The following is a 72089-nucleotide window of genomic DNA, read 5'->3' on the forward strand; positions in this document are numbered from 1 at the left end:
GTGCCAAAACCATTTTAAAAAGCAGTAGTTTGCCAAAGCTACACCATTTTGAGTTTAAGCACTGAAGTAGAAGAACTCTATACCTTGTTTATATAAGTTAAAAACCACCATCTGTCCAGTACAACCATAAGGCAAAATTGATAAATTAATCATGCTAATAAAATTGACCACCTGTGAACTTATCCAATTAATCAGAAGCACATGGATGATGGGCATATTAAACTCGTATCAGAAAAACCAGGCCCATGAGCTTATCAAACACACCAGAATGAAGCACCACCAAATGAAGCAACCCCCTCACTTGAGACCCATAAAAGGAAGACCACCCCAAGACTAGACACAGTGGTCCCCTGATCCATCACCTGGTCACTCTTCATGAGTCTTCCTCAGAAAAATATTCACAGTGATGAACATCTGAATCTCTGTTCTTAGGCTTTTTTTTTTTTTCTTTTTCTTTTTTGTGGTGCTGGGGACTGAACTCAGGGTTTTGTGTATGCGAGGCAAGCACTCTACCAAGTGAGTTATACCCCCAACCCTTGTTCTTAGGCTTCCTGAGTGCATTATCTTCTGCCCATGATGACCACAAATGGTCCACTCCAAGCTGACATCTCAAGTTGACATTCCCAGTTGACACTGAGACTGCTGTCCCAACCTCGGTCTAGAATAAGTTCCTGTACTTTGACAGCTCTGCACCTGAACAAGTTCTTTGGTTCTATCTTTATCTGACCACCTACAGTGACTCTTTGCATCTGACATTCTGCTTCCTGTCTTTGCTCTCATTTTAACCTGCATGACCCCTCTTGCTGTCTTAACCCTTTCTTAGTCTTTTCTGTAACCTGTATGAATAACTGTATAATGTGTGATGTGTGAATTGAATGTTATAGATATTAGAAATTAAGATTGTAATACAAGAATTTGTGTTTGCCTGGCTATGACTACCAGGTGACCCACAAATATTCAGTGAACTACCACCAATAAAAGTGATGTAATCTGTGAATTTATTATTATTCAATAAATTCTGTTATTGTGGATAGATACAAATGTGTTTGGTTTATGTTAATGACATAACTCTCACTAATAAAATATTAGATATATAATTATTACTAGTCATATATATATAATTATTACTGATTCATTTGTATTTAATTTTTGCTGACTCCAAGCATAAACAGCATGCTTTGTGAACTGGGCAGTAGGTGGGAGTTTTATGCTGGAGATAGGGATGTGACCTTCTATATCTCGGACATAGTTGATCATGTCTCAGACTACCCCTGTAAAGAGTGTGAAGCAGAGAGTGGATGTCAGTAATAACTGCTCCATCTCTGACATATTCAAACAGTAATGCATTGTAGAATGTCAATAAAAGAAGTTTCAAATTCTATATATACAGTTTATGTCAAAGTAAACAAAAGTTGCCCATAATGTAAAGTGAGGAGGGAGGGAGGAAGAGAAAGAAGAGAGAAAGAGAGAGAGAGATTATTATCTAGCTTTAAGTAAAAAAAAAGACAAATTTCTAAAAATATATTTAATAGATCTGATGAACTTGGACAAAACAAATTTATCATATTGAATCAAAGGAACTGAAATACCTAGGGATATAAGCAATTTTTTAATCTTTTTTTCCTGTGAATTTTTAGAATGTGAACGATTCAAACCAACTTGAAAAAGTCTGTGGTAGCAGTTAAGGATGTACAGGGAAAAGTCAAGCAGTGTGCTCAGCATCCTCAGGATCTTTCATTGCCAAGAGCTGCAGAGGACTCAATGCAACTCAAGGCATCTCAGCTTCTTTTGTCTTCAATGTACAAAGGTAAGTGCTCAGCCACACACATCTGTCTTAAGACACTTCTACCTTTTCTCACCCCAATTTCCCTCCCTGCTGAAAACCTGTTTTAGGAATAAAATAGCCTGTGGGTCTGAACTTCTGAATTGCCGGAGATGTCTGTCATCACTTCATTGTATGGTTTCCCCTCCTCTGAATAATGGGCAGGGCTTTCAGAACCGGTGCTATAGAAAGGGCTCAGAGGTGTTCCACACCAAAGCAATGGCTGACAAGTGAACAATCAAACACATGCTAAGGTACTGGGCTTTGGGAAAACCATCTATTTTCCCTGAGTGAAAGAAGCTACTTTGAGTCATGATGTAAGCACACAGAATTGTGGCAGGAACATGATGGTCAGCACTGAGTCACAGTGGCACAGAATCTCTCAGCCACTGACCACATTGTAGCCACGCTATCACAATCACTAAAAGGCTGGCAGGGAGCACACAGGTATTGTAGCTTTCAGGGAAGTACTCCAGCCAGATGGAACCAAGGCTGGGTGAGAAATGAGATTGTGTGCCACAGGATGCAAGGAGAGAGAGGCAGACTATGCCCCAGACGTAAGATTGCATCAAAAGGAACGGTGGTACGGAATGGGTCCAAGCTTGGAGACTATCAGTGAAAGAGTAACGAAACCAAAGGAAAAACCACAGCCAAACTGAGAGCCTAAGATCAGCCCTCAATATGGAGTCATGCGCCAAACTTCTCTGGTGATGCTTGTGAAAACAAACCTACCAGGCATGTGAAAATATAGTACATACTATTAGGTGCTTTACATAATACTTGATAATGAAAATAAGCCATTATCCCAGTTTATTGTATTTACTAAGCTATGGGAACCTACTTTAGTGTTTATCTTTATTTTAGATTGTATTCCCTATACTTAATTAAAAGAGAGAGAGAGAGAGAGAGAGAGAGAGAGAGAGAGCAGCCGCATGTCTTTCAGGAGGGATTCTGGAAAAAAGTCATTGTCGTCATAGGAGATTATAGCTCCATGCATGTTATTGCCCCTGAAGACCTTCCAGTGAGATGAGATGTGGAGGCAGAAGACAGTGATAATGATGATCCTGACCCTGTTTGGACCTAGTCTAATGTGTGTGTTGTGTCTTTTTTTTTTTTTTTTTTTTTTTTTTGTGGTGCTGGGGATTTGAACTCAGGGCCTTGGGCTTGCGAGGCAAACACTCTACCAGCTGAGCTATATCCCCAGCCCTGTGTCTTAATTTTTAACAAAAAAGTTTAAGAAGTAAAAAAAGGAGATTATTTTTTTAATAAAAAATTTTATTAGAATAAGGATATTAAAAATGCTTTGTGCAATGTGTTTGTGTTTTAAGCTGTTAAAAGAGCTAAGTTTTTAAAGATTAAAGTTTTAAGATTTAAAGTTGTAAAGATTTAAAGATTAAGTTTTTAAATAAAAAAAGTACAGTTAAATTAAGATTAATTAGAGAAAGATTTGAAAGGTTTTTGTTTTTTTTTTTTTTTTTTTTAATAAATTCACTATAGCCCTAGTGCCCAGTGTTTGTAAAGTCTGGAGTAGTCATGGGTGTGTCCCAGGCCTCCACATTCACTCCCCTGTCACAGCCTCACCAGAGCAACTTTCACTGCTGAAATCTCCATACATGGGAAAGGCCCTTGACAAGTATAATGCTTCTTGTATTTTGTACCATACTTTTAATGTACCTTTTGCATGTTTATAAATATTTTAGATGCACACACACAATTGTGCTGCAGTTACCTCCAAGATTCAGCTCAGGTTTGTATCCTAAGAGCAACAGGCTCTCCAACATAGCCTAGGTGTGAGTGTACACAGGCTATCCCAACATTAGGTGTTCACACAATGATCAGGTTGCCCAATGACTTTCTCACAATGAGTCCCTGTTAAGCAATGTATGACTCACTTAGATATTATTTATAGGAGCTCTGATAGTCATTATTAATCTTTTTCCTGACAGAATCCTGGGCTTGTACTTTGCCTTTCAGTTATTTGACAATAATTACCTACAATATATTCATTATCTAACTTTATCATTTTGCATGGGATAACAATTTTCCATGTTAGAAATTGCTACTCCAGCTGGGCACTGTGGCACATGACTGTAATTCCAGCAGCTCAGAAGGCTGAGGCAGGAGGATCTCAAGTTCACAGCCTCCTCAGCAAAAGGGAAGGGCTTAGCAACTCACTGAGACCTTGTCTCTAAATAAAATACAAAATAGGACTGGGGATTTGGCTCAGTGGTTGAGTGCCCCTGAGCTCAATTCCTGACACCAAAGGAAAAAACAAAAAACTAAAAAAAGGAATTGCTATTCCCAGCTTTTCCAGAACTGATAAAATTCCCACAAAACTTTATGGGTCAGTTCAACCATTTCTCTACCTATTAAGACTTTTCTGCTCCTTTCAGTAAAAATTCACAAATTTGTCTTATGCTCCCAAGACTTTGCAGTGTCTCTCTAACTGATTATATTGCACAATATTTTAAATAATTAGAATATAAGATGGAACCTTGTGTGTGTGTGCACGCACGTGTGTGCATTATGTGTGTGTATGGGTGGGTCAGCATGGATGGGTATGTGTGTTTGTATCTGCCTTGTTTATTCTAAAAATATTAATTATTTCAGGATAAATTTTGTGTCCTATTTGTCATTATATTCCTGCAATTTCCATAAGGCACTTCACACAATAGACATTCAATACATCTTTGTTCAATAAATAAATGAGTAAATAAGTTGGAAATTTTTAAGTTCCAGAAATGGAATTTCAGAAACCTTTGTCCCCAAACATGAATGCAGCAATCCAATGTATACTCTCCCAACTTAAGAATACATATGAGTAATTTCATATGCATTTTTCCAAGCATCTCTGAGTCATCTTTAATTATCTGACCCTCCAGATGCCAAGTACACACCCATGTACTTCCACAATTTCAAATATGCAGCAAAACTTATCTATTATGATGAAATATGGAATAGGAAAATATTCTCCCAATGCTATTACACAAAATTTTTATTTAATAATGATATATATAATGCAGGATTGTACATATAAATTCTATAAAACCTAAAAGGAGTAAATTGGAAACAGAGAAGAATATAACTAATAAATGAGAACACATTAAAAGTATTTCTTTGAGAAAATTAAAAAACAGAAAAATAGTTATCATGCATTGAAAAGCAATGAATGGGGCAAATGGAGAACACATAATACACAAGGTACAAACATCAAGCAATAAATAACCAACCAAAGAGAAAAATTATACAAAACTTGTATTTACTCCAAAGCAGCAATTTACTTGTTATTAAAACTATGTGCATTCATTTTGCAAAGTCCAAAATTCCAATTTCCATGGGAGAAATAGTGAAAATATTTAATTATCTTCCCCCCTCCCAATAATTTTAAAATACATGTAATCCCATTGTTATAAAAAATGCTCAAGGTCTTAGAAGAAAAATAAAACCTTTTAAATTATTTGTTGTAGAGAATGTAATATTTATATTAAAACCAATAACCATGGTCCAAAAATGATGCTCAAATCTTATTTTAAATATCAGTGTAAAAATGGCAAATAAAATATTATCAAACAAAATTCAATGATAAATTAAAACACGCCACACTAAAGTCAAGTAGGATTTATTCCTATAATGCAGTCCAATACATCCAACAAATACTGTGAGCACAGTTCTTAAGAGAAGAAATGAAAGTATCCTTCGCATTTGTTAGGTTTGAGCTCTGAAGTATGTATAATTGGAAAGAGTGTCAGACTCACCCTAATGAGAAGAAAAAAGATGGAAAACTGCAAATCAACAAATTTTTCTTAAGCTCCTCAAAGAACTAAAGTGGGAAGTTAACCACTAACACAAGATCTGCAGGGAAATGGGCAGTTTTAGGGGGAAACAGAGCTGGAACCTTTGCTTATGTGGAACAGATACGGCCCCGTATGGCATAAGCCAGTTTTAGACAACTTTGTCAACTCTGTGACAAAAGACCCAACAAGAACAACGTAGAAGAGGAAAAGTTTATTTTGATTCAAGTTCTGGAGGTCTCAGTCCACAGACAGCTGAATCTTTAGATCTGGGCTCAAGGTGAAGCATAACATCATGGAAGAAGGGCGTGGCAGGGGAAAGCAGCTCAGAACATAGCAACAAGAAGCAGAGAGAGCTCTGCTCACCTGGGACAAAATATAAACGCCTGCAGTGACCTATCTCCTCCAGCTGCACCCTACCAACCTACGGTTGTCTCCCAGTTAATCCATATCAGTGGATTAGTCCACAGAGTAGGTTAAGGCTCTCATAACCCAGAAAATTATTGTATTATCTCACACATGAGCTTTTGGGGGACCCCTTGTATCTAACCCATAATACCAGTTAAGGAAAAAACTCAATGAGTTGCTTAAGGTTTGGCAGGTTAGATGAAAATGTGAAGCCTCTGGGGGCCACCCCTTATAGACTTTGTCAGGAGGCCCACCAGGAGGTCACAGGGAAGGACAAATAGGGAGAAAATTCCACTCAGTGGCACACTAGGGAGGGCAACAGGCAATTCTGTTTTAATTTCCTACCCTCAAATGTAGGTTGACCTTGTAATACAAAGCTGTTCTCCCCGCCCTTTCTGATGCACCCATTTTCCCCGCCTCCCAACCACTTGTCAATCTGTGAACATCCTAGCTAACTATTGGTTCATCAGTCACCTTGTAAGTATCCTGCTCCATTATTAGTCCCCTGTTAGTCCGGCAGAATTCAACTGCCTCAGGGTACCTACCCGCCATCTTTTTTTCTCTTGTTTTTCTCTCCCCCCGACTCACTTTCTTTCTCCTCCTCGATTGCTCTTCCACTCTCTCTAGCACGCGCCCTTTCTCTGTCCCTTTCTTTTCCTCTCATTTTCTCTCTTACCCTGCAGGGAGACACTCTGTTTGCTTAATAAACTCCCTTATGTGATTTCCCCTGTCCTGCGTGGTTTTTGCGGGATTCCTTACAAACCTCATGATGCATTTCTAATAAAGTATAAAGCAATAAAAACTAGGAGCTTTACAATAGTGAAATCTTGTGGACACCACTCTAACCAAGTATGCAAATTATTGACCCCAGCAATGTCATGCTGATATTATGTACCCTTGATAAGAAGAGCAAGAGCACTTCACCTCTGTCATTTTATTTTTTCCTCAGAATGCACAAACCCAGTTTAATCATGAGAGAAACCTAAATTAAGGAGCACTCTACCAAGTGCTTGATCAGTACATTTAAAAAGTGACAACCGAGGCTGGAAAACTGTCTCTGATTAGAAGAATTTAAAGAGACAGGAGGTCTAAATGTGATATGGCATCCCAGATGGGATCCTGAAAGAGAAAAAAGATTTCAGTGAAAAGTACAGCAAAGTCTAAATAAAGTCTGCTGTTTAGTTAATTGTAAACCTATCAATGCTAAGAACTTATTTCTGATAAATTAACAATGATTATATAAGATAACATAGTGAAAGCTTGATGAAAGGTATATTTAGACTTTGTATACCAAATTCTAAAATAATTTTTAAAAATAGAAACTAAAGCAATAACCTTTCAAATATGAAATATTTCTCAAAGTTATTGTAGGAGAAATACAAATTAAAATTACATCAAGTTAGTATTAATTATCAATCAACTGGCAAAAAAGCAAAACTATGACAGCATGCTCTCTACATTCAGGCTGTGTAGAAATTGCAGTTATTATCTATTCCTGGCGAGAAGGTAAAATTATAACTCTGGAGAATAAGTTGGCAGTATCTGGAAAAATAACTTGTACATTTGCCCCCTTTAAGTCTTTTTCCTAGAAATTTATAACAATGCATACAGGCCAAAAGTAATAATTTCAATGATAACTTGCTTATAATAGCAAAAATTGGAAGCAAATGATATGCTCCAAAATATGAAACTGGTTATGTAGAGATATGCACACAATTGTATATTGTCATGTATATGAGGGATGAGAAAGATTTTTTTTTTTTCTTTTTGGTATGAGGATTAAACCCAGGGGCACTTTATCACTCAGCCACATTCTCAGTCCTTTTTACTTTTATTTTGAGACAATCTCACTAAGTTGCTCAGGCACTTACTAAGTTGTTTAGGTTGACTTTGAACTTGTGATCTCCTGTCTCAGCCTCCCAAACCTTTGGGATTAAAGGCACGCACCACCACACCTAGCTGAGGAAGCTTTTTGATATGAACTGATCACTAGAAGATTTTATTAAATTTAAAAAGGACAGAACTCTGTATACAGCATAATATCTTTTGTAACTGTGGTTGGAAGAAAGGATTGCAGTGGGAAAGTGTGAACAGTGTGTATTTCCCTAAAGAAAATCTGGATTACACAAGCCAATAAAGTAATAAATTGAATTTTAGAAAAAGAAGGTAAAGGAGCAAAAATGAAAGTAAGATGTCTTTGAAAACGTTTTGCTAATTAGTATTGACTTGAAAATTCTTTAATTTTCTTTTACATACATTAGGGAGTAAAATTGAAGCAGATATTAAATACAGTGTTCCCTCAGTACTGGGGTCTTATGACACTCCTGTTCCACTCCCACCCCAAATATAATAAAATTTGAAGGTGTGCAAGTATAATAAAAAATGGCATAGTATTTGCATATAACTCATATATACCCTCTCATACTTTAAATCATCTCTGGGTTACGTATAATACCTAACACAATGTAAATGCTACGTAAATAGCCTAATAACATTATTGTTTATGGAATAATAATAAGAAAAGTCTACATGTTCAGTATAGGTGCAATTCTTTTGAAATATTTTCTACATAGTTGGTTGAATCTATGAATGCAGAAACTAACTGTATTACAAAAATGATGAAACCAATTTAACTGTATATTTGTATAATAACGTGATCATAAAGATAAGTAACATTTCAAGAAAACAATATTTTTACTATACATCATTGGTCAAATACAGTCTAGAGCTGCAAAGAAATCCTAAGTTTCCATTATTGCACCTAACTGTAACATGTTTCTTTATTTTTAACCAATTTTCTTTTCATAGTAGGAAAATACAATAGTTAATGTACTATTGTTGTTAGGATCCAATATTTTCAAAGTGATGAAATTTTTGAAAGTCTATACATATAAACTTTTGGTGGGAGGGTTCCAGGAATTGACTCAGGGCACTTGACAACTGAGCCACATCTCCAGCCCTGTTTGTATTTTATTTAGAAACAGGGTCTCATTGAATTGCTTAGCGCCTCACTTTTGCTGAGGCTGGCTTTGAACTTGTAATCCTCATACCTCAGGCTCCTGAGCAGCTGGGTTTATGGGCATGCACCATTGTGCCCAGTTTATACACGTAAACTTTGACTTGAAATATCAGTATAAACTTTTGCTTTTTCTTTTAAACTACATACTTTCTAGATATGTATGTTAAAGAAGTATAAAGACCATGATGACCCCAGGGTAAATGGCGTCCCTAGTAGTAAGTTGATGGTTTTTAAATAGCATTTTCCCAATTAAAGAGCACCAGAATGCTTTGCAAGATTGGCTGACTTCTTATCTGGGACAGGAGATACATGCGATGAACTGTGGTTAACTTACTATGCCAGAAAGCAAGGTATCCATCATAGACTAATGAAAGAATGCCGGGGGGCGGGGGGGAACAGGATTCAATATAAAAGGAAATTTTCAACATAAAAATATTAATATTAGTAAATTCCTTTTAAAATCTTGAATGAATGAATGATGAGGAATATGGTAAGACATTAAAGAAGAAAGAGAAGGAAGGAAGGGAGGAAGGAGAAAAAAACAAAGGATAGAGAAGAAAACAAAACTAAGCAATTGGATGCCTTTGAATACTTTGGTGTACACTGAGTCTTTCGTATTCTTTCCATCAAGACAGAGGACCAGATTCCCCTGATTTTGAGTATTTACTGGACTTGGTGACTCATACTTAATAAATAATTGAGAGTGGAAGAGGATTTTTGCATGACTTTGGAGAAGTTCATGAAATGTCCAGTGACTTCCTCCTTGCTCATTTTCTTTCTTGTATTCTTTACTCTGGGGGAAGTAAGTTTGACAAGCTGCAGTGATGCCTGATTGGAAAGGAACTGAGGTCACTGGTCAGAAGCCCAAAAGGAACTGAGACTTCCAGGCAGAAGTCAAGTCAATGAACTTTCTTGAAAGAAGACCCTGCACTCGGTCAAGTTGACTGATGCCTTCCACCCTGACTTAACAGTTTGACTGCAAATTCTTGAGAGATCCTTAGTCAAAACTTGCAGGGAGGTGCTCCCTGATACTCAATCCTGGGAAATCATAGGACATAATAAAAGTGTCTTAGTTTAATCTTCAAGTTTTGGGGTAATTTGCTACATGGAAATAGATGATAAACACGGGTATAATTGAGAGCAACTAAAGGACTAACATCTCACTTAAAAAATTACACTCAGTGAATGATCAAACATTTGTTACACGATTGAAGTTACAGTATGAAATATATTTCTGGGTAATGAAAGATCCAGCTGATAAGGGGAAGTTTCTTTTTACAAAAACATTCCAATTGACAAATACAAAAAGAAGAAACACATTAGCAAATCACATTTTGTAAGCCCTAACATAATTATGGTTTAGACAACCATCAGCAGCAGATGCCAATATTAGATTAGATGAGAAAATGTACAATGGTGGAACTGTGCTGTCACCAAATGAACCTACTGATTAATCTTGGCATAATGAACCAATTTTAACTTGTGGACTATATTTTATTCTTCTTCTAATCAGTAAACATAAAAAGCTTTTTTTTTTTTTTTTTTTTAAGAAAATCAGTGAACAGTACAGGATGACACTAAGGAATTACTAATAATTTTATAAGGTATGAAAGTGGCATTTTGGTTATGTGGGAAATATTGTTATAAATACAGATTAAGTATGTATGCATAAAATGAAAGAATATCTTGGATTTCTTTTAAATTAAACACATGAACCATATCTATGTTTAGACAGATGGGTATGACCATTGTTAAAATTATATAAAAATTAAATATAGGATCTGAGGGTATAGTTCACTGGTAGTGATTGCCTAGCAGGTAGGAGACCCTGGGTTTGATCCCCAGCACCACAAAAAAAAGAAAAAAAAAAATTATCTATGTAATTATCACCAATTTCAATAGAGTTGGGTTCAAAGAAAAATTTTTGATAAATTTTAGCAGATTCTACTTGAATTAAAAAAATATTCACAAATCATACAGCACCCTGAACTGGTAACGTTTCACAGAGCTCCAACCAGCAATAGGCAGGCAATCTTGATAGAAAAAGAAAGTAGGGTACAGGAACAGTTTGATTGGTTACAAATTGCCTTCCTCCTTATACAGACATATCTGATCATTAGGCAGCCTGTGATTGGCTGAAGGTTGGTTGCTGTGATTAGCTGAGACGCAGCTATGTTTCAAGAATATACTCTTAAAATGCGTTTGCATCCTAAGTTAGATTTCAGTTTGATCTGTAGGAATTCAAAGCACTGAGGCACCAAACTCTGTTGAATTTAATAGCTGTTAACATTAGTGTGGAGTCAAGAGAGCTGTAAACACCAAGAAGTGCCTGGGATCTCCGAGAGCATTGGTAACATTCTCTACCTTAGCTTAGTGGGCATTATGTACTATTTGCAGGTGAGCTGTATGGGCTCTAGTTCATAATGAAAATAAAAATTTTAAATTGAATTATTAACACGTTTATGAAATATAATCAGACAGGGTCAAATGTTAATAAAAATTCAACTTTCACTAGCAAGGAGTCAAGATATACTCTCTACATTGAAAAATGAAGCAATAGATCAATAAGACTTGAATTTTTCATTGTGATATTAAAATCATGAACAACTAAGTCAGTGACACACACTTGTAATCCCAGCAACATGGGAGGCTGAAGAAGGAGGATCACAAGTTGGAGGCCAGCCTAGACAACCTTGTGAGATCCTGGGCAACTTAACAAAACCCTGTCTCAAAATAAAAATAAGGAGGACTGGAGTTGTAGCTCAGTGGTAAAGTATCCTGGGCTCAATCTCATTATCAGAGAAAAAAGAGAGCAAAAAATAAATAAATAAAAAACAAGAACATGAATGACTAGAAGAATAAAAAACTTAAAAACCTTTGCTTGTGAGTAGTGGATGTAGGAGTGAATGAGAAGATGAGAAGACTTTCTTTTAGTATTTAATACATTTCCATAATGTTTAACTCGACATACGGTTTTTATAAACCAAAATACTCATTAGGGAAAGATTAAAAAAGAGATTCCGACAGGACTGCAGTGGCAGAAATTTTAAAAAGTATAACCCTAGCCAAAAAGTTCATCTCAACATTCGTTATACATAAATATACTTAAAACTATTAGATTCTATCCTGGGACCTGTTCCACCTTCATGCTCACTCCACAACCATTTTCATCTCTCTGTCCACTTGTGTTGGTCTTCAGAGTTCCCTTTAGCCTCGTTCTCTACTTCACTTGAACCTTTTCCAAATATTAACTATCACAGAATATTTTTCACGTGCCAGACCTCCACCTGTCTATGCACCTAATTTAAAGGCTGCTTAGGATCCAGTCAAGGATTCACTTCTTTGCATTTACACATTCCAGTCAGTATTTCATGAGAGCTCAATATCCAGCTTCCACAGTGCTTCTAGAACATAGCAGATGGAGATAAAATAAATATACACTTCCTGGATGGTGTAAGTTTTGCCCCTTAGCTATTCCATACTTCTCAGTAAGTAGAAGAAGAGTGAGCTAGGAGCACATGAATAAAATATGAATAAGCAAACAAAGTTATGCTCTGTTATGAAAACATTTAATTTTATTTATTTAGGAAAAACATTATCACTCTAAATGAAACTCTCTATGGAAAATTGATAGATGCTTATTGTATTACTGTTACAAAACTTTTAAAAGCAAGATCACTCATTTCTTGGAGATAATTTCATTTTACCACATCTTCATATAAAATTAAATTTTCTTGAAATAGTTAATAAATGGTGTTGAGGAGCTGTTAATGATTGAGTGCAAATATTTATTTGCATGTAATATTTTATTTTAAGAATTACAGTAAAATAATAGTGAAAGTGAAATATCATCATGCTTAGGAAAAACACATCTTAAATTTTAAAATTAGTACTTAATCTATTTTGAACTTTTTTATAATCTTGCTTATGCTTCTATAGCAATAAATAAATTAATAAATAAAAGGGGAGGAAGCAGAATAAAGATATCAAATTTAAAAAGTTAAATTATTTTTAAAGTCTAAGAAAACTTCAAGAGCTCTGATTTTTAGATGAAGTACTATATACACATAAAATTCAAGTAAGAGACAAAGCAAATCTAAAGGGACAGAAAACAGAGTAGCGTTCTCCTGGGAGTGGAGGTAATTGGCTGCAGTCATGCAGGAAGAAAGTTTTGGGATTGAGGAAGACATTCTAAAACTGTTGTGGTCATAGATGAACAACTCATGACCAGTTACTGAAATGACTGAATTCTACAAACAGGTGAATATCGTGGTATAACTTATATGTCAATAAACCAGTTTAAATTCAATAGCAATTTAATAAAATTATTCAAACATCAGTTCTTACGTATAAAAAACCTTGGAAATCATCATTTTCATCATTACAATCAGGTTGAGGATATAGCTGAGTTCAGTGGTAGAGCATTTGCCTGATTTGTGAAAGGTTCTGGAATGAATCCTCAGCACAGCAAAAAATAAATAAATAAATAAACCTTCAAATGGTAATAATGGAAGGCAGGGCAAAGTGAACATTAGTGATTTTTCTTAAACTTACCAGATTTGCATGTTAGTACCAAGATCTGTAGAGTCAGGCAGCCTAGAAAAATTTAACTGTCATCGACTCACCATGACTAGAAGATAATAAAGGTGAAAACCAGTAGAAACATTTAATCAGCAATTTGTGATCATGACAAATAACTGGAAGATGGGTATGAAATAATCTGAAAGTGAAACACTAGAGGATATCATATTAAGGGGTCATGTTATCACTGGCTTTTCCTTTTGGAAATGATCCAAAAATATCTACTTGTGGTTTTGGCAGGATGAAGAGAGTAGTGGCCACTGGAAATATGCCCAGAGTCTTGTTCATAACAGAGGTTGATTTTACAAAGGAAAGAACTCTGCCAGAACTTTGTCTTGGGTAGGTTCTCCCCCTTAAGGTTCAAGATTAAAAGGAAGAGATTGGAAACTTGCAGTATGGGTGGTAGGAGAGAGTAGTTAAAGGACAAACTGTATGGTAACCCACCATTATCCTTACAGAACATGTTATAAGATCCTCTGTGGATGCCTGAAACTATGGATGGCCCTGAACTTAATATATACTGTGTTTTTTCATGTACACATATACTTGATAGTTCACTTTACACGTTAGTTACAGTAAGAGATAGTCATAACTAATAAACACAGAACAATTATAACTACATATTATAATAAAATTACCAGCATCACTATTCTTTTGCTTTGGAGCCATTACTTTGTACCATAAGTGTTATTTGAACACAAGCACTACAAGACCTCTGCAGTTTATCTGATAACCAAGAAGGTGACTAGGGGATGATGGGATAGAATTATTTACAGTGTGGTAAATGCCAGGATGGTGCACATCCTGTATGGGACAGTGAAGGTCAGCTCAATAGTTCATCGCATTACTCAGAACAAGCAATTCAAAACCTGTGAACTGTTTATTTCTGGAATTTTCTATGTAATATGTTCAGGCTGAGATTGACTGCAGGTAACTGAAACTACAGAAAGTAAAACTACAGGTAAGGAGAGAGGACTTTGCCACTTTAGATGTGCTCGCTAAAGTCACATCCCAAGACACAGCTTACTGTGAGACTTAAACCCTAATCAGAAGATTATAAAATGCCTCCTTTCCTATACAGCCTACCACCACACTGTGCCTTATTACTTCACCGGCAAGATCCAGCTTAATGAGAGTGGATTACACCTGCAGGAACTGAAAGACACTGCCTCTCTGAGGATGACTACACAGTAAGCCCAAAGACCAGATGGGAGAAATTAAACCAGGACACCAGAGAAGTTTGAGGACTCTGGTGCCTACAGCTTCAACAAACAAATGAACTCCAACTCCCAGCCCAATTATTATACATCGTGACACTAAAAACTGTGATATTTGTTTTTTCCTCAGCGGATCCATACTTTAGGCCAATAGGAACTTTTGAAGAAATCTTTCTGCCCTTGGAGGAAGAGGAGTAGCACAGATTCAGAGGAACCTCAATTCTGAGCCTGATTTTAAGATCTTTAAACTTCCCATAGATCAAATTGCTTATCATACCGTAAATGCATCATATTAGAAATATCCTTCTGGGTGCCCAACAGCTGATTAATAACAAAGAGGGGACATAATAGAGGAAATTCTTGAAGGTGCAATGCCTCCAAAATTTCCAAAATTAATGACAGTCAAGAAACCACATATTAACAAAACTGAAAAATAAAGCATGATACATTTTTTTGTTTCTGCTGCCAAAAACAAAACAAAATTTAAAAAAATAGGTAGACCATACTGGAAACTGCAGAAAACCAGACAATATGATAATCTTGAAAGTACCAGGAGTCAGGATGGGGGAAAACTTCAAAGAATAACTGAATAAGAATGACAAAGAACTCAGAATTTATGAATGAAAAAAAGAGAATGAAATGAAGTTTTAAGGTTTCAAAAGAGAAAAATCACTGTTAGGGTTTGGATATGAGATGTTCCCCATAAGTTCCTGTGTTAAATAAGGTGGTGAAATGATTAACTATAGCCTAATCAGTGAATTAATCCATTTGAAAGGTTAATCATTGGAAAGGTCTACTATACTTGGTGGTAACTTGGTGGTAACCAGGTGAGGCATGACCTTAGGCACTATGCCCTATGCCCCTGTCTCATTCCCCCCCCTACTTCTAGACCACGATGAGCTGAGTAGTTTTTCCTCTGCCATGTCCTTCCACCATGATGTTCTGCTTTATCTCAGACCCAGAACAGTGGAGTCAGCTGACCGTACACTGAACTACTGGAGACATGAACCCAATTTTTTTCTATTTGAAATTGATCTTGTCAAATGTTTTCATCACAGTGATAGAAGTTGGTCAATACAGATTTTTATATCAGGAATGTTTCTAGAGAAACTGAATTGTAAGCATAAATTTTCTTATTTGGTTTTGTAGTTTCTGAAGTTTACTCTCTAAATGAAATAGGTCTAAATTTGCTAGTCTCCCTGCTGGTAGTATGGAGAGCACTGATAATCCATGGAACGAACTGTTTAAAGACATAGGAAAAGTAAATGTATCTGATGATCCTGATTTGCCACTTGTGAGAGGCAAGGAGTTTTGTGGCTCTAACATGATACATTTGAACATTTCTGGAAATTTAAATAATATGTAATGTTTGCTGGTTGCTTCTGGCTTCACTGGGCAAAACAATAAAGAAAGATGAACTCAAAGATTCATTTTCTCAGCTCCAGATGCACATAACCAATCTGAAATCTTCTCAGTGTTCTCTGAAGGAGAATCTTCTCCCCTGTAGGCACAGGGCTGAGACTGCCAAAATCCAAACACAAATCCTTATCCTGTAATTGGCTGAATTATGATGCAAGTTTAACTCTCGGCCTAGAAGGGTCCCTGCAGTTAAAGTGAGGGCACTACTTGGAAATGAATTCTCTAAACTGGGATGGAGATGTGTGGGAGGTCCCTGAAAAGGCTGGGGACATTGAATTCCTTCATTATGATGAGTTTATCTTGGCAGAGGATGTGGCTTCCTCAACCCTAACATCAGCAACCCTAACATCACCATCTGTGGTATTGGCTTCTCCACCTTTCCCTGAGGGAACTAATCTGCATTGCCTGCAGCAACACTGATGACTTTCCATGATGCAGTTTCTGAGGATGACAATGCAGGTATTCCATAGGACACACCCTGGCCACCCACTTTTGCCTGTAGGCCTATAACTGGATGCAAGTCTAAGCAGGTCCTTAGAGGTGAAGTACACAGTGTGACCCACAAGCAGGTGAGCTGTACTCCAAAGGAACTACTTGAGTCTTCCAATTCATACAAGCGGAGTTCTGAGGGACATGCATGGACATGGATTCTAAGGGTGATGGTAGAAGGAACATAAAGTTAGACCCAGGCTGAATTTATTGACATAAGATTCTGAATTTAATAGAGTAATTTATGGTATTAGAAAAAAGGGTACTAATCATGTGTTGGGTTGGTAGCCTGAAATATGTGTCAAAAGACTGAAGCTAGAATTAAGGACAGGCAGTTAGTGTAGAATAGGAACTCTGGTCAAATAGAGGAATGGAGGCCATCAGAGTCTGGGAAGTTGGAGACTGCCCCTAGGAGATTGGAATGTCAGTGTCACCAGAGCCCTTTGATCACCAAGGTTACCTGCTGAACTACCCTTCCCAAAATGCTGCAGGTAGGGAATTGCTAATTAATGTGCCCTGGGCCCCAACCTGAATCTCCATCCCCCAACCCCATCTGCTGCTCACCTTTTTTTTTTCATGTCACCAGCAACTCCTGGGCCTAGTCAGGTAAGGCAGGAAGGAGAAAGATAAGGGGGGGCGGGGTCGGAGAACAGAACAAAGAAGACCCTAATCTATAAAAGGGTGCACTCATTTCTTGGAATTCTAGAACATCAACCATGACCCCCTTCTCCCTCTCCAGAGAAGTCTGTATTATCACCTTTAAATAAAAGTTGCTTAATATGCCTTGGCGTGCTTCTCTAATGTTCAAACTTCAACATTTAAGGAAGCAGAATTTATCACGATAAACTGGCAGTATCAAGATGATCTACAGGTGAATAAACTGAAATGCCTGACATACCTTGGTTTTCTGTTGATGAAGGGATTTAGAGATTGAGAAAGATTGGAATGCTGGAGAGGATTTGTCATGTATGACCTTCTCCATCCTAGGAGGCCTCAGAAGATATACCTTCAAAAATACCTCAAGAAACATACTAATGGTGGGTGAAGACCTTATGATAGAGACTACAGTTACTCAACTGAGAAACTTAAAAGTGATATGTATAATTGAATCCTGGACTGGCAGGAGCCAAATGGCTTTTGCAATCAGACCTGGTTGTGAAATGAAATTATAAAAAGGCACAACCATGGAAATGAAAAAAATTACCCGATTTGTGTACAATGAATCAAAATACAGTCTGTGAAAAAAAAGAAAAAAAAATGTAATGGTAAGAAACATGCTTGAGGAAAGAGTCAGTTCACCTCCCTCTCTCAGCCTTTCTTTAGGAAGCCTAATTAACCCTCATTTCTTCCCTTTTGGGTTGTAAATAATTGCCCTAGGAGTCTAACTACTCCTTCTTGATATGTAAATCCCCCTATGCCAGGCTTTGGAGGATGCTAGTGAAGAGCCATTTCTTCTTATCTATTTCTGTAAGTATGCTCTATGTTAGAGACTGCACAAGGCCTTCAGCCTTGTAAATTAGGATTATTTTTTTTTAATAGATGAAAAGAGTTCCAATGATAAGATAGGTCTAAGTGAACTCAAAATAAGCTACAAATGTTGTAAGAAACTGTGAATCAGGACTCAGAATTTGGAGTTTGTTCTCCTCTGGACCCACTGTCATAAAACAAAGTTTGGAGCCCTCCTTTAAGGTGCTACTTGCTATTTCTCCATCAGTCTGTTTCCCACAACAGCTACACTCAACCTCCGAAGGCAAGGTGGTCATATGATAATGGGCATCAAACAAGAAGCAATAAACAGAATATTCTGAACCATGTAGATTTGTGGCATTAGCTAATTAACTACAATGTTTCTAGAAATCAAATAGAAAACCCACCAAATTCTTACTCAATTTATATAAGCAGAAATATTTCAGGGCAAATGTACTAAAGTCTGACTTAATTCATAACATCAGAGAATCATGGCCCCTCAACCAATTCCCAAATGTGAGTCTGTTTATAGACCCAGAACACTTTGAATGACATGAACTTCAGATCCCCTTGAGAAAGAATCTTGGTATAGAACTAAACTGTTTTATTGTTAATTCGTCCCCATCCTTTTTCCCAAAGGAGCCTTTTTCCAGAATAACTGACCTTTTTCCAGAATAACTGTGCACTGGGGAAAGGCAATGATCAGAGTTTTGGTGGATTATTAGATGTTGGCTCTGAATTGACAGTGATTCTGAGAGAACCAAAATGTCATTTTGGTCCTCCAGTCAAAGTAGAGGATTATGGAGATAAGTTGCTCAATGGAGTTTTGACCATCTCCTACTCACAGTGGGTCTACCGCATACCAGAACTCATTCTATGGTTATTTCCCCAGTCCCAGAATACATAATTGGGATACATACATCAGCACTTGGCAGAACCCACACATAGTTTTCTAACCCATTAAGTGAAGGCAACTAACTATAGGGTAAGAAAGGCCAAGTGGAAGTCATTAGAGTTGCCTCTACCTGGGAAAATAGTTAAAAAACAAATTTGTTTATTCCAGGAGGAATCTCAGAAATTAGTGCCACCATCAAGGATTTGAAGAATTTAGGATGGTTGTTCCCAATACACCTCCATGTAACTCTCCTGTGCAGAAGACAGATGGATTTTGGAAAATGACAGATGATTATCATAAGCTTAATCAGGTGGTGACTCCTACTGTAACTGCTAGATCAGATGGGGTTTCTTTCCTTGAGCACATTAACACATTTTCTGGTATCTGGTATGCAGGTACTGATCTGTCAATTTCTTTGTTTTTTTCTCCATACCTATTCAGAAGCCCACCAGAAGCAATTTGCAAGGCTGGCAATACACCTTCACTGTCCTTCCTCAGGGGTATATCAATTCTCCATACTGGTGTCATCAGTTAGTTTGCAGAGACCTTGATTACCTTTCTCTTCCACAAGGTATAACATTGGTTCATTACATGGATGACATTATGCTAAATGGAACAACTGAGCAAGAGACAGAAGTCACTCTGGACTTCCTTGGCAAAGCATTTTGTGTGTCAGAAAATGGGAAGTAAATCCCACTAAAATTCAAGGACCTTCTACTACAGTAAAATCACCAAAATTCCAGTGGTATGGGGCCTATCCTATTATCCATTGTAAGGTAAAGAATAAGTTGTTGCATCTGGGCCCTCTTATAAGCAAGAAAGATGCATGACGTCTGGTGGGCTTATTTGGACTTTGAAGACAGCACATTCCTCATTTGGGACCATTAATCCAGTCTATCTACATAGTGACTAAAAAGGCTGCAGATTTTTTTTTTATAGTTAATTAACTACTTTTTAAATTTTTTTTTATTTTACAGACAGCATTTTTAGAATTTTTGTTTTAATTTGAATTCTAATTTTTATTATAAATGGAGTTGAGCAGATTTTTGATTTGGGTTTTTTTTAATGGACAATTTAGTTTACGAGATGTACACACTGATACTTTTCATACATGTCAAAAAAACAAGGGGTTAATTGATGGACTGGATTCCTTCTTTTTTTAATTTTTTTTTTTTTTTACAGACTGCATTTTGATTCATTGTACACAAATGGGGTACATCACTTCGTTTCTATAGTTGTGCACAATGTAGAATCATACCATTCCTGTCATCACACATATACACAGGATAATGATGTCTGTCTCAGTACACAATTTTTCATGCCCCCCCCACATTTCTCTCGATGTAATCTGAAGTTCCTCCATTTTTCTTTCACCCCAACGCCCCACCCCCATTATATATCATCTTCCACTTATCAGGGAAAACTTTCAGCCTTTGGTTTTTGGGGATTGCTTTATTTCACTTAGCATGATATTCTCCAATTCCATCCATTTATCTGCAAATGTCATAATTTTATTCTTCTTTATGGCCAAATAATATTCCACTGTGTATATATACCACAGTTTCTTTATCCATTCATCTGTTGAAGGGCATCTAGGTTGATTCCATAATCTAGTTATTGTGAATTGATCTGCTATAAACATTGACGTGACTGTATAACTAGCATGCAATTTTTTAACTCCTTTGGGTATAAACCAAGGAGTGAGAATAATGGGTCGAAAGATGGATCCATTCCAAGTCTTCTGAGGAATCTCCATACTGCCCTGCAGAGTGGCAGCACCAATTTGCAACTCCACCAGCAATGTAAAAATGTGCCTTCTTCCCCACATCCACACCAACACCTATTTTTGTTTGTGTTCTTGATAATAGCCATTCCAATTGGAGTAAGATGAAATCTTAGAGTTGTTTTAATTTACATTTCTCTAATTACTAGACATGTTGAACACTTTATCATATATTTATTAATCACCCATATATCTTCTGTATAGTGTCTGTCCAGTTCCTTGGCCCATTTATTGATTGGGTTCTTTATATTTTTGGTGTAATGTTTTGTAAGTTCTTTATAAATTTTGGAAATTAGTGCTCTATCTGAAGTGCTAGTGGAAAAGATTTTCTCCCACTCTGTTGGCTTTCTTTTCACATTATTGATTGTATCCTTTGATGAGAAAAAACTTTTTAGTTTGAATCCATCCCATTTATTGATTCTTGCTTTGATTTCTTGTGCTTTGAGAGTCTTGTGAAGGAAGTCTGATCCTAAGCCAACATAATGAAGATTCAGCCTACTTTGTCTTCTATTTGGTGCAGAGTCTCTGGTCCTAAGTCCTTGATCCATTTTCTGTTGAATTTTGTGCAGGGTGAGAGACAGAGGTTTAATTTCATTTTACTGCATAGGGATATTCAGTTTTCCCAGCAACATTTGTTGAACAGCCTATCTTTTCTCCAATTTATGTTTTTGGCTCCTTTGTCTAGTGTGAGGTAACTGTACTTATGTGGATCTGTCTCTGTGTCTTCTATTCTGTACCATGGGTCTACAGGTCTATTTTGGTATCAATACCATGTATAGTGCTTTTGGTAGAATGGCCATTTTGACAATATTAATTCTGCCTATCCTAGAACATGGGAGATCTTTCCATCTTCTAAGGTTTTCTTCAATTTCTTTCTTTAGCATTCTGTAGTTTTCATTGTAGAGGTCTTTTACCTCTTTCATTAGATTGATTCCCAAATATTCTATTTTTTTTTTTTTTTTTGAGGCTATTATGAATGGAGAGGTTTTCCTAATTTCACTTTCCGAGGATTCATCACTTATGAATAGAAATGCATTAGATTTTCGTGAATTGATTTTATATGCTGCTACTTTGCTGAATTCATTTGTTACTTCTAGAAGTTTTCTAGTGGAGATTTTTGGATCCTCTAAATACAGAATCATGTCATTGGCAAATATTGACGGCTTGAACTCTTCTTTTCCTATTCATATTCCTTTAATTTCTTTGGTCTTTCTTATTGTTGTGGCTAGTGTTTCAAGGATGGTGTTGAATAGAAATGGTGAAAGAGGGCATCCCTGCCTTGTTCCAGTTTTTAGGAGAGGGAATGCTTTCAGTTTTTCTCCATTTAGAATGATGTTGTCTATGGGTTTAGCATAGATAGCCTTTACAATGTTGAGTTATGTTCCCATTATTCCTATTTTTTCTAGTGTTTTAAGCATGAAGGGGCACTGTATTTTATCAAATGCTTTCTCAACATTATTGGGATAATCATATGATTCTTAACTTTAAGTCTATTGATGTGATGAATTACATTTATTGATTTCTGGATGTTGAACCAAACTTGCATCCTTGGATAAACCCCACTTGATCATGGTGCACTATCTTTTTAATATGTTTTTGCATGTGAGCAAATATACTTTCTCAACAGCTCATGAATCCTTCTCCCAAATAGACTATATGCTATGCCATAAAGAAGTCATTAGTAAATACAAAAAAATAGACTACCCTGTATTCTATCAGACCATAATGGAATGCAATAAGAAATCAATGATAAAATAAAAAACAAAACTACTCCTACACGTGGAGACTAAATAATATGCCATCAAATGACACAATGATAACAGAAGATATCAGGGAGGAAATAAAAAAAATTCTTAGAGCTGAACAAGAACAATGACACATCAAAATCTCTGGGACACTCTGAAAGCAGTACTAAGAAGTAAGTTCATTGCATTGAGCTCATACATTAAAAAAATAGAAAGTCGACAACTAAATGACCTAACATTGTATCTCAAAGCCCTAGAAAAAGAATAGATCAACACCAAAAATAGTAGAAGACAGGAAATAATTAAAATCAGAGCTGAAATCAGTGAATTGAAACAGTTCAAAATATCAACAAAACAAAAAGTTGGTTCTTTGAAAAAGTAAACAAAGTAGATAAACCCTTATCCACACTAACAAAGAGGAGGAGAGAGAAAACTCAAATTACTAAAATTTGTGATGGAAAAGGAAACATCATGATGGACAACATTGAAATACATAACATAATTAGAAACTTCTTTGAAAATCTATACTCCAATAAAATAGAAAATCTCAAAGACACTGACAAATTTTTAGACACATATGATCCTCCCAAACTGAATCAGGAAGACGTATGCAATTTAAACAGATCAATTTCAAGCACTGAAATAGAAGAAGCCATCAAAAGCCTACCAACCAAGAAAAGCCCAGGACCACATGGATTCTCAGTCAAATTCTACAAGACCTTTAAAGAAGAACTAATACCAATACTATTCAAAGTTTTCCAGTAAATAAAGGGAGGGAACCCTTCCAATCTCATTCTATGAAGCTAGTATCACTCTGATACCAAAACCAGACAAAGATGCATCAAGTAAAGAAAACTTTAGACCAATATCCCTGATGAACTTAGATGCAAAAATCCTTAACAAAATACAGACTGCACTTTGATTCATTGTACACAAATGGAGTATATCTTTTCATTTCTGTGGTTGTCCACGATGTAGATTCATATCATTCTTGTAATCATACATGTACATAGGGTAATGATGTCTGTCTCATTCCACCATTTTTCATACCACCCCTCCCTCTCATTTCCTTCTACATGATCTAAAGTTCCTCAGAGACTCAGAACAACATAAAGCATAGCAATATATCCTGTCTGCTGTGCAGGCTTCTCTTCATCTTGGGTCATATGATCCAACAGACACAATGATATATAAAGTGTCAGTGGAAAATATGCATGCTATCTTGAGCCTTTGACAAGCCTCCATAGGTGAATCACAGAGGAGGCTGCCAGGTTTTGGATCAATGTCCTATCATCATCTGCAGAGAACCATTCTTACTTTGAGAAATGGCTCTTTGTCTCTTACTGGGACTTAGTGAAAACTGAATGATTGACCATGAACCACCTAATTACCATGTGACCTGAGCTTCTCAACATGAACTGGGAATTATCTGATTTAAGCCATAAAGTCGGATGTGCACAACATCAATTCATCATTAAATAAAAGTGATATATATGTGATCAGCTTCTGGTGGGTTCTGAAGGCACAGGCATATTACATGAAGAAGTGATCCAAATACACATGGTGTCTATTCCTACTATAATGCCTTCTGCCATATAGCATAAACCTTAAGGCTTCATGTGGGTATACTCCATGATCAGTTGACAGGAAGAGAAGAGTAGGGTCTGATTTATAATGACTCTACAAGATATACAGGCATAACCCAAAAGTGGACAAGCACAGCACCATTTGAAATCCCTTTCTGGGACATCCCTGAAGGACAATGATGAGGAGAATTCTTCACAGTGAAAGTGCACTTTCAACAGTGCACATAGTTGTGACTTTTTTGTGGAAGGAAAAATGGCCAGGTGTACAAGTGTAAATCAATTCATGGGCTTATAGCCAATGGTTTGGCTATGTTATCAGGGTACTGGAAAAAACATGATTAGAAAATTGGTGGCAAAGACATGGGGGTAAAAAGTATGTGGATAGACCTCTTCAAATGGGTAAAGGATATGAAGATATTTGCATCCTCATGTAAATGCTCACCAAATGTTAACCTCTATTGAGGAGGACTTTAATAATCAAGTGGATAGGATGTCTGTGGGTAACAGTCAACATCTTGCCACATCCACCCCTGTCATTGCCCAATGGGCTTATAAACAAAGTGGCAATGGTGGCAAGGATATAGCGTTATACATGGGCTCAGCAATATGAACTTCCACCCACCAAGGCTGATGGCTACAGCCACTGCTGAGTGCCCAATCTACCAGCAGCAAAGACCAACATTAAGTCCTCAATATGACATCATTCCCCTAGGTGAACAGCCAGTAGCAGATAGCAGGCTGATTATATTGGACCACTTCCATCATGGAAAGAGCAGCACTTCATTCTTACTGGAATAGACACATTCTTGGTATGGTTTTTCTTTCCCTGCATATGATGTTTCTGTCAAAATTACAATCTGTAGACTTACAGAATGCCATGGTATTCCATGTAGCATTGCTTCTGACCAAGGAACTCACTTCACAGTCAAAGAAGTGAAGTTTGAAGCTCATGCCTATAAAATCCACTGCTTTTACATATTTCTCATCATTCTGAACCAGTGGACTTCATAGAACAGTGGAATGATCTTTTGGAAACAGTTTCAGTTCCAGCTAGATGGCAATACATTACAAGTGGGGTAGTGTTCTCCAGAAGGCTGTATATGCTCTGAATCAGCAACCACTATATGGTACTGTGTTTACTACAGCTAGGATTCAGAGGTCTGTAAACCAAGGGATCATAACAGTAAGAGTAACACTCATCATCAACCCTAGTGGCTTACTAGAAAAACTTTTGCTTCCTGTCCCCACCTTATTCTCTGCTGCTCTAGAAGTCTTAGTTCCAGAAGGGAAAAAGCTCTACCAGGAGGCACAACATTGATTCTTCTGAACTGGAAGATAAGACTTTCCCTTGGCCATTTTGGTCTCCTCGTGACTCTGAATCAACTGACTAAGAAGGGAGTTATGGTGTTGGAAGGAGTTATTGATCCAGATTACCAAGGAGAAATTGGACTTTTGGGTAAATGGAAGTCAGTAACAGTATTCCTGAAGTTTAGTAGATTCCTTGGGGCATATCTTAGCATTACCAGCACTTTTTATTAAGACCGATAGGATACTACAAAAAAAAAAAAAAAAAAAAAAAAAAAAAATTCCAGTTAGTGAAGCTGTGGACAAAAAGACAGTCAATATAGATAATAAATAATTGGGTCCTACCATGAAGGAGGGGGCTGGTTAGAAAGGAAAGGAAATTAAATGCTGCCCTTTCCTCCTCCTCCTTTGCAAGACCTTCCCCCTCTTGCTAAGTAACCTGCCTCAGGGATTGTTTCTCCCTGCAGGGAGTTGTAAGAGTTGTTAATTGAGGTCCCCTGGGCTGTTACCTTACTTCCTGGATCACTCCACCATTTGACCCTCACCTTTGGGCCCATCCCCTGGCCACTGGTCATAAAAGAGGATGGGGAGAGAAAAGAGACAAGATAAAGGGAGAAGAGAGCAGGATAACAAAGAAAATCTAAAATGTATAAAAGAGGCAGGACACTCCCAGTTCTTTGAATAACAACTCTGGGTCCCCTTCTCTGCAGAGAAGTCTGCTTCTATTCTTTAAATAAAACTTGCTTTCTATGCTTGCCTGTGTTTCTCACTGTTCTATCTTCAACATTTGGAAAAACTGAACTCCTCATCACCAATATCATCAGGATGACAAATATTTCATACCCATCAGGAATGAAGGTTTGGGTCACCCTTCTAGGTAAAGAACCAAGACCTGCTGAGATGATTGATTAACACACAGGAAATAGAGAATGGAGAGTAGACTAAGGCTGTTATAAATGACAGGTATGGCCATGGGACCAGTTATGGAAATGAAGATTGTAATACTCATATGTATTTATTTTGTATATGTTAATATGTTTATAGATATACATATTATGCACATTGTATTATAAGTAGATGTTTGTTTCCTCTCCTATTCCTTAATCATGTAACATAGTATTGATTGACTTCATATCAGTACTTTCAGTGATGCTAAATCTACAATACAGTTTTTAAGTTGTGGGATGTGTAACTTGAAAAAAAACTTTGCCTCTTATTCTGGGGAAGAAGTTTGTGCATTTCCAGCCATATGAAAGATAGTTATACCATGTTAGGTTATATTATCACCCTGTTATTGTATTTATTTCAAGATTAAGTCTGATTTTAAAGATAGATGTTTGGGTGTCAAGTTGACAAAGGTTTAACTTGTGAAAATTAATCTAGGTTGCAAACTTAATTGGATTGAGAGATGACTTTGTGCATGTCAATGAGGATGTTTTCAGAGATGATTGACATGTAGAATAGCAAAAGGAGGGGAATCCAATCCTGAATGTGGGTGGCAAACGGTCTGATGGTCTGGGAGCCTGGATAGAATAAAAAGGTGGAACAAGGAGGTGCCATTTTTCTTGGGTAAATACTTGGCTTGTTGCTCCAATTGCCTTTGGCAGATGTCAGCTCCTTCACTCTCCCAAAGGAGACTCTGACCAGAAATTCTCCAAAATGTTTCCATAACCAGGCAGCATCATTGCTCCCTCTTCTTCTGTTGCTCCAGCTCCTTGGACTGAGTAACTACTAATTCCTCCATTTCTTCAATCTGCAGATACCATTGTGGGACTATCCAGATTCTGTTCCTCTTTATAGAATCATATTCTATAAGCTCACCTACTGTATTTTATTTTTGTAACCATATATATAACAGAATCTGTTGGTTCTGTTCCTCTAGAGAACCTTGACTAATATAATCAATAACCTGAAATTTTGTATCCACAATTATGCTTCAAAAACTGACGTTATTTATCAACAACAAATTTGTCCATTAAGAAACGATGAGAGAATTCCTTTAGGCATAAGGGAAATGATACAGGTCAGAAACTAAGAAACATAAAGGTGGAGTAAATTCAGATAAAATTGTCTATTTAGATGAAACTGAAAGATAGAGACACCGGCTTCCCCAAATTGCCCACAGCCCTGCTCTTCCGCACCTGTTTAAACACAAGCTTTCCCAAACTGCCCACAGCCCCGGTTGTAAAAATGGTAAAGAATGTATAAACACAGACCTCTCTCGTCTTATCTGTGAAGGCCAGGGGAGCTGACCTGAGAACAAACTTTGCTAACGATAACCCTCCTCCCGGAGGTCAGAGCAACTCAGAACTTAAGATAACTTGCTTTACAATTGTATATGTTAGCTATTTAGGAAGAACACTGTATAACTGCTTGCCTTTTATTATATAAACCCTGCTAACGAAGGCTGGGGGGCCTCTCTTAGCGTCACTGGTTAAGGACGCAGAGGACCAAGCTCGAGCTTGCTAATAAATGACTCTTTGCTGCTTGCATTGATCGTGGTCTCTGGTGGTCTTTGCGGGGTCCCGAGCCTTCGGGCACAACATATGGGGGCTCGCCCGGGATACCCCAAACCCACCTAGACACCTGATCATAGAGTCATTCAGCCGGTGAGTAAGGCATTGCCGTGTGTTTTCTGGTCTGGATTGCCTGCAGGTTCTGGTTCTGGGCTGGCACAGTCCTGGCGGACGCGCTATAGGACCCCAGCAGGGTCTCGGGAGACGTCCCCTCGACCCGTCGGGCGACTTTGTCGCATTTTGGTGACTCTGGCATCTGGGCAGCTGTGCTGCATTTGGGCGACTTTGTCGCATTTGAGTAACTCTTTGTCCCATTTGGGTGTTGTATTGTGCCTGGGCAACTCTTTGAGATCGGAAATTGTTTTTGTTGGCTAGCCAATTTTTGATTTAGCGCGCTACGTGTCTGTCTGTTTGTGTTTTGTACTGTGTGGTCTTTACTCTTGCCTTCTATCAAGTTCTTCATTGTGTTAGTCTGTTACAATTCACCACCGTTCCTCACTCCCAGCTCCTCTTCCAGCGCTCCTGTGGCGGCGGCGGCAGCAGCGGTGGCGGCTCGGGGCGGGCGCCAGCCACATCCCCTGGCCACATCCCCCGGCAGCGGCGGCGGCTGCGCACTGTTCCTCACTCTCAAACTTCTCATCTCCAATCTGGAGGAAGACGGGTCTATAGGTCTCCTGATAGAAAGGAGCAATACTAATCAATGGTCAAATTCATTTCATCCTTTTGGAATTATACAGGAAACAGGTTTTCAACCGGATAGACGACCAGCGGCAGCTCTCTGCTGTGACGACATTTCCAATCCACATCGGCGTCGTCTGGCTCGGTTTCTTTTTTACCTAACCCTTACATCTCTTCTCCTCTCAATAGTTGGATATTTAATTGTTATAGAGATGGGCCAAACTCAAAGTACCCCTTTGACTATCATGGTCAGCCATTTTGAGGAGGTTCAAGCCAGAGCACGTAATTTGTCAGTTGAAATCAGTAAAAGAAAACTTGTAACTTTTTGCAAGTCAGATTGGCCCACCTTCCAAGTGGGATGGCCCCCAGAGGGAACCTTCCACCTCCCAACTATCCAAAAGGTCAAAGATAAAATCTTCCAATCAGGAAAAATTGGCCACCCAGATCAAATTCCCTACATTTTAACCTGGGAAAACTTGGTAGATAATAACCCTCCAACCTGGCTTTCTCCCTTCCTACCACCGCCGCCCTCCCCCACAACTAAGATGCTTGCCCTAAAGAAGTTAGATTCGTCAGAAAAGCCCACAGCTCCCCACCCTATTCTCCCGGAGGATGATCCAGACCCCCTTCTTGTTAATCCTCCCCCTTATATGCAAGCCCCTATTCCTCCTCAGGACCCAGGACCGGAGGCTACAGAAGAGAGAGAAGCGGCTACGTCCGAAAACGAGGAAGAAAGAACTGGCTCGGGAGGGCTGGCAAGGCGAACGCGGAGCCGAGCTCAGCGGGCAGCCGGCCCCTCCCGACCAGAAGCTCCAGATTCCACGGTCGCTCTGCCGCTCCGAGAAACTGGGCCGCCAGACAATGCTGGCAACCCCCGGCTTCAATATTGGCCCTTCTCTACAAGCGATTTATATAATTGGAAAAATCAAAATGCTAAATTTTCCGACAATCCTAAAGACTTGATTTCCCTTTTAGATAGTGTCATGTTTACACATCAGCCTACTTGGGATGACTGTCAGCAGCTACTCCGGATTTTGTTCACAACCGAGGAACGTGAAAGAATCCAGATGGAAGCCAGAAAGTTGGTCCCAGGAGACGATGGACAACCCACTGTAAACCCTGATTTAATTAATGCTTCTTTCCCCTTGTCCAGGCCTCCGCAAGATGAATGGAACTACAATACGGCTGAAGGTAAGGAGAGACTCCGGGTTTATCGCCAGACTCTAATGGGGGGTCTCCGAGCAGCAGCTCGCAAACCCACTAATTTGGCCAAGGTGTATTCAGTCATGCAAGAAAAACAGGAATCACCTTCAGCTTATTTAGAAAGATTGATGGAAGCATTTAGACAGTATACTCCTATGAATCCAGAGTCCCCAGAGAATCAGGCAGCAGTAGTAATGAGCTTTGTTAACCAGGCAGCACCGGACATAAGGCGTAAGCTACAAAGAATAGAGGATTTGGAAGGGAAAAGTATTCAAGACTTAATGAGAATAGCCCAGCGGGTATTCAATAACAGAGATGCACCAGAGGAAAAGCAGCTTAGGGCTACTAGGGAGATGACCAAAGCATTAGCAGTAGCAGTGCAGGGAGGGAGAGCAGAAAAAGAAGGAAACAGACTCCCGAGTAATCGACCACCACTTGGGAACTCCAGAGTGCATGATCTGGGTCAGAATCAGTGCGCCTACTGTAAGGAGGAAGGCCATTGGGCTAGAGATTGCCCTAAAAAGAGGAACCATAGAACCAGAGATGGTAAATGGACAACTAGGAGACCATCAGTCCTGGTCACCCGAGATGAAATGCATGATTAGGGGCGACGGGGTTCGGAACCCCTCCCCGAACCTAGGGTAACTCTGAAAGTGGAGGGGACTCCAGTGCAGTTTTTGGTGGATACAGGAGCTCAATATTCAGCCTTGACTGACCCTCAAGGAAAGATATCAACAAGCACCTCATGGGTGCAAGGGGCTACAGGGATTAAAAAGTGCCCTTGGACAACCAAAAGAACAGTAGACTTGGGAACGGGAAAAGTGTCTCACTCGTTCTTAGTCATACCTGACAGCCCCTATCCCTTGTTGGGAAGAGATTTATTAACCAAAATCGGGGCTCAAATTAATTTTCACCCTGAAGGTGCCCAAGTAACCGATGGGCAAGGAAAATTGCTACCTATGCTAACTCTTACTTTGGAGGAGGAATATCGGTTACACCAGCAGCCGCGATCCCCTGATAAAAACATTGAAGACTGGGTAAGGCGGTTTCCAGATGCCTGGGCAGAGACTGGGGGAATTGGGTTGGCTAAACATCGGCCCGCCCTCTATATAGAAATAAAACCAGGAGCTAACCCCGTTAGGGTTAAACAATACTCCATGCCCAGGGAAGCTCAAATAGGAATAACCCCCCATATCCGGCGACTGCTGAACCAAGGAGTACTACGTCCTTGCCGATCGGCATGGAACACCCCCCTGCTTCCAATACGGAAGCCTAACTCAAACGAGTACCGCCCAGTTCAGGACTTAAGAGAAGTAAACAAAAGGGTGGCAGACATACACCCTACTGTGCCTAATCCGTACACACTTCTGAGTGCGCTTCCCCCTTACAGACAATGGTATACGGTGCTGGATTTAAAAGATGCCTTTTTCAGCCTGCCTCTAGCTCCAAAGAGCCAAGAGCTATTTGCCTTTGAATGGACAGACATTGATGAGGGTATAAATGGACAACTTACCTGGACGAGATTGCCGCAAGGATTCAAAAATTCTCCCACCTTGTTTGACGAAGCTCTACATGAGGACTTGGGTGAGTTCAGGCAAAATCATCCCAACCTAACTTTGTTACAATATGTAGATGATCTCCTTATAGCTGCTGAAAACTGGGATGAATGCATCCAAGGGACAGAAGATTTACTCCAGACACTGGGCACCTTGGGATATCGGGCGTCAGCAAAGAAAGCTCAAATCTGCAGACCTGAGGTAACATACTTGGGCTATCTCCTAAGGGAAGGCAAACGATGGTTGACACAAGCCCGCAAAGAGACTGTTCTAAGAATCCCAAAGCCCCAGTCCCCACGTCAAGTAAGGGAATTCCTCGGATCGGCTGGCTTCTGTCGACTCTGGATCCCAGGGTTTGCGGAATTAGCCAAACCACTGTATGAGGCCACAAAAGACAAGCAGCCTTTTAATTGGACAATAGAAGCAGATACAGCATTCCAACAAATCAAGGATGCCCTCTTGTCAGCCCCAGCTCTGGGGCTTCCCGATGTCGTTAAACCATTCTTCCTCTATATAGATGAAAGTAAAGGGATCGCAAAAGGAGTTTTGACTCAATACCTAGGCCCCTGGAGGAGACCAATAGCATACTTGTCAAAAAAACTGGATCCAGTGGCTGCGGGCTGGCCCCCATGCCTACGTATGATTGCAGCCACAGCCCTAATGGTAAAAGATGCTGATAAATTGACAATGGGACAAGAATTACATGTGGTCACTCCACATGCTATTGAGGGAATCCTGAAACAACCTCCAGATCGATGGCTCAGTAATGCTCGGCTCACACATTATCAGGGCTTATTACTTAACCCTCTCAGGATTATTTTTCAGGCACCCTCAGCACTCAACCCTGCTACACTGCTTCCTGACCCTGACCTGGACACACCCATACATGACTGCTCGGAAATCCTAGCCCAGGTTCATGGGCTCAGAGAAGACCTGCAAGATTATCCGCTGCTTGATGCAGATGCAGTATGGTTCACGGATGGGAGCAGCTTTCTACATCAGGGTCAAAGGTATGCGGGTGCAGCAGTAGTGACTGAGACAGAGGTGATTTGGGCTGAGCCCCTACCAATAGGCACCTCTGCCCAGAAGGCAGAACTGATAGCCATGACTAAGGCCCTAATGATGGGAAAAGACAAAAAATTGACTGTATACACGGACAGTCGTTATGCCTTTGCAACTGCCCATATTCATGGGGCTATTTACAGAGAAAGGGGAATGCTAACTGCAGAGGGGAAATCTATTAAAAACAAGGAAGAAATTGTGTCCCTGATAGACGCCCTCTGGTTACCCAAGAAATTGGCTATCGTACATTGCCCTGGGCATCAAAAACCATCTGATCCAGTATCCAGGGGCAACTGCTTAGCAGACAAGGTGGCACGTGAAATAGCCCTCCAGAGAGACTTGATCACGGTTGCTCAACTCCCAGACTCTGGCCCACGAACCCTCCCAAAAGACCCAACCTACACGGAAGAGGACTTATCATGGATTCGCCAGCAACCACTAGCCCAATGCTCAGATGGATGGTGGAAAGACTCTGAAAACCGGATAATACTTCCAGAGCTGATGGGGCAGAAAGTGTTGTGCAGGCTCCACCAGACCACCCACATGGGGACAAGAAAATTACAGGACTTGATGCTGCAAGCAGGAATTAAAATTAAAGGTGTACAAAATAAGATAGAACAGATCGTCAAAAGTTGCAGGGTTTGTAAGTTAACAAATGCAGGATATAGCAAAGGGGAATCCGGAAATAGATTAAGGGGGGATAGGCCAGGGGCATATTGGGAAGTTGATTTCACTGAAGTAAAACCTGGAAGGTATGGGTATAAATATCTATTAGTTTTTGTAGATACTTTTTCAGGATGGGTTGAAGCATTCCCCACCAAGCGGGAAACGGCGCAGATAGTGGCTAAAAAGATTTTAGAGGACCTCCTGCCAAGGTATGGATTTCCCGTGATGATAGGGTCTGACAACGGGCCAGCGTTTACTTCACAGGTAAGTCAGGGACTGGCTTCAGTACTTGGGGCAAATTGGAAACTGCATTGTGCTTATCGACCCCAAAGCTCAGGACAGGTAGAGAGAATGAACAGAACTTTAAAAGAGACCTTAACCAAATTAACCCTGGAGACTGGCGGTAACTGGGTGGCTCTCCTTCCCTATGCCCTATATCGGGTGCGTAATTCTCCCTATAAGATGGGACTCACCCCTTATGAAATCATGTTTGGGACCCCGCCTCCAATACTCCCTGATCTGACTAAGCGGCTTTTAACAGAAGAAACTGTGGATGATTTTGAACTTTTATCTTCCCTCCAGGCCCTGCAGAGGGCCCACAGAGAAGTCTGGCCTAAGCTCAAAAGTCTGTACGAGTCAGGCCCGCCTCCTGTTCCTCACAACTTCCACCCGGGTGATTGGGTCCTAGTGAAGCGACACCGACAGAGTAACTTGGAGCCGCGGTGGAAGGGCCCCTACATGGTCATTTTGACTACACCCACCGCCCTCAAAGTCGGCGGCATCGCCTCCTGGATTCATCACACCCATGCCAAGTTGACTGAACCCCTTTCTGACATCGTGCTTCCTGCCCTAGACGACTCTGCCTGGAGAGTGGACAGGTCTAAGGACAACCCACTGAAGATCAAGCTTTGCCGCCGCAGACCGTGACTATGTTCTTGCTTTTACTTTGTTCTTTCATTCTTGCCACAACCATAGCTGTGGCTCCAGTTTTTGGAGCCACCAACTTGAGCCCATATCAGCCTTATGAAATCACCTGGGAAGTAACTAACCCAGCGGCAAAGGTTCCCAGCTTGACTGTGACTGAATACCACCCTTTATGGACGTGGTGGCCTGAACTGCAAGTAGACCTTTGTACCTTAGCAAATGGGGCTTTTTCAGTGCGAACAGGTACTATTAGTGTTAATGAAGAATTACATCTAAGTAAGCGGGCCCTTACAGATACAGTTAGTGGGAGAACAAGAAAATTTAACTGTGCTTATACCCGCGGGAGGGAGGAACTTCAGCGTCTCCCCTTCTATGTGTGTCCTGGTTATTCTCACCAGAAAGAATGTGGAGGGGAAGAATCTTATTTCTGTGCTAAGTGGGGATGTGAAACTACAGGGCAGGCTTATTGGATAAAAGCCTCTCGTGACTTAATTGAAGTCAAGCGAGGGAAAAAACCAGATTCATGTAACAATAGGTGTAACCCCCTCTCCATCACCTTCACCGATAAGGGAAAGCGGGACAAACAATGGATAAAAACCCGATCATGGGGGTTACGCCTCTATGCTGAGGGACCTGATTTGGGGGTAGTGTTCACTGTTCGAATGATTATAAAGGTTTTCACCCAGCCATTAGGGCCTAACCCCATTTTACACCTTCCAGTCCAAAGAGTCCCGGTTATCCCCCCCACCCAAGGTCCAAAAATTAGTAAATTAGTTACTAGCCTCCCAAATACCCCACAACCGACCACCCACTCCTTAAGTGCCCCCTACGTAAGAACTAAACAACCCCATGAACAGTCGATTGTGGATCCAATTCAAACGGAAGCTCATCCCCTTCTGAGCCTTTTGTCTTGGTCCTTCCTGGTGCTCAATGCCACCTATCCTAATTTGACCAGGTCCTGCTGGCTCTGCTACGACACTGTCCCCCCATATTATGAGGGAGTAGCAGTGCAAGCACATGTTACTATCTCCACCAAGCTCCAGGATTGCCGCTGGCGATCTACACAGTCCCTAACCCTAGAACAAGTGTCAGGGCAAGGGCTCTGTTTAGGAGCAGTGCCCCATGCCAGCCGGTCCCTCTGTCGTTTGACATGGAAAATCCAACCGGAGGAAGAAAACTCTTTTATAATCCCCCACAACGATACATGGTGGGCTTGCTCCTCTGGACTCACCCCCTGCGTCCACTGGAATGTGTTAAAACAGTCAAAGGATTATTGTGTTCTAGTCAGATTGGTTCCGCGGCTAATTTACCATGAGCACCAAAGTTTTATGACTATGATTGAACAAGGATGGGGCCTGAAACAAAACGCTATTCGACACAAACGGGAACCTATTACCACGTTAACTCTTAGTCTGCTGCTCGGGGCTAGCTTGGGAGGGCTAGGAACTGGAGTAGCATCCTTGGTTACTCAGAACAGACATTACTCCAATCTAAGAGCAGCGATAGATGCAGATATGGAGCGTTTGGAAGATTCAATCTCTCATTTAGAACAATCTTTAACTTCCCTAGCTGAAGTGGTCTTGCAAAACAGAAGAGGTTTGGACTTAGTATTCTTACAACAAGGAGGCCTATGTGTGGCTCTAGGGGAAGAATGTTGCTTTTATATAGATCACTCTGGAATAATTAAGGATAACATGGCAAAAGTCAGAGAAGGACTAGCAAACAGAAAGAAAGAACGGGAAGCTAGTCAGAACTGGTTTGAATCCTGGTTCAATTTTTCCCCTTGGTTAACTACTCTGGTGTCTGCTGTGGTAGGACCCCTATTATTGTTGCTACTAGCTTTAACTATAGGACCTTGTATGGTCAATAAGTTAATTGCTTTTATTAAGGAAAGAATAAATACAGTACAGCTAATGGTGCTAAGGGCCCAATATCAGCCCGTGAAGCCGCAGCAAGGGTTAAAGTAATAGAGACCCAAGATTGGCTCTCTAAATGCTCTTGGAGAGGGGGGAATGAAAGATAGAGACACCGGCTTCCCCAAATTGCCCACAGCCCTGCTCTTCCGCACCTGTTTAAACACAAGCTTTCCCAAACTGCCCACAGCCCCGGTTGTAAAAATGGTAAAGAATGTATAAACACAGACCTCTCTCGTCTTATCTGTGAAGGCCAGGGGAGCTGACCTGAGAACAAACTTTGCTAACGATAACCCTCCTCCCGGAGGTCAGAGCAACTCAGAACTTAAGATAACTTGCTTTACAATTGTATATGTTAGCTATTTAGGAAGAACACTGTATAACTGCTTGCCTTTTATTATATAAACCCTGCTAACGAAGGCTGGGGGGCCTCTCTTAGCGTCACTGGTTAAGGACGCAGAGGACCAAGCTCGAGCTTGCTAATAAATGACTCTTTGCTGCTTGCATTGATCGTGGTCTCTGGTGGTCTTTGCGGGGTCCCGAGCCTTCGGGCACAACAAAACATCTTAAATTATCATTTAACCTTCAATTATAGAAAAGTAGAAGACAATGAATGTGATCAAAATTCATTGAGGTATGTTGACAAATTTCAAATAAAGCCTAAAATAAGAAGAAATGAAATAATAAAAATTATAGCAGTTCTTAATGGAAGTAATAAGAGAGTCCAGGGTGCATGATAGATTATCAATATAGAAAAGTTAACTGTTCTCTTATATAACAAGTGAAAATTAAAATTTTAAATTAAACAGAAAATGATAAATTTATAATAGTATGCAAAATAAAATACTTAAAAATAAACTTAAGTATGTGTACCAAGTGTTTGTAGAAGTCTAGAAAACAAAGAAAAAAGAAATCAAAGATGTGAATAAATGGTAAGATAGTTCATGTTCATGGATTGAAAAGCACGATATTGTTAACTCTTACCAACTTATTTATACCTTCAGTACAACAACCACAAAGATCCTGGTGTCCTTGGATAATAAATAGGTAAAGCACAGGGGATGTTTTTGTGTGGAATGTGATTTCATTTTATAATGAAATGGTGAACACATGACACTGTGTATTTATCAAAATCCTTACAACATCACAGCATGAAAAATAAAATTTATTACATGTATATTTTGAAAATTAGAGGATCCAGGAGGTTCTGCAAACTTCGGTAAAAATCATATAACTCTATTATACATGTGTGCAAGAACCGCTCTGAAGATGGTGAACAAAAGGTGTTGAATGAGGGAGCTCTGAAAATGAGGGGAGTGTCTAAGACTGAAGGTGAAAAGGAATTGCACATAAGCACTATCATCTAGTTGATAATTTTTTTTTTTAAACAGGGTTAAAGGTTAACAATTCACCTACTACTGAAGCCAGAATTAAGGACAGGTAGTTAGTGTAGAAATAGAAAATCGGGTCAATTCAAGGAAATGAAGCCATGAAGCCATCTGCCTTTGGAAGTTGGAGACTGCCCCTGGAAGAATGGAATGTCAAAGATCTCCGGAGCCCATTGATTACCAAATTTACCTGCCTTTATCAAGGACTGCAAACAAGGAGCTGCTAATTAATGCCCCCTGGGCCCTTATCTGCCTGAATCACCTTGGCCCTCCCCCTGCCCATGGCTTCTCACTTAATGCAAAACCAGGCCTAGTCACGAAGGCAGGAAGGAGAGATAAGGGGGGAAAGAACTGGAGAACAAAAGAGACTTTAACCTATAAAAGATGTAGGGTGCGCTCACTTCTGGGGACTTTAGAACATCAGCCATGGCCCCCTTCTTCCTGCCGGGAGAAGTCTGTATTATTACCTTTAAATAAAACCTGCTTAATATGCTTGCCTTGGCGTGCTTCTCTAGTGCTTAATCTTCAACATTAGAAGAAGCAGAACTCGTCACCGGTAAACGGCGGTATCACTACTATTGCTATATAATGAAATTGAACAATTAAGTAAAAGAAAGACGAATGATTAGGACCAGGTTTCTTATTGTTGGAATGAGTTACAGTCAAGTAAAGGCAGGAGACTAGAAAGATCCACATGGTAATAGATTCAATTAGTTTGTGGTGCGCAAACTCCTGTTCATCATATGTACCACTATATTGGTTTAATGAACAGATAGCTGGTTACATATTGAAATATGTAAATTGCTCTGTCCATAGAAAGTGCCTAGAAACAATTCCTCTCCCCGCTCCCCGTATCAACAAGTATACCTGATACTAAGATACTAAAATCTCGGAATTTTATGCCATTTTCCAATACAAGGAGGCAGGACTCCTTGGGAAAATAACTAGGGCAGGAAATACAAAAGATGAACCTAGCATATACCTGCTCAAGAAAAGAAAACCACAATCACATGGATTTAGTGAGGAAGAGACTGAAAGAACTCCCAATGGCTAAAGCTGGAACAATTTTTAATAACAAAATAAATAAGGTAGTATTGGATTCTAGCAAAAAATATAAAACAAATATTCATAAATCCATAATATCAATCATTTCAATACATAAAGAAGTGGAGAAGAAAGCACAAATTTCCCATGCAGAAGAATTCTGAATAATCTATGTATTATTCTATCCTTAAGAAGTAAAACTTAACCCCCCAACTCTTTAAGTGTTGGCTGCACATAGTGATCTCTTTCCAAAGATCATAATATGAGTAAGGGATCAAAGAGTGCCTATAACCATGAGGAAATCTGACAAACACTCTTAGCCAGGTGGTCAAAGGTAGCATCCACTTTGATAAGTCAGGTCAACAGCTTGTACCCTTAATATGACATGATAAGAATGGGACTTTATGGTCTCCCCCATAAAGACCAGCAACTCTTGTCTAATTATGAAGAAAATATCAGACAAATCCATCAGAAAACAGTTGTGAGCAGTGTTGCAAGCAGTGAGTAAGAGAGGAATGGAGTTTGGTTCCAACAAGTGGATTTTATTCATGCGATACACACTAACTTAACATTCCTAATAAGAGCAAGTAACAATACATTAAAGATTTACCCTCTTATTCACCTAGAGTCCCATCCCCATGAACTTCCTCAATGCAACGTCTCTCAATCAAGAAGTCAGTCAATAGGACCAAAGGGATTCTTCTCAGCCATAGCCTCTCTCAGCTCCTCAGATGCCTTCGGATGTCTGATGAGTTGGAGGCTGGATGTTCCGGATGGCAGTTGTTGTTGCTGGAGCGGTGGTTAGTCACCCTGTTCGGTGACAATAGTGGATCAGCAATCAGCAATGGTGTGAATAGCAGTCGGGGCAGTCAAGTGACAGAGCTACGAGGAGTCCTCTGGTCACAGTGCTGCTGACACTCTGCTCCAGAAGTCCAGGGATTTAACTAGTGATTTTTAGTCTAGTCATGTTCTGGTCTCGTAAAGGTTCATATCACCGTTGGTTGGGCGTATGTCTTGCCTGTGTCTTTCAACCTGCCCCACACTTGCTTGCTCCTTTTAGCAAGTGTGTAACAAGTTGACAAGGCGCCTGCTACGTTTTATGATTTTAATTTTACAAGTCCAGGCAAATACCAAATACAACTTATTATCACTACATAACACTCAACTACAGCAATTCCAATTATGTTATCTTGTCTTGTTACAAGCAGTACCTCTCCAAACTTCATGGTCATCCAAACAAAAAAGGAAAGTCTAGAAAATTTTCTTGGCTAAGAGAAGTCCAAGGCAATGAATAGAAAACAAATAATCATGTGGTATCTTGGAAAAGATCTTGTGGTAGAAGACAAAAATTAAGAAAACCTGAAGTATAGAATTAGCTAATAAAATTACTACTTAATTATTAATTGGGACAAATGTGTCACAGAAGATGTTAATAGTAAGTGATGGTAGGTGTAGATGATATACTAACTCTTTTTCTATTTTCTCACTGATTGGCAAATCTAAAGCAATTCTTTAATGGTATGTACACTTGAAAAAAATCAATGAAGAGAATCACAAAAGTTGTTGATAGATTTGACTGAATGAAGGTGAAATATGGATGTATAGAGCACAAAATAAAAATAAGTAAAATATAAATGAGAAAAAAATTGACAAAATATGCTACCATTTTGTCTTTTCAAAATTGTTTTAGGGAAGGAGGGGTATGAAAAATGGTGGAATGAGACAGAAATCATTATCCTATGTGCATGAATGATTACACGAATGGTATGAATCTACATCGTGTACAACCATAGAAATGAAATGATGTACTCCCTTTGTGTACAATGAATCAAAATGCAGTCTGAAAAAATAAAAAATAAATAAGTAAATAAATTAAAAATAAATAAATAAAAAATACCTGACATTTTACAGATACCCATATGAACTGAGACAATTTTTTTTTTTATTGAAAGCAAAAATATAAAATAAAGATGTTAGATGGTGTAGCATGGGTTCTCTCGAGTTGTTTGGATTCTGATTGATGATGGTTTTCTTGTTTATAACTTTTTAGTTGGCTTCCAATTACCATGTACTATTTTGAAATGAGAAAAAATTGTAATCAAAATAAATGTTCTATTTTCATTGAGTTGAAATACAGCCACAGGTCATCCTTTATTAATAATAGATTGTGTCGATAAAATTTTCAACAGAACATTTGTCTTAAGATAATCTATTCTTCTTCTGAAAGATCAAATACCTTTCCAGAATGCTGAATTAATTGCAAATTTCAAAGCTGCTTCTTAGGTCCAACCAAACCAGAACTCTGAAGAAAGTACCGGTTTGTCTTTGGCATCGGTACTCACCTTCCATGTTCATCTCATTATCCATTTTAACCACAGTTTCTGTGTGCCCTAAGGACCCAGCTGCCTCCTTCCCAGACCCTCAAATTCTAGACTAGCCATGCATATGCTAGACAGGATTTTAAATTAAGTGGAAAAAATAGTGTAGACATTTGATGAATAATAATGTGGTATCATGAAATTGGAAAAATATTCAGTGATTAAAAAGGGAAAATTGAGTTGGGAAGTTAGTTTGAGAAAAATTGGGTGTGAAGGATCAGTTTGTTACATTGTTTAGGACACTTGAGTCTTAGTATTCATTTATTAAACAATAAGTTATTCAGAGTCTACAGTGTTCTAGACTTTCTATTGAGCACTGTGGGTTTTAAAAACAAGTCAGACAAAGGTGGGGACAGACCAGCATTGGACTCAAATTAAGTGTATATAAAACACCAAGAAAGAGAAAGTATGGTGACAAACACACACACACACAAACACACACACACACACTAGATGAAATTTGTTGGAAAAACTCATTGTAAGTTTGCTTATCATTAAAAGACCAAGAGAAGTATTTGGAACAAAATGAAGAGTAAGGATGATTTAGAGAAGGGTATGAGCAGTCAAAGTTGTTAAATGTTTAACAATGTCTGTTTTGTGAGAAAAACTTATTTATAGCATTTGTCCATTTCTGTGATGTAAATATTCCATTGTAATCAATTCAATTGTCATGTTACTACATATGGAATTGAAACAACATACACACAGAGATGGTAATATTTGTGCTATTTAGATACTTCAAGGACAGAGGCAACAGTGAAGTATACAAAATAAAAGTAATGAATGCTGAGATTTATTATTATTTCTTCTAATGGTTTAACTGTAAATTTGTGAAATTTAATTTTTAATGATTATTATTCTTACAACCAGATTACAAAATTTTGAAAAATGTAATAATCAACTATCATGAGCTTATTCAAACAAACACCAACGTAACATTGATAGATAATCAGAATGTGTCAATATAATTGAGTACTTTGGTATGAATAGAGCTGAGAATATAAGGGGGAAAAAAAAAGAAAGAAGGAACTAAAGATAACAAAAAAATTAGCTAAGTTATCTTAACTGAAGACCTCAAATGTCTCTCTCAAGGAAGGTGGACCTAATTCTCCACCCCTTGGGGGGCCAGGAGGGATGTGTGAGTCAATCAACAAACTGACATAGAGGGTAGTCATGGGTAATGTTACAGCAGATTGTATTAAGGCAATGGTGAAGAAAAAGAATCCATTTAAGAAGCTTCATCTGTGTTCAGAAAGGAAGATTAGGCGACCCTGAAGAAGCAGAGTAGAAACAAGGATGCCAAGCAGCATGCTCTGCAAGCCTTTGTTTGACACTAAGAAACATTTCTCATGTAAAATGCAGTTCTTCTTTCTATGAGTGTGAAACTGGCAGTTCTGAAGAGAAAAGGCAAGAATAAGAGGACAGGGAATCAATACTTAGTAAGACAAGCAAGTGCTATTTGACTGTTTCTTTTCTTTTTGGATGACTTTTATGTTATGTCTAATCTGCTTATCTTAATCCCATTAGCTAACCAGTAGTAAAAGGAGAAGGGAATTACTTAATCTTTGCTATGTGTATCACCTCAGTGAGATAATTTTTAATTTGGTTTCTAACTCCAGGATTCCTAAGAAAAATGTTTCAATATGTAATTTTATTAAAAGATTGTTTTATTACTTTATCAAAGTAAATAACAGTTCCATTTTCCTAGGTGGATGTTCTTTATACAAAAGTCATAACTGATTCACAAATCCACAGCCTGGGGCGATTGAACTGTAATTAATATTTAAATTTGTTAGCTTAATATAATTGCTAAAGTAAATCTTAGAGATCAATCTAATTGAGTCATTTCATTATATAGATGAAAAATCTGTGATTCAGTGAAATTAAAAGACATTTTGACTGGTGAATGGAGAAACACATATCACAGAGTTTGCAGTGAATAGGAAACCAGAGAGGTATCCATGTATAGCTAGCCCAGTGGGGAACATCACCAGGGGATCAGGTAGCTGCTCAGCATCAAGATCCTAGAGACCTCGTGCAACACTGTTGTTATTATGGTTCCTAATATATTATTATTTTGAAACTATCTTAGAAAATATGATTCTGCTTCATTTCAGAGTGGAACATAAATTTTATCTAGAGAAATCCGCCAATAATTTTACTAACTAAATACTTACAAGTACTTTGTAATACATTTAAACATTCTGGACCTCAATCACATGTTGAAAGGGGAAGACTTTACCCTTTTATGGGATTCTCCTGATGATTATACTTGTCCTAGATACAAATGGAAGATCACTGTCCTGGTATCTTGACTTAGCACGCCAGGTTGAATTAATTGATTGTGGCTGAGGGTTGATGGCACCCCTCCATTGTTAAAACTGCAGAGCCTGCAGAGCTCAGAATTTAAGCACAAAAGAATCATCATATCCAAATCTCCAAGTTTTATAAATGAAAATCATCTTTCACAGAGTGATCAAGTGATTAGTTTAATATCACTCAGGAAGGACCAACGTTCCCATGAGAATTCAGAGCAACCTAGGAGTTCATTCCCGACAGTCGTCTTTGTGCAGAGAAGCCTCTTCCTTTGTAGAACTTCATCCTCATATCTGGTTATTTGTGGTATCTTCACTGAGTCTCAAATCAGTAAACCTCACTTTAATATAAAACAGAGGAAAATGGAGAAATTTCTAGACTTACTGACTGATATTATTCCTATACTATAAAACAAGAGCACTCACATTCATTTTGTCATAGCCATTGTTGAAATATAGCAACTTCCCCTACCTTTCCTCCCACGTCATGCCTCAGACTTAAGCCTCAACCACGTCACTTTCACCAACTCTGTCTCTGGTAATTTGCAGGATGCTTAAGGTCAGGCTTCATACCTTGGTAACCAGTGATCTGTGCTTGCCTTGGTTTGTTTGTTTTGTTTTAAAGCTTAGAAAACAGATTCAAGCGTGTCCTTTATGATTTAAGTCAAATAACAGAAATATTCATTTGAAATTTAATTAAACTTCATACACCTTATTAAGCAACTATGAATGCCAGACGCTAGGCCTGATACTGATGATATTTTCATAAGAAAGAAATGCCCTTTATAGCTGGAATACCGTAATCCATTGAGGAAAAACAAAAATCAAACCAACCATATTGGTTCAGACATTTCACACAGAAACAGAAAAGACATAGAAAGCATAGAACACCTGAAGCTGTGGTGGGTGGGTGGGAGGGTTCATTGCAGTAGATGAGACCTGAAAAGAATCTTCAAGGAACAGGACTGAGTCAGGCAGCAAAAGAGGAAAGAAATTTTAGGAGAGGCACAGACACAAAGACCATGGAAGAAGACAGCACATGGAACATATTTTTAAGATGAGTAAGACAGCATGTCTTATTAAGGAAAGGGGATGGCAGGAATTCCAAGAAAGCAAGGGTTTTATTTTATGAATGTCCCAGCTACTTGGGAGGCTAAGGTGGGAGGACAGCCTGAATCAAGGAATTCAAGGCCAGCCTGGGAAATATTAGCAAGAGCCCATCTCAAAAATAAACAAATCAATAAAAATGTTTTTTAAAAAAGTTGTTGGAAGCTATCTAATATTAATGAGGAATATGATGTGACTCAATTGTCTCTGAGAATTAAGGTCTGAGAAGGAAAATCTGGAAATGGGGGATCAACTATGGGTGTGTGAGAATAGTTTCAGGGAGCAATGACAACGGCTGGTCACCTAGGGAGACGTAAGTCAGTCAATCTATAAATAACACTGATTCTGAGCTAAAAAGCAACACTCACTAAAATATCTCATTTTTTAAAGTATCATTTATCAATATTGTAACTCATATTTCTTTTCTTTCTCATACTTCTTTTCCCCCTGTTAGGACCTTAGTAGAAAGTTCACTTTCTTAGAACACAACAGTCTAAGAAGAGGAATCTACCTTGAGTTTGAATATTTGTAGCTCAATGAGTCTAAGCGACAAAATTTGCCAAGATACACCTGTTTTGTAGAGAAAAAGACTTAGAATTTACATTCAAAAGATTCAAATTTGTGATAGTCTTCTATCACAGCCTACCCAAACATGTTTATTCACGTAAGGGTCAATGCCAAATGCTCTATCTAGTTTTGAAACTTTTAATAAGAAGCCAAAGAGTTTGCCAACAGTAAATTCTGTACAATTATCCAAAAGTTGGTGGTATCAATAAGGCAGTCTAGGGTCTCTGCCTTGCTAAGAAATGGCATTTCTTTGTTCCCAGGTTTTCCTTATATTAAATTTGCTGATTTTTTTTTTATTTTTTTTTCTGTGTGGCCTTCAGATTTCCTGCTGTTTACCAATGTTTCTTCTTTTCACCTGCTGATATTGTTCTCAGGTAATAGTACATGTGAAAAAATAACTTTATAGCATTTCTCCTCTAGGAAAAAGTCTAGCACAACAGAAAGTAGAAATTTCTGTTTCTACTCTTGATTATTGTTCTGAAGAAATGGCAGAGAAATTTGATAAACTTTCCCAGCAATGATATGATAGACCTTGATGTTGTCAAAAAAGACTAGAATGATGGTCATCTAGTTTCTGTTTGGATCTTGGCCAGAGTCTCAGGAAAACTCTAACACAAATCTTGTCACAAGCTGTGTTTATTCTTGAAGATAAGGCAGAGTCAGGTGGAAATACTCAAGTTCAGGTAGGTAAGAGTACAGAGCTTCGAGTTAAACTGTTGAGTTATAGAGGGGATATTGATGCAGTATGTGTGTGTGTGTGTGTGTGAGAGAGAGAGAGAGAGAGAGATAGAAAGAGAGAGAGAGACAGAGAGAGACAGAGACAGAGAGACAGGCAGAAGTAGAATCTATTGCACAAAGGAGAAGTGTACAGATAGGGGTCAATATTTCAAATAGTCAGACTGAAGCATGTGAATGAATTTCTCTTCCTCCTTGAAGGTATAAACTGAGTACGCCAGGCCATGCTAATCTAAAGTAGAAGGGACTACAAATGATATAAAATCCAAGTCACTTGAATACAAAGACTCATCAGGGCTTATCAGTTATCAGATGTTGTAGAAACAAAATTCAAACCAGATAGAAGCCAAGAAATGCAGTTGAGGTTCCCAGCAGACTTCGTTTCTTCTTCTGTGCCAGGATAGAGGGACAAAGGGCACAAAGCCAACGTCACAGACTATAGTTTGGAAAATTCACTCATCAGTAAGTGAGGTTAAGGACTGTTGATCACTAAGGCCTGCTTCCTCTCTTTATGCTTTTAACAAACATATTTATTTCTTCAAAAAAATCTCTTATGCATTCTTCAGCAATAAGACCAACCTGAAGTTTTGTGTCTATTTGCCATGTTTATGTTTCAAATTGATCAAAGGTGTCAGGGTTCCAAGAAAGATTTTTTGGCAGTACTTGTACTGGGAAACAGTCCTGCAGAGAGGTACAAGATCTAAGTTAAGGATTCCGCTATGTAAAACGTGTGGCTTTGGGCAAACTATGAAACTTCTTTTTTTTTTTTTTTTGCGGTGCTGGGGATCAAACCCAGGGCCTTGTGCATGCAAGGCAAAAACTATGAAACTTCTTTCTACCAAACTCAGAAAAACAAACTTAATAATAATGCTGTGGGGGTCACAGCTGGACTACATGAAGCATAAAAAGCATAGAAAAGGAGGGTTAGTATTCAAAACAGTTATTGCCATTGTTATCACTGACCTCAAGTAGGCAGTAAGTGAGTTCTGCAGTCTGTAGGAATATTCAACCATGTTAACCTTGTGAAAAAAAAATGTTATCTGCTTTTTACTTAACCAAACTCCCTTAAGTAACCAGTACCACTGATTAACCAGTACCACTGATATATATATATATATATATATATATATATATATATATATCCTTTCCTGTGATGATATGCCCTGCTGATTTGTCCCCAAGTTCTTGCAGTCAGTTTTATTGTCTAGGACACTTATCCATATCTGCTACTGTGAACTGACTTCTATACTCACCAAAACTCTTTTGGGTCTAACCTTGGCAAGTTTCTGCCCGTTGTTATGTAAAATAATTTTATTAAATGATACTTTATTGGATGAGTACAAGATTTTTAAGAAAATATTGCTTTGTGAAGTCAGATGAATTGTATTTACTTTACTTTTCAATTCTTGTGTGTACAATTTCTTCCTTCTACTCAACTTGATCCTTCACAATTCAGCATAACCCAACAAGTCACTAACCTAAATAAAATGTCTCAGTGGTTTTTCAACAATCTTAACAACAACAGCAAAACTCCTTTCAAAGCACTTAAAATTTACCATGTCATGCCTGTGTACAAGGATAATGGGAGGGCCTGGGGATGAGGCTCAGTGGAAAAACACTTGTCTGGCATGCAAGAAGAAGAAAGGAAGAATGAAAGAGGAAGAGAGAGAGAAAGAAGAAAGAAAGAAAGAAAGAAAGAAAGAAAGAAAGAAAGAAAGAAAGAAAGAAAAGAAAGAAAAGAAAAGAAAAGAAAAGAAAATAATGGAGGTAAATCCCATGTCTAAGAAATGAAGTATTTGACTGAGTGACATATGTCCATTGAGTCAGTGAGGCTGTAGATGGTCATGCTATATAGCTAGTCATGATTTGAAGTTTGAGAGGAAGAGTCAGTAATGACAATTATAAAGCCTCAACGCCTAAAAGATCTGTCCTTACTTCATGGTGATCAGGAAACTAGTCTGTCTAGAGAGGAGATATAAATTAATATAAGTGAATCCTAGGGTATAATGGAAGATGCTTTTGGAGAGTTGGCTGTAACTACTGAGTGTGGACTTTTTTCTACAAAATATACATGTTTGAGTAAGAGAATGGACTGTATATTGATGAAGATTAGTCAAAGAGCAGTAGAAAGAACAGAATAAGGAAAACGCAATGGAAATGCAGATATTTGGGAAACATTTAAAGTATCTCATGAGGTGCAGAAAATCTGAGATAATTCATTTGCATTCAAAAGACTAAGCCTGAAGTCCAACCATGTGACTTGGTATACAACTTAATTAATTATAAAATGGAAACAATTTCCTCCAGGCTTGCGAATGAAAGTACTTTGAAAACAAGTAGATTTGGAAATGTTTTATAAATTTTTTAAGAATTATTAATAAGAAAGCGTTTTTTTTTTCATTCAAGGCACCGAATTAGTAGACTCCTGATCCTCTTTTTCACCCTAGATTCCCAATCCAATATTTCTATAAAGGATTAAATTCTTGTCATTCATTTTCCAACAGTTTCCATAAGCAAAGTCTACCTCTGTATGCCTTTATAATCTGCCTTTATTAGCTATCTCTGCTGCTGCTTGGAGTAAACAGCCATACTCTCTAGATGACAAAACTGTTTTTCACCATTTGGTTCACACAATTATTTTGATGTTGGTTAAGATGATTTGTGGTGCATAGACTATTCATTAAGGTATCACAAGTGTGTGAATTTTTCTAGTATGAAACAAATAACCTTCTTATGGCTTAATATAATTAATCCATCATGCTCTTGCAGCTGATTTCCAAGTGTTATCAGGTTATCTGTAAAAGCAATTCCCTTACAGATATTACTGAGAGTCCTGACCTTGAATTCCCTGAGAGACTACAGGGCAATGCTTCTATGTTATTGCCTGAAGCTAATTTATTCATTAAATTAAGGTAGGGCCATTTGGTCAGCTCTCCATTACTCCCAGATGTCTCTGTCCCCTTCCCTTGCAGCCAGGTTCCTGATACCATGCTGGCTCATGATCATTCAAGTTCTTGACTTTGGCTTATGAATATGAATCACTTTTGACTCTTCCAGCTCTCCTAATGCTCTCTCATCAAATAACTCACTAACATTGTCTTATTTCTCTCTTCAAAATCATTCCAAAACTTTCTTTTTCATTCATGTCGCTATCAGATTCTGAGAACATTTATAATTTATTGAAGAGAATAATGATTCACTGTAATATATATCATCACTGCCTTCAAGTGCTGACACATATTCTCATGTTCGATCCTCACAGCAACCTTTGAGAGAATAGATTAAAATTACCCCTATTTCAGAGATCCGGGGTAACAAAATTGAGAGAAAGTTCAAAGAAAATGCTGGTAGTTCAGAAAATCTAACTTCAGAGGAGGCATTTTTTTCACCAATTGTTAGAGAAAATGAACTTACATGCTCAGGTATTGGTTGAATTTTTCAACTCACATTGTTTGTGTGAGTGTGTAATACCTTTAATTTTAATGGAAAATAAATACATCAGAATCAACATCATTTTTCATATGTACAAGTGTTGCAAACTACAGATGTGTTTTTTAAATAGTAAATACATTTGTAATACAATACAAATAGTAAATACAGCATTAAAATTATACATAGTATTTGGATTAATTTTGACAAAATCATACTGGCAGGGAATTCGATTTCAATCCCATTCCCCATTTTCCTCCCCTTTTCCCCCTCCTCTATTATACTAAACTTTTTTTTCTTCAACATATACATAAAGGTGAAATTCCCTTTGCACCTCAATGTATGTACTTGATTCACAAATATATCATTTAAATATATATTCATATATATAACATGATTTTGGTAAATTCATTCCACATTTCTTCCTCTTACCATCCCTCCTCTCCCTTCCCTATCTCCCCCTTCTACTACACTGCTCTTCCCTTTGCCTTTGTGATATTCAATCTCCCCACCTTTTCCCCTTATTTTGTTCTTGCTTTCACAAATGAGAGAAAACCTTTGACCCTTGAGTCTGGCTTATGTCACTTAGCATGATCTTCTCCCTTTCCATTCATTTGCCAGAAAATGCCATTATTTCATTCTTCCTTATGACTGAATGAAACCCATTGTATATATATACCACATTTTTGTTATCCATTCATCTATTGACAGGCATGGCAAATTTGATCTTTAGACTACTATAAGAATGCTGTCTGCAAAGACTGTGGAGTATATTCCTTCCGCTTCTGTTTAAACACCCCTAGATTAGGGCATACCATAATTGCCTCACAGTGTGACTCATCTGATATTGAACAGCTGTTTCTTTATGCTTTTCTCCTCAAATGTGACAAAGGATACATATACTGTTTCTCTTATGTGATGAATGGCCTTTCAGTATTTGGAAACTGTTGCAGTCTCTAATGTAGAAGTGATTTCTCGACAAATACTATTAGGTCAAATGACTTACTACAATCAGTCAAATGGAATGGAGTGTGGACATCCTAAAGTAGATGTGATTGCCAGGTAAACTCAAGCTTCCCACTGGCAGCATTGTGAAAAGCTTTTCAAAGAAAAAATGTTAAGCTATAGTTGAAGTTCTAATCCACCTATTGAATTAAGATTATTATTACAATGTTGTATGGTTTTCCCAATAATTCATGGTTAGTAAACTGCATTATTGAAGGAAAAGGAGTATCATAGAAACCAGTGGTGGATTTCCCACCCACAGTTTTCATTTTGAAAAGCATGCAACTCTCTCAAGCCCTCACCGAGAAGTGGCAGCAAGCTCATCAGCAAGGTAGCCTCTGTGAAAGGTGTTGCTATCACACTGCTACAGATTACAGGCCTGGAGATGAACCAGCTCTCCAATGATCAGACATAGAATTCAGGGCTCTGCTATCTACAGCGTACCATGTGTCATTTTCCTCTTATCTGGAAAAGAATCAGCACTTCTGTTATTGCCTGCAGTGCTGTAGAATGAACTATTATTGCTCATGATATCCTACATTATACATGGATAAGTACACATAGAATCTTGAGGCAATATCCAGAAAACTATTCTAAATAGCCCCGCCAGATGAATCAGTCTAATGCTACAGATATTTAATAAAGATGTTCAAAGTCACAAGAATTCAAGTAAAGACCAATATAGCAGACTTCCCATACTACTCCAGATCCACAGTGAAGCACAGTCCAAATCCACTATGTCCATAGCAGTCAGATTCCTGGGACAGTTTCCATATAACTTCATCCGTTAAGGAAATGGATGTAACTCACAATCCTTTTCTTAAAGTGGACATAAATTATTTGTATCATTACATTTCACAATATTACATAAAAAACAAAAAGAATAGCTGACATTTACTTAAAAAAACAATATGCCAGAAGTGTTGTATTGTCAATGTTTTTGTTGTTTAACAATCAAAGTAATCCTATGTTATTCATATGCTATTATATGTGGAAAGGATATAGATTTGAAGTCACAAATTTATTTATAAAAGCACAAATTTATTGCCTTCAGCTCACTTGAAAATTAATTATCAATTCACATCTTCATAGTTTGGTGATATACTCAACTTTAAATAATATCAGTACTTCCCTCTCTACAGTCACATAATAATCATCCTTTTACCTTAAATAATGTTTAATAAATGGGTAAAAGTCACATAATATTCAGTGCTTCATGTGGTCACCTTACTGTATTCAAGTGATCAAGAGTTAGCAATGAAGGGGCCGATTTCAGAAGTATGTTCAAGGCTAAGGGAGCAAACAAGAGATGGAGAGGCTTTAGACACAACCAAGAGAGGAGAACACTAAGCAGCTGTGGGACTGGCCTCATCCTGGGGCTATGCCAGGGAAATAGGATTCAGTCTCCAAGTTCACTAAACAGAAGAAAATCTGTCACTCTTCATGCTCACAGAACCATCACCACCAACAATCAACACACATAAGCACAGAGGCACCGAGTTAACGTCCCACACTTCCTTGTGGTTACTTCAAGGTAGACTGGACTTCATCCATGTGCAGGTACTGGTCATTAGAAAACAGATCTGCTTTTGTGGACTCCATTTTTTTTATTTGGTCCTGCTGCCTGAATGTTTTCCAGTGCAGTGAGAAAACAACAACAACATAAATCTTTATTTAGAGGGAAAGCAAAATACAGGTAGAGAAAATACAAAGGAATATATGAATTATCAATGGGACACTGCAATGATTTATTTCTCATCAGGGTGAACTGAAAGACACAGAGATCTTTAGTGTAACCTTTAATTTTAATGAAGACCTACACAGTGAGGAGGTGATCAAATAAGAAAGTATTTTTTTCTCAAATAAAAACAGTTAATCCACAACCTGCTGTTTCTATTTAATCCAAATCTTAACAATAGCTTTCTATTTCTTGTCAGCTATAATGCAATGCTTTAGAAACGTAGATTAATAAAATTTCAAGAATGAGGGAAAAATACAGAAGAAATGGAACATGTTTCATTAAAATTGATATAATGGCATTCCCACTTATATCTTGTCTCTGAGATGTGCACCCATTTGTTGAATCACATGCTTTAATCTCCTAGTAGGGGTACATGCTGGACTCAGATCATGCAGAATGAGGAGGGAAAAGTAATTTAATACTCCAAAACTGGTGTGGTGTTGCAAAACAATATGATTATATAGGACAGATGGATTAAACATGTAAATACCATACTTGAAAATAATGGTATTTAGATTAGGTATTTAAGGAATTTTCAGAGAATGATCTGGAAAATATTCTGCATATGAATGCAAAATCTTTGTAATAAGATGTTATATACTATCATGCTCACCAAGAGGTGAAAACAAAAATAGGTAAACAATAAAAATTTAGAAATGTTTAAGTAAGTAAAAATATGTCAAAGTATGATAGAAATACTAGCCTGGATAGTTTCATTGGTGAGTTATTTAGACCTTGAAGGAGCATGGACTGCTGCCCAAACATTATTAGGAAAAAAAGAAAAAGAAACAGATTGTCTTAGCTCTGAAAAAATACCTGATAAAATAAACTGAAAGAAAGAAAGAATTTGGGGCTCATGTCTTCAGAGGTTTCTGTCCATGGTTGATTGACTCCACGGTTTATGAATCTGTGGTGAGGCAGGAGATCAGCAGGAAGTACATGGTGGAGCAAAATTGATCACCTAATGGTGTCTGGGAAGCAAAGGGAGACCCAAGAAGGAAAGGGTGTCAGATAAAACACGCCTGTCAAGACACATCCCCAGTGACCCACTTCCTCCAACTCACTCCACCTTCTGAGGCTCACACCACCTCCTAGGAGCGCATTAAGTTATCAATTCATTAATGGCTCTAGATAAAATCAGAGTTCTCATCATCAGTCGCCACCCAGAGGCTTCACCTCTGAATACTGTTGTGCTGGGAAACTAGTCTTCATTACATGAACTCTGGGGGAGACCTTTCAGATCCAAACCATAACAAATACTTTAAACTTTAAATTGAAATATATTATGGAAGAATTAAATCTTTTATTTGTAAAAAATAACTAATAGAAAAGCTATATGAAATAAGGTAAGTGAATGATCTTATTTATGTAATATCCTTTGTATTCTTTGAGTGGGAAAAGTCTCCTGAAACATTGTTCTAGACTTGGGAAATGTCCTAAGAGCATATTGATAACTGAACCTATGGAAGACTTCAGAATCCATCCTTACCTCAGACTGGAATAAGATGCCAACACTAATTTAAAACTAGGGAACTTTCTTTTTCCTTTCCTTTCCCTCCCTCTTCCCTCTCTTCCTTCTTTCCTTTCTTTCTTTCTTCTACTTAAAAAAAGAATTACCTAAAGATCTTATTTATAATTACAACCTAAATTAAAAAGGTAGATAGGGAGACTAAATTTTGTGGGGGAGATTCAGTATTATTAAGAAACATTATTTTCTCAAATTGATGCATAGATTCTAAGCAACTGCAAAGAAAATCTTAGGAGTTTGTGAGATATGCGATCTCAATTTAAAATTATTTGAGATAGCAAAAAGACCTGACAAAGGAAGGGAAGCCTATCTTCCTCTTGACCCCAAGTGAATCTGAGAGAAAAGAGACATTTGTTTTTGTCTGAAGCTCATTCTAGCTCCTTCTCACTAGCTGGGTGCTGGGTGCCATCACAAGGTCCTGGAAGACTCATTTTTTCATCTTTAATTGGGTGCTTACTTCCTGTAGTAGTAGAAGATTTAGGTAAGATAAGGCATGTAAGATTTTATCATGGCAATTCACATACAGTAAATCTCAATGAAGATTTACTGTTGTTCTTCACCCTCATCTACCTCACTGTGAAATAGGTGCCCCTTAACCAACCTCACAGTTCAGACACAAGGCCATATGTCCAGCCATTACCTGGCAACTAGTCCATTCTGTGCAACAAGTCTATCAAAGAGATGTTACTAGAAAGGAGTAAATTGCCTCAATAAACTATAAGGATTAATGCATCTTCTGAGTGCTAACCTCCTACCTGGAGAGCTATTGACACACTGCCCAGAATAAATTCATCAACAGAGTTGTCAGAACATAAGTAAAGTACCAAAGTGAGATGTTCTCATTTGCCACATATTTCTTATGTTTTCTTCTGTGTATCTATGTCTCCATATGCTTCAGCATGAAAGTCCCTTTGAATGAGTTTCAAATCATTCAACTGATTTTGATAATTCCAATCATTTGCTTGACACCTAAAATGAGGATACTCTTTCTCTATTTGTAACTTCATTAAATCCAAACTGGAAATATAAACAAAGGAATGGCTTCTATTCTCTTCATTTTAACCATTTTACAGAGCAATTATTGTGGGTCATAGTATTTTCTTACTAATATTTTTGCTCTCTTGCTCTATTGTGTGATGTTCATTTAGAATGTCTTGCTTCTATGTCATATAAATATTCTTTGTGTTATGTTACTTAAATATATTTCTGAACTGCAAGGCATCCATTTGTATGAATTATTGAATTTTTATGATAATATTTAATGTATAGTTTAATAATGGAGACATAAAAAATTGAGAAAGGTTTTCATAAATATGCAAGAGTTCTGCACTTATTCAAACTCTTTTGTTGCAAAATTAGCCTAAAAATTTCTACAAAAAAGCCATGTCTTTACCCCTCATTAAGTCTGCAAATATTATGAGTCAATGTCTTTATTTGTATCAATTTGAATTTTTATACAACATTCCTTGCTTTCCAGGAGGATAAAAAGAGATTAAAAACTCCAAGAATCAGAAGATGCTACAGAAAATTCTTAAGGATGAATGATTCAAATTTTTCTTGCAGGTAATATTTGCTAATATCTGAATGATTTACATATGGCAGGCAATGTGATAAGCACTTTATATGAAGGACTTCATGAAGACTTTGTAAAACTCTGTGGCACATGTAGTACTATTCTTAGAATTCACAACCTCATTTATAAGGAAATACAAACACAGTGAGTAAAAGCACTTTTTACATCGTTCAATTAATGTCAAGATAAATCACAATACATAGAGTATGACTTGCCTACCTCTCCAGAATAATTTCTTGTTGACATGAAATATGTGTGGTATCAACTAACACATTTTCAGAATCCATAGAAAACAAATTGAAGTTATTCTATACACTCAGTTTGTAATAATATTTGAGATGCATGTAAATGGCCTTATATCTGGATGCTTTTGTTATATCTTAGTTGCTTTTAAACTGTATTGATTTTTGACTAGGTGGCAAGTAATCATATTATCATTCCCATTTTGCATAGGAACGAAACTAAGGTACAGAGGATTTAAGTAACCTGCCCAAGGCTGCCCAGCTTCTCAGGAGCATGGCAAGTTATTTCCTGTAGGCAGTCTTGTCTGAGAGCTCTCTGTTCCCATGTGTATGTGCAACCTCATCTGTAGTATTAGCAGAAATACCAGGGAAAGACAGTGCTGCCCAAAATTTGTTGGTTAGTCTTAAAGGTCAAAGAGATTGATCTCATGGTGAAAGGTAAGACAATATTAGGAAAAAAGAATTCTTAACCAAGCTAGGGTAGAAGTTTTATTAAGAGAATACCAGTTTTCTTAAAATGGGCTTCTGCCCAAGAGTGCTGAAGATTACTTCTTAGGAAAAGGAGAGAACTTGTTACTAAAATAGCCAAATTGGGGTGGGTGGTGTTTCAGGAAGAACAGAAATCAGGAAAATAGTTACAATGAAGGAGACAGGCAAACTCATTGAAGAGATTATAGGAAGTGGGGCTTCTTTGATTCTGGAAAAGAAATGGAGGAAATCAGCAGCCAGGTAATATGAAAACAAGCAATTACCATCATGTCACTTAGCAACAGAGATATGTTCTGAGAAATGCATCATTAGGCGATTTCATGGTTGTGTGAACATCAGAGGATACTTACATAAATTTGGTAAGAAAGGTCGGCTATTTTTCAAACTGTACTGCTCCATTTTTCTGGCAAAGCAGTTTAGGAAGGCAACTTGAACAAGGAACTGGGTCATCTGTGACACCTTATTGTCCTGTAGCACTGGCAGTATGTGCTTAGTGACATGTTCGAAGGCCCTGGGTCTCTCACTGTGCCAGATCACAGGCGTTTTCAATTTGTAGGCTGCAACATGACTCCAAAGCAACACTGTTATCCTGTCCTTTAAAACCTTGAAAACTATCATTGACTTGGCCTGCTTCTCAGTTAATGATTTTGCAAGCACAAATTGAGTTTCCACCCATACTCAGGATACGCTATCGTAAGTAACTTTCCTCCACGATCAACTTATCTAGAATTTCAAAAAATTCTTCAACTACCTTCATACCAGCACCTACAGACCCACCAATCACTTTCACATTATATAATGTTTAAGGATTCTTGCGCTGTTGAAACCACCCAAAGCTAGCAGGAATTTCAACATTGCAGGTGAGTGGTTGGGCCTAAACTTTTCTGAAATAAACTTACTTTTGACTTTGGTCATGATCATCATGCTCTTGAAAGATTATACTTTTGTCTCTAGACTTCAATCCCAGCCTTTATAAATTTCTCCATATCAGATACAGGCCCTCCTAAAATTTTTGTAGTATCATTGTCTTTAATGAGGTAGGTCCTCATCTTCTGTCACTTTTCTTGTTCTTCAAGATCATGGTAGTAGTTGAATAGGATGTGCCTGATTGGTGAGTAATTGTTACCAGAGTCCCAGGACAGAGGCCTGACTCCAAAGATCCCAACAACCAGGTCCAGCAACTCACCCCAAAACCAAACAGGAAAGTTAACAGTAGAAAGCAGGAAAATAACTTTAATCAATATGGCCTTACTAGGAAGGCAAAGTGAGATCCAGCCTCTCAACCTTGTCTTTGGGGATGCTGACAGGAATTTTAGGGTTTAAATAGAGGGTGAGAGCTAGAAGTATATATAATTAAACAGTCTTGGTAAAACCTGTGCTCTGGGTGATCATTTTCTCAGTTCTGCTTCTTCAGGGTATCTCCGGAAAAGCACTTCTTGGTTGAGGGAGAAATTTTCACTGTAAAAACGGACAGTGTAATGTCCCTGCAAATCTTGTCTCTGTCTTGAAGGGGAAACAGATAGTTAGGAAAATTTAAGACTAACAAACAGTTTTTAGATGAAGACTCCTTAAATAATCAACATGCCATGCAGAGCTAAGCAGGGTCCTGACCAGAAGATTAAGGTGATAAAGGACACAGACATGAAATGAAGGCAGAGAGGCCAAGGTTTACCTTGCTCTCAGTTATTCATTGGGCTTTTGGGAGACTAAGTAGTCAGCGCTTTCAGCAAAAGCAGCTTCTCTTCTCTAAGTCCCTGTTATGCAATGGCCATCCCTGATTTTCGACCTTCTTAGACCTCAATCACTTCTAATTCTCTTTCTAGGTCAATCACTGAATGTGGCCTCTTACTAGCAACAGTAACAATGTGTTTTGCACATTTAGGGGCCATGATAAATAAAATAACTTGAGATCAAATCAAGCACAAAAGAAAACAAGGCAAAGGTGCTAAGCAACTCAGTGAGATCCTATCTATAAATAAAATACAAAAAAGGGCTGGAGATATGGCTCAGTGGTTGAGGGCCCCTGAGTTCAATCCCCAGTACCTCCCCCTCAAACAAAACCAAACCAAAGAGATGTGGTAAAGATGAGATGTATGAATCTGCTGCCAGCATAATTTGGCACATAACTTAGTTTAAACTGAGCTTGTTTAGGTAATAGAGTAGACCTTTAAGGTTAAATCAAAAATATAATAACATGAGCTAAAGATTAGTGCATGTTTTGCTTAGTAGTTCAGTAAAATTAGCTTAAAACAAAATAGAGTCATTATGCTGACAATAGATCTGACACCAAAGGATAAACAAAGGTGAGTAGGATGAAAAGAGGAAAATATCTTTCACTGTAATATGCTTATGTGAGTGGTTTTAAGTAAATATAGAAAATTGACCTTAATGTACCTGCTATGTGTTAGACACCTGCTGGAAAGGGTAGTTAATGACAAATCTTGGGGTAATTCCTCTATAACTCGTATCTTGTTTAATCCCGCTTTACTTAATAGTATAAAAGAAGAGCTAAAATAAATCTGAGCAGCACTTGCTTCAAGTTGCTCCAGGGGTTTGTGGTGTTCCTCTCCACCCATCCTTCGGGGACCCTGTAAGTTGCTGGGACTGGCTCCCGGCAGGTAAGAATGTAAAGAACAGGATTTACCCAGATGGATTAGCAAAAATATAGTGGATCCCAACTAAAGCAGCTGGTGTCAGTCATTGTTCAGCTCTCCAGAGAAGTGGTTCTCAAGAGTTCATGCATCACAGATACTTGGAAGACTTGTTGAAACTCAGACTGATGCCTGAGCCCCAGAAACCCTGGCATAGTAGATTTTGGGTGTGGCATATGCCCCAACACAAGCCCCAACTGATGTCACTGTAACTGGTCCAGCCTTGAGCAATAAACACTGCTCTGTTTAACACGAATGTGCTCTCCCCAACCACCATGACCCTCTGATGTGGTCTGTGATTTTGAAGGCTTACTATTTCAGTTTGTGAATGATAAGACCTTGCCTTATAAAAGCAAATAGCTCACATTTTCAAACAATACAATTTGAACCCAAATACTGTCCCAAAACATGATAAATATGATTCAATCATAAATAATAAATGAATAAAATTATAAGTTTCTAACTTCATATATATATGTATGTATATATATATGTGTGTGTGTGTGTGTGTGTGTGTGTGTGTTTCTAAGAAGGATTTTGTTTTTGTTCTCGTCATAGTGCTCAAATTCTTCACTGTAGACTATAACTCAGACTCAGAAAATAATAATTATTTTGCTAACTTTTTAAGTAACTGTCAAAACAGGTAATGCTACCTAATCATGAATATAATTTCCAAAATGAAATGGAAATTTGTAACTTAGAAAGTATACATCAGTGGAAAGCTAACCCTACTTGCAGATAATGGTAAAGCCAGTTATTGAAGTACCACAGACCCCAAGAGCACAGAGACCAAGCATCCTTATCAGGGGAGATTTTAGCACCCTGAAGACTGAGAAATATCCAAAGCAGATATCACTAAAAGGTAAACAACAAGCTATGAGTAGAGCAAGGTATTTTACTAAAATATTAATAATATGGTTACATTGTGTTAAATAATTTTTCATTGCTCTGTTTAGTTTGAGATATTTTGTTCAGTTATGAGTCCATGTTTGTGAGTGAGACTGAGGTAAAATTTTACTCATATTTGGTTGGTTTTGGTTCAAAGTTTATGCTGATCTCAGAAAAACACTTGAGAACTGCCTCTTGTTCCTGGTTTTCTATTTCTAGAAGTTTTGCTTCAGATGGGTTATTTCTAAAGTAAGACTCTGGAGCAGTTCATCCGCTGAGATACCCCACAACATCACACTGCTCCCTTCCACACCCCACCCCATCTACACTGTCCCCCACACCACCACACAGAGCAGGTCCACACAACACCAATACCCCTTCCAGCAAGACCTAGAGCAACTTTGTGGATTAACAGTGGATGTGAACTTGCTTAATTTAGTGGAAGATATACATAAAAAGAAATGTACAGTAAATATCTTACTTGTGAAATACCCAACACATTTCCTTTAAGATTAGGAATGAAACATGGATGTCCATTATCACCATTGTATTTCAGGTACTAGACATAGCAGCAAGAAAACAAATTATGAAAACTATATAAACTGGAAATAATTAAATATAAATCTTATTCATAAATAACCTATAGTCATTTTGGAATTAAGATGTGAGCTGAGCAAAGTTGTGATACAAATTTAATATATAAGCAACTGAATTTAAATATCCAGATAATATTTGGAAATAAAATATATTCTTTATAAAAACATAAATACATCTACATCTAAAATAAATTTAAAGAAAGTTGTGAAGGTCTCTACTCAATTTTTGTTGAACTAGTTTATAAACTAAAAGCAATGCAAATCAGAACATCAGTAGGTCTATATTTGTGGAACAGATGAGTTAATTCTAAGGTTTACATGTAAATGCAAAAGACCAAGAAAAGCCTAGACAATCCTGATGAACAAGAAAACATTACAGGAACTTATGTTTGTTAATACAAAGATGTTTATTACTCTATAATAAAAACATTAGTGTCAATCACATGGTAGACAGATACACCTAAGAAATATATTACACAGGCCAGAAACAGACTTAAGTATGGATGTTTGTTCATGATTAGGACAGCAGTTCAGAGTAGGGATAAAGGATGCTATTTTCAATAAATTGTGCTGAGTCTACTAGATAGCAATGTGTAAGAAAATGAACTTGAACTCTATGTCACATTACACAGGAGAATTAATTTCAGGTTCTTTGGAAATACACACTAAAAGTAAGAGGATTCAGCTTAGACATACAGCAAATGAATAATTTGCAAGAGGTTGTGTATGTTACAAAAACAGAACTACAGACTATGAATAGTAAAAAAGTAGTTATTACATTTTATTAAAATAAAAAGTTCTTTAAGAAATATTAGTAAGCAGGGAAAATTTTAAACTACTAGGAGCAAGCAGTTATTCCTAATAAGCATAACCAATCACCTCCAACTTATTGTACCACCTGATTTTCTCAAAAATAAACACTATCCAGTCACCACTAACCATTTAAAAAACTTGTGACCTTGGGTTAGGCAACTCTTTCTTATACAACCACAAAACATAACCACAACAAAAGCAATATATGCATTTTATCAAATTTTGACACTTTTTCTGTTCAAATACATTATTAAAAAAGGGTAAGCCACAGAAAAGGAGAAAATATTTGCCAAGTATATAACTGATAAAAAAAAAAAACTTAGGTTCATAAGTTCAACAAAATATGAGCAAAAATATTTGAACAAATAGATTACCACATAAATGAATTTTCAATAAGCACATAAAAAGAAGTTAAACTTTGTAACCCATCAAAGATATAGATTAAACAATGAGATCCTCCAGCACTCTCAGTTATATGGCTATAATTAAAAGACTGGAAATATACATTGATGAGGATGTGGAACAATCCTCATTCACTGCTTCTTTGGTGGTGTAGTAGTATGGCTACTTTAAAACACAGTTTGGCAATTTTTAAATATTTAAACAAATACTTAAAATGTGATCAAGTCATTCTGTTCCTAGGTATATGTTCAAGAAATAGAAAAACATAAAAAACAAAATTTTATTTGTAATAGGCAAAAACTGAAAACAATATAAACAACATACATATTATATTATTATGTATACATTAGATTATATATATTTATATTGGCATAATGTATACATATATATAATAAAGATATATATTATTAGAAAGTAGTCTCTTCATACAAAGATAAATTATTACTATTTACAAATGATATATATATATATAAAACATCTTGTATATATATTTGAATGCTATTGTCATAGTTTACATCTGAGTGTTCCACAATATTCAGTGTTAGTAAATGCAAGAAAGTTTAGCAATATGATTGGATTATGAGCAGCTGAACTTAATGCAATAATCCATTTGAATGGATTAACTGGGTGGTAACTGGTTGGTGACCAAGTTGGGTGTGGCCGGTGGTGTGTCACTGAGGCATGCCCTTTTGGGTATATGTTTTGTCCCCGGTGAGTGTTCTCTCTCTGCTTCCTGATTATAAATGTCCTGAGCTGCTTTCCTCCACCACACACGTGCGCCCTGAGGTTCTGCCTCATCTCAGGCCTGAGATCTCTGAAACCATAAACACCAAACAAACTTTTCCTTCTTACAGTTGTTATTATCAGGCCTTTTGGTCTCAGCACCAAAAAATCTAACTAAAACAGCAACTAAATTGAATACTTCTTAACAATGAAAATAAACAAGCTAGTGATACAAGCAGCATGGATAGATTTCAAAAACATTATGCAGAGATAAAGAAGCAAACAAAAGAATACACAGTGATGGTTCTTATGTGAAATATGAGAAGAAGCAAGTTAGTTGCAGTGTGTTATAAAACAGAACAGTGCTAATGGTAGCTTGGTTTGGTGGGAAAGGACACAGGGAAATTTTTTTAATTGATACCACCGGTTATTGTTGATGCGTTCTGTTTCCTCAAATGTAGAAGTTTGAACATTAGAGAAGCATGCAAAAGCAAGATGTAGAGTAGGTTTTATTTAAAAGTAGTATCACAAATTTACCACCCCACCAGCAATGTATGAGTGTACCTTTTCCCCCACATCCTCGCCAACACCTATTGTTGCTTGTGTTCTTGATAATCACCATTCTAATTGGGGTGAGATGAAATCTTAGGGTAGTTTTGATTTGCATTTCTCTATTACTAGGGATGTTGAACATTTTTTCATATATCTGTTGATTGCTTGTACATCTTCTTCTGTGAAGTGTCTGTTCATTTCCATAGCCCATTTGTTGATTGGATTATTTGTATTCTGGGTGTAGAGTTTTTTGAGTTCTTTATAGATTCTGGAAATTAGCGCTCTATCTGAAGTATGAGTGGCAAAGATATTCTCCCACTCTGTAGGCTCTCTCTTCACATTACTGATAGTTTCCTTTGCTGAGAGAAAACTTTTCAGTTTGAATCTATCCCAGTTGTTGATTCTTGCTTTTATTTCTTGTGCTTTGGGAGTTCTGTTAAGGAAGTCTGATCCTAAGCCAACAAGTTGAAGGTTTGGACCTACTTTTTCTTCTATAAGATGCAGGGTCTCTGGTCTAATTCCGAGGTTCTTGATCCATTTTGAGTTGAGTTTTGTGCAGGGTGAGAGATAGGGGTTTAATTTCATTCTGTTGCATATGGTTTTCCAGTTTTCCCAGTACTATTTGTTGAAGAGGCTATCTTTTCTCCATTGCATATTTTTGGCCCCTGTGTCTAGTATGAGAAAATTGTATTTATTTGGGTTTGTGTCCATGTCCTCTATTCTGTACCATTGATCTACCTGTCTATTTTGGTACCAATACCATGCTGTTTTTGTTACTATTGCTTTGTAGTAGAGTCAAAGATCTGGTATTGTGATACCCCCTGCTTCGCTCTTCCTACTGAGGATTGCTTTAGCTATTCTGGGTTTCTTATTCTTCCAGATGAATTTCATAATTGCTTGCTCTATTTCTGTAAGGTACATCATTGGGATTTTAAATCAGCATACTACAGAGATACAGCCACATCAATGTTCATTGCTGCTCAATTCACCATAGCCAGATTGTGGAACCAACCTAGATGCCCTTCAGTTGATGAATGGATAAAGAAACTGTGGCATATATATACAATGGAATATTATTCCGCCACGAAGAATGATAAAATTATGGCATTTGCAGGCAAATGGATGAAATTGGAGAATATCATGCTAAGTGAGATAAGCCAATCTCAAAAAACTAAAGGACAAATGATCTCCCTGATAAGCGGATGAGGACATACAATGGGGGGTGGGAGGGGTTAGTGTTAGGGTTAGGGTTAGGGTTAGGGTTAGGGATAAGGAGGGTGGTAAGAATGGAGCAAGGAAGGACTGTATAGAGGAAAAAGAGAGGTGGGAGGGGTGGGAGGGGTGGGAGGGAAGGGAAAAAATAACAGAATGAATCAAACAACATTGCCCTATGTAAATTTATGATTACACAAATGGTATGCCTTGACTCCATGTACAAATAGAGAAACAACATGTATCCCATTTGTTTACAATAATAAAAAAAAAAAAGAACTTCAATCATTCACCTACCCTTATGAGCAACAATTTGAAAATACGTGTCAAGGCCTTTTTAATATGACTACCCTTGACCAGTCATTCTACTTAAGGAAAATGTGTGTCCAAGTAATAGCAACTATAAAATTCTTTATAGGGAAATATTAGAAAAAATCATTCAATTTCAAATAATAATAATAAAAATACCCAAATAATACAAAAAAATAAATAAATAAATAAAAGTTGTAGCACAGACTCCTCCCTGAGACATGGCTGGTATTCTGATATCCCAAGAGGTGAGAGCACCCTGCCCCTTTTGTAGACTAAAGTTTCCTTTGTTTTCCTGCTCTCTCCCCACTTATCTTTTTCCTTCTTGCCTACAAGACTAGGCCCAGGAGAAGCTGGTGGGATGGACAAAAGGTGGGAAGCAGATGGGCAGAGGGAAGGACCAAAAGGACTGAGCCAGGCAGGTAGCAGCCCAGGGAGCATTAATGAACAACTCCCTGTCTGCAAACCTTTTGGGAGGGGTAGTATAGGCAGGTAATTATGGTGATCAAAGGGCTCTGGAGACTTTGACATTCCAGTCTCCCAGGGGCGGTCTCCAGCTTCCTGGATCCAAACTGGCCTCCATTTTCTCCATTCTACCTGATCACCTATCTACACTAACTGCCTGACTTGACTTCTTCATAATGATAAAATTATTCTTCCTTGACAGTAGTAGTGCATATACATTTCTTAAAATTCATTGAACTGTGTATCTACTTAAAATATTTTATTTTATTTTTTATTTTTACAGACTGCATTTTGATTCACCATACCCACATGGGGTACAACTTTCCATCTCTTTTTTTTTTTTTTTTTTTGTGGTGCTGGAGATTTGAACCCAGGGCTTTGTGCTTGCGAGGTAAGCACTCTACCAACCGAGCTATATCCCCAGCCTGACAACCTTCCATTTCTATGATTGTATATGATGTAGATTCACACCATCCATGTAATCATACATATACATAGGGTAATGAAGTCTGTCTCATCCCACCATCTTTCATACTCCCGCCCCCTCCCCCTCTCATTTCCCTCTATGTAATCTAAAGTTCCCCAATTCTTCTCTCACCCCCACGCCAGACTCCCATTATGTATCATCATCCACTTATCAGGGAAAACATTCAGCCTTTGGTTTTTTGGGATCACCTTATTTCACTTAGCATGATATTCTCCAACTCCATCCATTTACCTGCAAATGCCATAATTTTATGCTTCTTATGACTGAATAATATTCCGCTGTGTATATATACCACAGTTTCTTTATCCATTCATCTGTTGAAGGGCATCTAGGTTGGTTCCACAATCTAGCTATTGTGAATTGAGCTGCTATAAACATTGATGTAGCTGCTTTACTGTAGTATGCTAATTTTAAGACCTTTGGTACAAACCAAGGAGTGGTATAACTGGGTCAAAATGTGGGTCCATTCCAAGTTTTCTGAGGAATCTCCATACTGCTTTCCAGAGTGGCTGCACCAATTTGCAACTCCACCAGCAATATGAAAGTGTGCCTTTTCTCTCACATCCACACCAACACTTATTATTGCTTGTGTTCTTGATAATAGCCATTCTAATTGGAGTTAGATGAAATCTTAGGGTAGTTTTAATTTGCATTTCTCTAATTACTAGAGATGTTGTACACTTTTTCATATATTTGTTAATCACCTGTATATCTTCTTCTATAAAGTGTCTGTCCACTACTTTGGCCCATTTATTGATTGGGTTCTTTGTATTTTTTGTAAGTTCTTTATAAATTTTGGAGATTAGTGCTGTATCTGAAGTGTGTGTGGAAAAGATTTTCTCCTTTTTCACATCATTAATTATATCCTTTGCTGAAAAAAAGCTTTTAGTTTGAATCTATCCCATTTATTGATTCTTACTTTGATTTCTTAGACTTTAGATTTAGGAATCTTGTTAAGGAAGTCTGGTCTTAAGCTGACATGATAAAGATTTGGGCCTACTTTTTCTTCCATTTGATGCAGTGTCTCTGGTCTAATTCCCAGGCCCTTGATTTATTTTGAGTAGAGTTTTGTGTAGGGTGAGAGGTAGAGTTTTAATTTCATTTTACTACATATGGATTTCTAGTTTTCTCAGCACCATTTGTTGAATAGCCTATCATTTCTCCAGAGAATATTTCTGGTTCCTTTGTCTAATATGAGGTAACTGTATTTATGTGGGTTTATCTCTGTGTCTTCTATTCTGTACCATTGGTCTACCTGTCTATTTTGGTGCCAATACCATTCTATTTTGTTTACTATTGCTCTGGGGTATAGTTTAAGGTCTGATATTGTGACACCTCCTGCTTCACTCTTCCTTCTCAGGACTGTTTTGGCTATCTGAGTTCTCTTACTCTTCCAGATGAAGTTCATGATTGCTTTCTCTGGTTCTATGAGGAATGTCCTTGGGATTTTGATTGGAATTGCATTGAATCTGTTTAGCATCTTTGGTAGCATGGTCATTTTGACAATATTAATTCTGCCTATCCAAGAACATGGGAGATTTTTCCATCTTCTAAGGTTTTCTTCAATTTCTTTTTTTAGTGTTCTGTAGTTTTAATTGTAGAGGTCTTTCACCTCTTTTGTTAGATTAATTTCCAAGTATCTTATTTTATTTTATTTTTTTAAGGATATTGTAAATGGAGTGGTTTTCCTAATTTCTCTTTCAGAGGATTCATCCCTTATGAATAGAAATGCATTAGATTTTTGTGTATTGATTTTATATCATGCTACTTTGCTGAATTCATGAGATTATTTTTAAATAGATTATATTTGTTGTATGTAATTATACCTCCATAGAATTGCTGAAAAAATCAAAACATATATAAGTAACAGATTTTAAAAGAAAGAAGTTTAAGAAAGTAGAAATGCTGACTTTTTTTTTTCTACTATAACTGTGTGTGGGTTCTGGACCTATACCTGCACCACCCTTACTTTGAGAACACTACCCATCATCATGGTTTGCTGGGTGGAGACCTGATATTCTGTCTGATTCATCTTGATGAGTACCTCTTCCCCAAACAGTCTTTACCCTAACCTTCAATTTCTCCTGCCTGGGTAGATACCACCATTTAATCCCCTATGATTTCATGCATCTTAGATGCTCAGGATTCCTCTCTTTTATCCCTTCTCACACCTCCAAATTGGATCATCAGATTCTTTGTGGCACACTTGGTTTAACAGAGTTTATTTAACATTCGACTACACTATTTATTCTTTGACACCAGCCTTGTGAGATGGTTACTAGGTCATAATGTCTACTCTTTCCCCACATTTATGAAGTAATTACCATTGTTTCATGGGGGAATAAAAGAACTTCCAAATAATGGCAACTCAAATAGGGAAAAAGTTATCCCAAGAATATTGTTTAAAATATGAATCTATAGAGTTCTGTACTCTGCTTGTTACAGATGCGAATTAAAGAATGCACTTAGGAAAGATGATAGATGTTACCTTATCTACTGAAAACTACAGAAGGCTTTTGCCCTTTCTAATGTTTCCATAGAAATAGATACAACACAAGCAAAGGTAATGTCAGGTCCTTTAATACAATTTTCCATTACTAGTGATTTTTTAAAAAATCAGATTTTACTTCTCCCTGTTCAAGATCATTATCAACTGTTTGAAGTTAACTGGCGCCCTCACTTTCATAGATGGCTAAGGTACAGCTCATTAAAATGCAGGCTTGGTGTGAAGCCATTGCTTTAGAACAATACTTCTTGATTCTCTGGTTTCAATGTCATCTGACTCACAATTCTAACACGAATGCTCTCAGGCTGTTAATAAGATTCCTACGCAGAAACTGAAAAAGACAAAAACATCCCAGTAATATTGAACTTAATATTCCATATACCTGAGAGAAACTTATTAGTCACAAGGCCAAAAGACTTTTTACATGAATAATCAATAGTTTTCTAATGCCATGTCTTGGGAAAAACCAGGTCAGTCTTTTGCTCTTTCATCTTTTTGTGTCTATTTTATCTCATTTGGAAATGCAAGATCTCCCTTTATTACAAGGCTCCTATATTTTTCTTTTTTTTTTTCCCAAGGGCAACCTTGTCCCCTTCTTTCAGCTAAACAGATGCTTTGGCATTGGAACATGACAGAAATAACTGTGTGGTTTCTTGCCTATACCTGCCCTAGTCTTGTGTGAGATTCTGCAATGAGGGACCTGGAGGGTTTTTACTCTGAACAGTGCCAGGGCAGAAAGGAAGGGCTACTGAGATTATGGTACTGTCCTTCAGAGAGAAGTAGGGGTGTGACCCAAATGGACAGAAAGTGAAGGGAAGGATGATGCTGGAGTCATGATCTCTGAAGCTACCAGCCTGGATGAGAACTTGTCTATCCTCAGAGTCCAACATTTGCATACCACAGAGAGAATCAACCCCTGACATGCTCTGGAGGTAGGCGACCAACTCATACTACAAATACCAGTAGCTTCAATCTTTGATTCTCTCTGCTGTCAAATGAGGGGTTTTGAATAGATGTTTTCCCATGAGCTGAAAGGCTCATGCTGCTGGTGACTCCCTCGCTCCTCTCTCTTGTGACAAACCTAAGAAAGGCTCATGCTCCTTCTTGTGCACCACCACTGTCTCCTATATCACTTGAAAATAATTTTCCTCCCCAAGAGAAGGTGTAGAAAGTGACCTGTTCCCCTACACGTTTCTCATCCCAAATGATGATGGCATCTGCCTAAGAAAATTTACGGAACATTTTTGCTCATTTTCCCAGGGAAATGAAGACTGATAGGCTACAATAGAAGAAAGAATAATATGTGAGCTTAAGAAATACATTTCTAAATTGATGTAATAGAAGTTAAGAGCAGATGTTGGTTACCAGAGGCTGTAGAGAGTAGGAGGAAGAAAGGATGGGGAAAGACTGATCAACAGGCGCTAAGTTAAAACTAAACAGGATAAGAAGTTCTGGTATGCTATTGCACCGTGGGGTGGGTATAGATAATAATTATATAAAATGTAATTCAAAACACTAGAAGAGATGGGTTTTTAAAAGTTTTAACCGTAGGGAAATGATAAATGAGTGTATATATATATATATAGAAACATATATATATATATGTTTCTGCTGATTTCTATATGACTCAATGTAAACACATATCAAAACATCATATGGAACCCCATAAATGTGTATGAATTTTATATTTTATGTATCATTTAAAAATAAAATCCAGTTTAATTTTAAACAGAGATATGTTTCTAAGATACTGAGTCTGTTCAGTTATCCCTGCCTTGGTCTTAAACTACAACAGTTGGTCTATTTTAGTCCTGTTGGGGAGATGAAATCTAAACCCTGAAGAAAGAACTTCCAATACTGCCCTCCCGGCCCCTCTCCATGAGGGCCCTTTCTATGAGCCTTCAGCCTCATATCAGAGGTCACCACAACATCTAAAATCCTTCAGGTGCCCACGGACCTCAAGAGCATCTGCACCACGAGGCCTCCACACTAGAGACTAACGGCACAGATTTCTGGAATATCCCAGCTGTTTCAGCAAGGCTCTCATGTCTATGGTCCTGGCCATTCAATGTTGCTCTGATGTCAGCCAGAAAAACATATCTGGATGAATATTCAAGAAGTTCTGCTTTTTTTCTTTTTGCTCTCTTAGAAAAATACTGTTTGGATTCTTAAAACTGGTACTTGGCATCATGTATATTATACACAGACTCCAAAGAAATCTCATGAACCTGACCAGGAGATGGGTACAGTCTCCCTGTGATATGACATTTCCAGTGTTTCCACTCTGTATGACAGAATCTACCAGCCACCGAAAAGTTCACTCCATGACAATCGCAAGAATTAAAAATAAAGTTGAAAGGAGAGCAGCATTGGTCACACTGAGGTTAAATAAAGAACATATAAAGGATTTTTTTTTTGAACTTTTCAACTCTCCAACTGACTCTGAATTCCAAAAATAATGAAATTCCAGGGATTAGGTTTTTAAAAATGACCCCTTTAGTTATCGGTCTTCTCTCTAGAAAAAAAAAAAAAAAAGATGTAAGTTGATACCTTTACCTACTGTGCTTGTCAAACATTAAAACCCTCTAACTCTGAAAGTGACAAAGGAAAGTCCCTGATAGAAAACTTATGCACACATATCCCTGGGCTTTAGCTCAGACCACATACATGTAGAACCACTAAATGACTCAGATCACCCAGAAGAACCCAGAGGTTCAGAAAATCTTCACAATTTATTACAGACATTTCCAAAAGCAAAGTTTCCAAGGCTACCTTCACACATAAGGAAGAAAAGAGATTAAGATTCAGGTTTGAGTGAGTATATTTCAGTAACAGAATACTCCTAGCCATCCTCTTGCCTCTTCCTGGGACATATAACTCTCTTCCCAAAATAGCAGAGATCATTTAAAGGGACTTGGGGACTGAAATTCTCAAACTTAGGAACTTATTATAAAAATTAGCACTTAAACGTTGCTTTTCAAAACCTAACAAGTGACTCCAAATGGTGTTTGTGTGTCTGCACACACGTGAACAGTTTGAGATTGAATCCAGATACCATTCAATTCACTCAGAGTATACACTTTTCTTATTTTTAGTATTTATACAATTGCCCATTATTAAAGTCTATTTTTAAACATGTTTCTTAACTTCAAATATAAAACCATAATCCTATCCTTATCATGCTCTATTCCTCCCAACCCCCATCTAAACATTAATCTGCTTTCTCTGTATATATTTATCTATTCTGAGCATTTGACATGAATGGAATCAAACAATATATGTACTTAAGTTTCCAGTTTCTTTCACATCACATAATGTTTTCAAAGTTCATGCTGTAACATTCATCAGTATTCAATTTCATTTTAATATTAGGATTCATTTTGACATAATTATGCAAGTGTGGAATGTACTTTGCTCTAATTCAGTCCCCAGTACTTCTGCTTTCTCTTCCCTCCCTTTCCTCTAATCTATTGATCTTTCTTCTATTTGTTTATAATGCTTTTATTATTATTATTATTATTTGTGCTGGGGATTGAACACAGAAGTGTTTTACTACTGACCGTATCGCTAGTTTTTCCTACTTTTATTGTTCTCTTTTTCAAGAAAGAGTCTCACTAAGTTGCCTAGGGCCATGTTAAATTTCCAAGGCTGGTCTCGAACTTGCCATCCTCCTGTCTCAACCTCTGGAGTCACAGGGATTACAGATGGGCACCAATGCACCCGGCTGTAGTTATTTTTGATTAGTGCCTTGTGGAAATATAAAAAGGTGAGATTCACTGTGGTATATTTTGTACATAGGAAATTTGGTCAGATTCATTCTCCCATTCTTCCCTTTCCTGTCCTTTCCTCCTCCTACTTGATCCCCTTCCTCTACTCCACTGATCTCTCTTCTATTTTCATGAAATCCTTCTCCTGCTTTGTCTTTCTCTCCTGGACCCCTTATTTTGGTCTGACTTCCATATATCAGAGAAAACATTCAACCTTTGATTTTAGGTCTGGCTTATTTTACTTTTCATTATGGCCTCCAATTCCATCCATTTACTGGCAAATGCCATAATTTTATTCTTCTTTATGGCTAAGTAATCCTTCATTGTGTATATATCACATTTTTTAATCCATTCATCCATGGACAGGCACATAGGTTGATTCCGTAGTTTAACTCTTTGTGAATTGTGTTGCTACAAAATTTATGTGACTGCATCCTTACATACATTGATTTTTAGGTCTTTTGGATATATACAGCAGAGTGGGATAGCTGGGTCATAAGGTGGACCCAGTTCTAGTTTTTTGAGGAATCTTCATATTTGAGGACTCTCCCATTCTGAAGGCTCTCTTCATGCTCCCAATTGTTTCCTTTGCTGTGCAGAGGTTTTATAATTTGATACTGTCCCATTTATTTATTCTTGATTAGTTCTTATGCTTTAGGAGTCTTATTAAGGAAGTTGATTCCTGTGCTTATATGTTGGAGTGTTGAACTTCTATTTTCTCCTAGAGGTTGCAGAGTCTCTGGTCTAATTCCTATGTCTTTGGACCACTTTGAGTTGATTATTTAGTGAAGAGTGAAATATAAGAATCTAATTTCATTCTTCTACATACAGATATTCAGTTTTTCTAGCACCATTTGTTAAAAAAGACAATCTTTCCTCCAACATATGTTTTTGGCACCTTTATCTAATATCAGTCAGCTGTATCAATGCAGGTTTGTCTGTGCGATTTCTTTTCTATTCCATTGGTATTCATGCCTGTTTTGGTGCCAATACCATGCTGGTTTTGTCACTATAGTTCTATAGTATAATTTGAGGTCCAGTATTATGATGCCTCTAGCATAACTCTTCTTGTTCAGGATTACTTTGGCTATTTTGGGTCTGATTTTTCTAGTTCTGTGAAGAGTGCCATCGT

The 72089-nt window shown here is 37.8% G+C and overlaps 1 protein-coding gene across 1 annotated transcript; it reads left to right on the plus strand.

Annotated features, from left to right (window-relative positions):
- The first annotated feature begins 19325 nt into the window (after positions 1-19325).
- On the plus strand, positions 19326-33971 carry LOC124991386 (uncharacterized). Its single transcript, XM_047562149.1, has 5 exons — positions 19326-19503; positions 28515-29995; positions 30530-32890; positions 32954-33417; positions 33791-33971. Exons 1-5 carry the CDS (start codon positions 19326-19328, stop codon positions 33894-33896), a joined length of 4590 nt encoding a protein of 1529 aa, XP_047418105.1. The 3' UTR covers positions 33897-33971.
- Positions 33972-72089: the final 38118 nt, after the last annotated feature.

The sequence above is a fragment of the Sciurus carolinensis genome, chromosome 8 (assembly GCF_902686445.1).
Source record: "Sciurus carolinensis chromosome 8, mSciCar1.2, whole genome shotgun sequence".
Taxonomy (NCBI): Eukaryota; Metazoa; Chordata; class Mammalia; order Rodentia; family Sciuridae; genus Sciurus; species Sciurus carolinensis.

Coding starts and splice junctions, on each gene's coding strand:
- LOC124991386 (XM_047562149.1), top strand. CDS start 19,326: ATGGTTGTTCCCAATACACCTCCATGTAACTCTCCTGTGCAGAAGACA. Junction 19,504..28,514: donor TTCTGGTATCTGGTATGCAG/GTACTGATCTGT, acceptor TCATTGTGTTAG/TCTGTTACAATTCACCACCG. Junction 29,996..30,529: donor AACCCACTAATTTGGCCAAG/GTGTATTCAGTC, acceptor ATGCATGATTAG/GGGCGACGGGGTTCGGAACC.